At 40.0% G+C, this 72089-nt stretch overlaps 2 protein-coding genes and 2 pseudogenes across 10 annotated transcripts; 3 read left to right on the top strand and 1 right to left on the bottom strand.

The window, feature by feature from the left end:
• Positions 1 to 28062: 28062 nt before the first annotated feature.
• LOC121997649 lies at positions 28063 to 42041 on the top strand. 9 transcript variants are annotated; one of them, XM_042552174.1, is made up of 11 exons: positions 28063 to 28535; positions 28621 to 28684; positions 31650 to 31823; positions 33176 to 33334; positions 34412 to 34495; positions 35924 to 35998; positions 37517 to 37609; positions 37698 to 37841; positions 40104 to 40211; positions 41679 to 41730; positions 41821 to 42041. In XM_042552174.1, the coding sequence occupies exons 3-11, from the start codon at positions 31725 to 31727 to the stop codon at positions 41847 to 41849; spliced, it is 843 nt and encodes a 280-aa protein (XP_042408108.1). In that variant the 5' UTR covers positions 28063 to 28535; positions 28621 to 28684; positions 31650 to 31724; the 3' UTR covers positions 41850 to 42041. The 9 variants fall into 9 exon arrangements, 8 of the variants coding, with proteins under 8 accessions (XP_042408108.1, XP_042408106.1, XP_042408109.1 ...); XM_042552172.1 differs by having other exon boundaries at positions 31538 to 31823; XM_042552175.1 differs by having other exon boundaries at positions 28618 to 28684.
• Positions 42042 to 42245: 204 nt separating this feature from the next.
• LOC121995205 lies at positions 42246 to 46928 on the top strand (annotated as a pseudogene).
• A 5237-nt stretch (positions 46929 to 52165) lies between these two features.
• On the bottom strand, positions 52166 to 66780 carry LOC121997648. The gene is made up of 18 exons (XM_042552168.1): positions 66486 to 66780; positions 65528 to 65645; positions 61220 to 61407; positions 60979 to 61086; positions 60830 to 60894; positions 60110 to 60215; positions 57105 to 57188; positions 56108 to 56254; positions 55364 to 55492; positions 54805 to 54872; positions 53963 to 53996; positions 53796 to 53880; positions 53453 to 53520; positions 53271 to 53384; positions 53147 to 53182; positions 52938 to 53024; positions 52454 to 52545; positions 52166 to 52369 (listed from the first exon to the last, which is right to left on the bottom strand). The coding sequence occupies exons 1-18, from the start codon at positions 66603 to 66605 to the stop codon at positions 52267 to 52269; spliced, it is 1752 nt and encodes a 583-aa protein (XP_042408102.1). The 5' UTR covers positions 66606 to 66780; the 3' UTR covers positions 52166 to 52266.
• A 4597-nt stretch (positions 66781 to 71377) lies between these two features.
• On the top strand, positions 71378 to 71521 carry LOC121998991 (annotated as a pseudogene).
• Positions 71522 to 72089: the final 568 nt, after the last annotated feature.

The following is a 72089-nucleotide window of genomic DNA, read 5'->3' as shown; positions in this document are numbered from 1 at the left end:
TTTTGCAGCTCAAATCATGTTGAGGGCACGTCTGAGCGACAAGAGCAAGCTCACAGACACAGAGATTAACGCCATTGGCATTGCTGAGCTGTAGAGTTGTGGCCTACAGCCTGTCGACCAATCCGAAGACTCGACCGACCAATTGGGAGGAAGCCATGCGGCAGCCAGCAAGGTCGGGGGCAAGTCAGACAGTGGCTAGCGATGTCGTGGCTGCCATGGCTGAACTCCCTCCTGATCGGCCTTCAATATTGCGGATCTCGATTCTTTCGGAATCGGTCACAGGCAGCCTCTAATACAACGACGCAAGAGACACCGAGGGGAAGCCTTGTCCCATTCTGGCGACCTCGGTCTTGCAGACCTCTGCTCGCATCGGCTTTACATCCTCCCTTCGAGTGGGGTGAGACTTCATCACCTGCCCTTCCTGAGCAGGTGACCGTCGTATTCCCACTTCTGTGTCATCCGACCGGACACCTTCGCTGTCCGGGTTACCGTCAAGGACCATATGCGCACAACCTATCGTGTATATGCCTCCACACTCCTTCTTGCCAGCCGCCCAGGTATCCATAATATGGTCTTCTCCCATGCCCAAGTCCACCGCCCAAGCGACCTCCGAGCCTTCTTGTCGGAGGGGCCAGAGACATAATGGCCATCATCCATTTGCCAACTGATGAGTGGCACCACCCAGACGACGCCGAGCTCTGCTCCCTTGAACATCAAATCAGGATTCAAGGACCGCTAGCACAAGTTTGGGCCTATGCTCAGGCCCATGCGACGACCATCTCACTGGGGGAGCTCACGGACAGTCATACTCAGAAGGTCACTGGGTACGTACATCACCCTCATGTTAATTTTCTTTTTCCCTATCAGCACTTACTAACTTATTTTTTCTGCAGTTCTAGGTCGAGAACCTTAGAGTCGTCAATTTGGGTTAGGTCCGTCGGGTTGGCCCGCCCCGCCAAACAATTTAAGCGGGTTGAGTTGGAATTTTATCAACCCAAGTCCGTCGTGGGCCGACCCGCCTAGGCCTGCGACCCGCGCGGGTCGGCCCGCTCTGGCTTGGGTTGACCCACGGGTTGAAAAACACATGTAAGCTAAGTTTTAGACCAATTTATTATTTTTTTTTGTTATAATTTTGAAATAAAAATAGTACTTTTCATCCAACATAAGTGCTCGTTTGTGTTCATTTATATTTAAAATACATGTTTATGTATACATTTAATTGTAGAAAACTTTTTCGAAGTAAAATGTTGAAGATATGAAATATTTTTTAATTTTTAAAAAAAAATTTGATGGGCCCACGGGTTGGCCCGCTAAACCCGCAACCCGCCTTAGAATGGGTTGGGTTGGAAATTTCCCAACCCGCCAAGTTAGCGGGTTGGCCCGCCCCGCCCCGCCAAATGGTTAGCCCGCCACGGGCCGACCCGCCCAGCCACTGGTTGGCCCGTCTGACAGCTCTACAGAACCTAGCTATGTGCCAAAGGCTAACATTTTTGGAGCATGAAGTCCAACAATTGCATACCCAGAATGGCCCCTCCGAGGCCTTCCGGGCCTATTTTAAACAGTTGACTGCCGAGGTGGCTCAACTGAAGACTAATATGGAAAAGAGCTCCGGGCAGCTCAATGAGGAGAGAAGCAAGAATGCTGAGTAGGCCTCGCAACTCGAGCGACTCGCCAAGCAGGTCAATTCCTTCGAGGCAAAAGATCAACTCCGCTAACGCTAGAAAGCTCTGAGCCATCGAAGACTTGGATATCAAGAACAAGGAGACTCGGGTCTTGGCCCAAAACCTTAAGGAGGTGGAGTCCATTCTGGCAACCAAACGAGAGAGCCAATCGGAGGAGCAAGTGGCTAATAAACTTCAGCTCAACGCCAAGGATGCCGAGCTGACTTTGCTGAAAGCCGAGTTGGAAGCATCCCGAGCAGCCTTTAAAGCTTACCAAGAGGAAGAGCTCGACCAATTTGAAGTTTTCAAACGCGATTATCTTCAGTCAGACCCCTTCAACGATCGACTCAAGGATCGAGCGCTTCGCCTCTTCCTTTTGGCCATCGATGGGACCCTCCAACAGCTGAAGGATGGTGGCTATCTCCCTCTCACCATGACCAACAAGATTATAAACTAGGAGAAGCTCACTGAGTCCTTGTCAGATGATGTACTTGATTATCTTGAGTAACCCTCCTTTCTGTTTTGCAAGCTGCTTTTTGTACTCTCTCCATATGTCCTGTAAAAATTTTCTAAGTGTCAAAGGATGCACGTCCGTTCGATGCTTTTTCCTTTTTTTTAAATTTTGCAAGTATCCTTCCATGCTTTGACGTTCAACTCCCGTGAGGTTATCCGACGTTTTAACCATCAGATTACGATATGTGAAAATTTTCTAAGTATGAATCCTTGTGCTTCCGCTTGTCTATGTAATTAGTCGATGAGACGTCCGACCACCTGTTTCATCATAAACCGAATGACCTTTTAGCCTTTGTAAATGAAAATATTATCTGCCGAACGTCTATTGAACTGGTGTTTATAGTCGTTGCTCAACTCTTCACTAACTTTATTCTCAAGTTTATAGCAGCCGCTCGGCGGTGGTCATCGACTCCTAAGTTTATAGCTACCGCTCAGCTGTTGATTCGTAAACTAGGGTTTATAATCACCACTCGACTGTTGAATTCGTCGGCAAGGGTTTATAGTCGTCGCTCGACTATTGAATTCATCGACAAGGATTTATAGTCGCCGCTCAACTATTATATTCGTAGACAAGGGTTTATAATCGTCGCTCGACTGTTGAATTCGTCGGCAAGAGTTTATAGTCGCCGCTCGACTGTTGTATTCGTAGACAAGGGTTTATAGTCACCGCTCGACTGTTGAATTTGTCGACAAGGGTTTATAGTCGCCGCTCAACTGTTGAATTTGTCGACAAGCGTTTATAGTCGTCGCTCGACTATTGTATTCGTAGACAAGAGTTTATAGTCACCGCTTAACTGTTGAATTCGTCGATAAGGTTTATAGTCGCCGCTTGACTATTGTATTCGTAGACAAAAATTTATAGTCACCGCTCAATTGTTGAATTAGTTAACAAGGGTTTATAGTCACCGTTCGACTGTTATATTTGTAGACAAAGGTTTATAGTCGTCACTCAACTTTTGATTGCGTAAACAAGGATTTATAGTTGTCGCTCGACATTTAACTTGGCCAATCGACGCAAGAGTCTAGGACACTTGTGATTTTTATTTATCGTTCCCCTGCAATTATAAAATATATGTTTATACAAGTGTATCTAAATTTAACCACACACCTCTCATCCGTCCCTATAGGGTCGGAGGTGGTTTACACTCTAGGGTCGCTCGAGCTTTCTTCCGTCTTCATCTTGCAGATAGTAAGCTCCCGAGCGGAGCTTCTGAATAACTTTGTAGGGTCCTCCTCACGGGGCTTCTAATATGGTGACATCACCGATCGATTTTACTCTTTTTCATACCAAGTCATCGACCTAGAATGACCTCGTGATTACCCTCCAGTTATAGCTCTACTTTATGTGTTGCTTGTACGCCATAAGTCGGTCGGCGGCCTTATTTCGTACTTCATCTACCAAGTCAAGCTCCATGAGTCTCTGGTTGGCGTTTCCATTGTTGTAGAGCTGCATAGGGTCGGAATCCATTCCGACTTCTACTGGAACCACTACTTTATCCTCGTACACTAGATGGAACAAGGTATACCAATCGCCTCTCTTGGTGTGGTATGATGGGCCCACAATACACTGGAAGTTTATCGACTCAGCTGCCTCCAACGTTATCAAGCTGAGCCCATAACCCTCTAAGGATTTCCTTGTTGGTGACTTCCGCCTGACCATTGCTTTAGGGGTAGGCCACTAAGGTGAAAGCCTGTACAATGTCATAGCCTTTGCACCACTCCTTGAGCCTCCATCCTGCGAACTGTCTTCCGTTGTCCGAGACGAACCGACAAGGGATGTTGAACTGATACAAGATATTTTGTTATATAAATTTGATAACCATATGCTTGGTTATATTGGCTAGTGGCTCGGCCTCCACCCACTTTAAAAAATAATCTACTACGACGAGTAGAAATCTTCGTTGACTGGTCGCCATGGGAAATGGTCCAACGATGTCCATGTCCAATTGGTCAAACAGACACGACACCGTAAATGGTTTCATCTCCTCAGTGGATTGGTGCGGGATGTTATGATACTTTTGACATGATAAGTAAGTGGCCACCGTCCGAGCAGCGTCATCTTGCAATGTGCGCCAAAAGTACCCCAGTAATAAGATCTTTCGAGCTGTGATCTGCCGCCCGAATGACTACCGTAGGAGCCTTGATGAACCTCTTGCAAGATGTATTCAATGTCCTCTGATCTAACGCACTTGAGTAGAAGCCTTGAGAAAACTCTTTTATATAACTGGTTGTCGATCAGAGTGAACCGCCTAGCCCTCTTTTTCAACAAACGAGCTTCCTCCTAATCGACTGGTGTGATGCCCGGTAGAAGGAACTCTGTCAGGGGCATCCTCTAGTTGCGGGAAGTCTATTCCGTCCGTCCTGTCGATGTGTGTTACCAGTGAGATTTGTTCGATCAATTTATTAATGATGATCGGCGATAGCGAACTAGCTAACTTAGCTAGCTCGTCAGCGGCCTAGTTGTCTGATCGAGGGATCTTCTGTTAGGGTCGATTTGTAGCTAGAGGGGGGTGAATAGCTCGTCGCGCTCCGTTTGCTTACTTCGGTGTTGTTGATATGCATTGGAAAGACTTGAAACAAGAATCACAATGCTAATACAAAGGATTTACTTGGTATCTATCTCAAGAAGAGATGACTAATCCAAAGATTTTCTCAATAACTACCAAAGATAGAGAAACCTTTTACAAACTCACACAACAATATACAACTCTAGGTAAGAAGTAAATACAAAAGTGTACAAAACAAAAATATCTTCTTTCTTGATCTCTTGTTGATGAAGATATCTCTAGACTGGCTGGAAAGTGCAATAGCACTTATCTTCCACCCTCGAAGTCCGATGAACAGTAGCAATGAAGGATCGTGTGAGTTGGAGGAAAAAAATGTTGTTGCGTTTGAACGCTTCGTCGCCTTTATATCTGTGCTTATAGGGCTTCCAATCGATTGTGGCTCCTCCCAATCTATTTTCAAGTAAGATCCTAGCGATCTCGTCATCCAAAACATGCATCCTGTGCAACGGTCGTATCCCAATCGATTGACCAATCGATTGGGGAGGCTTGAATCGATCGGCTGATTGATTCAAAGCGACTATGTGCTCTCGTTGGAAAAACCTGAATCGATCAACTGATCGATCCAGCCTTTATTACAACGCGCACGATTACTAGCCACCAATTGATCGATTAATCGATTGGGGACTGTTCTGTTTGCATGATAAACACCCCCAATCGATCGATTGGGTTGCTGTTTATCACAGCATTCTCCCAATCGATTGGGCTTCAGTTCAATTGATCAACTGATGATTGACCACCCTTGACTTGCTTAACTTAAGCTCAAGGGTCCCCAAATCCAACATTTGGTCAATCATGACATGTTGGAACTCCTCATACCCAACACCCTGTCAACCTTGACCTGCTGGGACTTCTTCACCAAGTATCCGGTCAATCCTTTGACCCACTTGGACTTTTCTCCTCGTGCCAAGTGTCCGATCAACCTTGACTCACTTGGACTTACCGTCTCGTGCCAAGTGTCCAGTCCTCCATAATCTACTTGGACTTCCCAACACCAGGTGTCCGTTCAACCTTGACCCACCTGAATCCCACGTGTCTGGCTTCACTCACCAGGTCTTTCCATCTGCCTAGCTTCACTCACTAGAGCTTTCCTCTGCTTGGCTTCACTCACCAGGATTTTCACCTAGCTTCACTTATTAGGATTTTCACCCGGCTTCACTCACTAGGATTTTCCATTGTCCGGTTTCACTCACCGGGACTTTCATCTACCTGGCTCGTACACGCTTCCCCAAACATACCTTAACGAGCCTGTGTCAGAAAACTACCTCTGGCGTCATTCCGCAATCGTCCAAGCATATCCCGGATGTGACGGTGGAAGCTTCCACCGTATGATCCTGTGTACGGCTTGGCCGCCAACTCTGCTGCTTGTCGGCGACAAGTGTCTCAAGGATGATGTTATCCCCTGTCTCCTTTGTCCTTTTGCGTTCCCTGTCTGTTCCAGGGCCGAGCGGGTCGGCCGCTCGGCAGACATATCACTCCTGCATCGGTCATATGCTCGGATGAGACTGCTCCTGCCTGTGTTGCCTTGTGCACCGGCCGAACGGACAACCCGCTCGGCCCTTGAAACCTTTTTACCTTGAGCATCGGAAACCCGACCCCTAGTCGGGTTGTCTTTTATTCGGCTCGTGGGGATTCATAGCCGGTCGGCTCGATTCATCCGGTCGGTCGTCACCTCCACGTGTCGTTGACCTTTTGCCAACGAGGGTCCTCCGCCCTTACCACCGGATCACATGCCTCCCCCTCAAGTCTAGTCGAAGGAGGCGCTAAGTCCGACTGACTGGATAGCCGATCGGCCTGAGTGATACCGCCCTGCCACTCGGGAATGTTCCTCCAAACGGCCGCTCGGCCTCTTACTGCTGCTGGCTTTGTAACTGTGTCGATGGTCAATGCTGACGCCCTTCGGATCTCGTCGGAATTCGTGCAAATCCTCTCCATTAAGACCAAGCACGTGCGCTGTGCGCCATAATGACGCTTATTAAATGCGCCTCTGTGGCATAGTGCCACGTGGTGCCTCTGCTGGCATCATCGTACGGCGCGACGACGTGTCCGAGGGGACATCAGCGGTTTGAAATGGACGGCCCGATGTGGGCCTCAGTCCCTGTGACCTGCATCCGACGGTCGAGGCTGATCGGGCCCGACCTTATAAAGCCTTCCTCCGCCGCATCCTTGCTTTCGCGTGTCCCGTATCCTTCCTCGGTGCTCCAGCGTTCCGGCGACTTCGATTTTCCCTTCTCCGACGACCCTCCGCCTTCTTCTTCGATCCTCAACTCCTTTATAAGGTTCTTTCTCCTTTCTCCCTTTCATTCATGCGTTTTCTTCGCGCTCTCGGCTGCGTTTCGCCCTTTGGTTACTGTCTTGCTCTTTTTCTCGCTTGCGCATTTGCTTTCCCTTTCGATCTCTGCTTCTTCCATTGCTTTGGCGATGGCAAGCTCCTCTCAACCTGCGGACCCGGCTCTCGGCCCATGGTATACCACCATGGAGTCACGGTTCGATCGGCGCGATGTCGAGAGCCTGTTCAATGCTTTTGATATCCTATCCGACTTTGAGCTAATTTTACCTTCACCTTCCACTCGGCCTCACAAACCGTCGAAAGGCGCCTTTTGTCTTTTCCGCGATCAATTCATAGCCAATCTGCGGTTTCCCCTTCACCCTTTCATTGTTGAAGTTTGTAAATTTTTTGGCATCCCGCTCGCCCAACTAGTTCCCAACGCCTTTCACCTCCTGTGCGGGGTTGTGGTCTTATTTAAGATACACAATATTTCCCTCCGCCCGGAGATCTTCTATTATTTTTATTACCCCAAACAGTCCGAGCCGGGCACTTATCTGTTTCAAGCCCGGCCCGACTTAGTCTTTTTTGATAAGTTGCCTTCTTCCAACAAACACTGGAAGGAGAATTTCTTCTACCTTCGGGTTCCCGGGCGGCTCCCCTTTCGTACGAAATGGCAGGTCGGACTGCCCATCTCTCCCGAGCTGAAAAAATATAAGACCCGACCGGACTATCTTCAAGCAGTGAATCTGCTAGCCGGTCTGAAGCTCGACATCAACAAGCTCCTACCTGAAGGAGTGATGTACATATTTGGTTTGAGTCCGAGCCGGACCCCCCTCCCGAGCAGCTTCAGTAAGAATTTCACTTGTACATTTGCCTTGAGTTTTAACTGATTTCCTTCTCTTTTCTTTGCAGCGAATATTGTAATGGAGTCGGTGCTGTTCGGAATTTTGAAGAAGAAAGCGGTCGCGCTCGAAGCGGCAACGGCCAAGGAAATGGAGCAACTGGGCATCGCTCCGGTCGGCTCTCATGAGGATGAGAGTGAGGCGCAGGCAGGCGAGTCGGCCGCTCAGGCTTCGCTATGGGTGTTGCCGGTGGTGCAACTTCTAGCAAAGAACCGACTGTTCGGGAGGAAAACTCCGATCCGGAGGATGAGCTCCCGCTCAACAGAAAAAGACGGAGAGTCGAGAAGCCCCTCCGTTCGGCAACCTCTGTAGTGCAAGCGTCCGAGCGGACGGGTACCGCCTCTCCACGCGGCCAAGCACCATAGGTCGAGGCGCTATCCTCCGACCGGACTCCTTCTCAACTGGAGGCGCCTGCGGCTCTCATCGAAGCGGTTCCGATTGCTTCCCTTCCTCCTGCACCACGCCGAGTCCTCCACTCGGGCATTTTGTCCACCCTGTCGAGCCCAGCCTCTGATCCTCTGGCGTCTGCTCAGACGACTCCGGGCCGACGCCGCACTGTTAGGGCCACTCTGCACCTCCCCACCGAAGTGTTCATGGCCGAGTCCGATCGGCCGACGGCCCCTGAGCATATGATCACTATCAAGGGGCCTTTAGCTGAGATGTGGGCGGACGCTCGGGCTCGGGTAGCCATGATACCGCTCGACAAGCTGGCTGATAGCCACATGCAGCAATCCACCGGGGTAAGGTTTACTTCTTCTTTATGTAGTTTTCCCAATCGGCCTCCTTAAAGTTTTATTGTACATCAGTGATGGGTGGAAGAGATTGCTGTCTCCAACCGCTTGGCGATGGTGGAGGACGAGCTGAAGAGACTGAAGAGTCAGGGCGGCCCGTCATCCTCCCGAGGCCCTTCTTATGCCGAACTGCAGAAGAAGCTCGACAAAACCAAGGCTCTGTTGGAGGTCGAGAGGAAGAAGACGATCGATCAGGCCTACATGTTGGACCAGCTAGACAAGAAGGTCAAATCCTATGACCGCAAGATTGAGCTGGCCACCACTCGGAAGAACACCGCCATCGTCGATCTAGACAAGAAGAACGTGGAAACCCGCGCTCTGGAGCAGCGCGTGAATGAGCTAGCCGAGCTGCTAGAAGGCGAGCAGAAAGGCCGCTCGGAGGAGGTGACTAAGCTCAAGGGCGATTTGAAGGACTTGCAGGAACCTCTTGACGCTTCCCGTGCTGCCTTCAAAGAGTACCAAGAGGCGGAGCCGGGCCGCGTCGCCGCCTTGAGGCAAAACTACATCCGCTCGGCGGAGTTTGTAGAGAAGGTGTGCGACCGGCTGGTCATCGCCTTCGAGTTGGCCATCACAGCCACGGCGGATTATCTGAAGACCAAGGGTCAGCTCCCCGAGTCAGTGGTCATCCCTACGACGGAGCATGCTGCGCTTCTCACTACCATCCCAAAGCATATCTTTGACTTCCTTGAATGATGTATTTTCAGTAATGCTTCCGATCGGCGAGTCTTTAATTTTCATGTGGCGTCTGTAACCTTTAAATGCTAATTTTAAATGAATGCCCACTCTTGTTGCATTAGCCTTTACTTTCGAGTGTTCCTTTTGACTATGCCGACCGGTCGCTAGACCTTTTTTTTCGCAGAGGCTTTCTTAATTTCGCCGACCGGTTAAACGACCTCCCACTATGCCTGGGACTTCTATGAGTTTGTCGCTGGGGTGTTTGCATATACCGCGCCGATCGGTCAGAAGACTTTCCAGTAGGGATTTCTATGAGCTTTTCGCTTAGTGTTTCCCTTTACTTCGCCGATCAGTCAAACGACTCTCCACTCTTTCATGGCTTCTTTGCCAATGCCTCGACGAGGTGCTTCGACGCGACGCTGCCTCATCTGGGGGGTTTATAGTCGCCAGCCCGACTCTAGGGTTTAACGTTGGAGCTCGACGGTCTTCCGACCGGGGGGTTTATAGTCACCGGTTAGACTCTAGAGTTTAACATCGCCGCTCGACGGTCTTCAAGCCGGGGGGGCTTTATAGTCGACGGTCCGACTCTAGAGTTTAACGTCACCGCTCGACGGTCTTCAAGTCGGGGGGTTTATAGTCATCGGTCCGACTCTAGAGTTTAACGTCGCCGCTCGACGGTCTTCAAGCCGGGGGGTTTATAGTCGCCGGTCCGACTCTAGAGTTTAACGTCGCCGCTCGACGATCTTCAAGCCGGGGGGTTTATAGTCGCCGCTCGACGGTCTTCAAGCCAGGGGGTCTATAGTCGTCGGTCCGACTCTAGAGTTTAACGTCTCCACTCGACGGTCTTCAAGCCGGGGGGTTTATAGTCGTCGGTCCGACTCTAGAGTTTAACATCGCCGCTCGACGGTCTTCAATAATGAGCTTCTAGCTCGGATAATATACGCCCGGCCGAACGGTACGGGGTCTTCACCATCGAGCCTATGGCTCAGATAACATACTCCCGGTCGAACGGCATGGGGCTTCGCCATCGAGCATTTGGCTCGGATAATATACGCTCGGCCGAACGGCACGGGGTCTTCACCTTCGAGCATTTGGCTCGAATAATATACGTCGGCTGAACGGCACAGGGTCTTCACCTTCGAGCATTTGACTCGGATAATATACGCCCGGTCGAACGACACGGGGTCTTTATCATGCCTTTATATAGCTATCCAATGGGCGCACAATGCTCATGCCTTTGCTTTGTTCTTATAACTTTCATTCCTGCAGCCAAAAGATACATCCGAACGGAATATTCATGAAAATATGTTACACCGGCGCACCTTTCATCCGGCCCGATAGGCCTGGAGGTGGTTTGCGCTCCATGGCCTATCCAGCCGCCGTCCATCCTCATCCTCCAAGTAGTAGGCTCCAGATCGGAGCTTCTCGACGACCTTGAACTATCCTGCCTAGGGAGCCTCCAGCTTGCCTATGTCCCCGACCGACTTCACTTTCTTCCAAACCAAGTCGCCCAACTGGAATGCTCGAGGAATCACGCGGCGGTTGTAATTCTGCTTCATTCTTTGCCTGTAGGCCATCAGCCGAACGGACGCTTTGACTCGCTCCTCGTCGATCAAGTCCAATTCTAGCTGCCTCCGCTCGGAATTATCTTCATCGTAGTTCTTGATCCGGACGGACTACACGCCGACTTCGACTGGGACGACCGCCTCGCCTCCATACACTAGGTGGAACGGTGTTACTCCCGTTCCCTCCTTAGGGGTCGTGCGGATTGCCCATAGAACTCCGGTAGCTCGTCCACCTAGCTTCCTCCCATGTGGTCGAGCCGAGCCCGAAGAATTCGGAGTATCTCCTGATTGGCTACTTCGGCTTGACCATTGCTTTGGGGATACGCTACAGACGTGAAGTGCTGCTCAATGTCATATCCCTTGCACCATTTCTCGAGCTGATTTCCGACGAACTGTCGATCGTTGTCCGACACGAGCCGACGCGGAATGCCGAACCGACAGATGATGTTTTGCCAGATGAATTTCTTGACTATGTGCTCGGTTATCTTGGCCAATGGCTCAGTCTCCACCCACTTGGAGAAGTAATCTACTGCCACCAATAGAAACTTCCGTTGTCCGGTCGCCATAGAGAAGGGTCCTACGATGTCCATGCCCCACTGGTCGAACGGGCAAGACACTGTGGACGCTTTCATTTCTTCTGCTGGCTTATGTGAGAAACTATGGTACTTCTGACAGGAAAGACACGTTGCGACTGTCCGAGCGACGTCCTCGTGTAGCGTTGGCCAGAAGTATCCGGCCAGCAGGATCTTCCTAGCCAAAGACCAACCGCCCGGATGACCTCCACAAGATCCTTGGTGCACTTCCTGGAGAATGTACTCGGCGTCTTCCGAACTGACGCACTTCAGCAGAGGTCGGGAGAACGCCTTTTTGTAAAGTTGATCTCCGATGAGCGTGAACCGGCCAGCTCTCCTCCTCAGTAGCTGGGCTTCCTCCCGATCGGACGGCGTGGCGCCCAAGCGCAGAAACTCCGTGATGGTTGTTCTCCAATCACTCGAGAATGTGAGGCCATCCATCCGATCCACGTGCGCTACCAAAGATACTTGCTCGATTGGTTGCTGGATGACGACCGACGATATTGAGCTTGCAAGTTTGGCTAACTCATCTGCCGCCTGGTTCTCCGCTCGGGATATCTTTAGGACCACTACCCCGGTGAAGCCGGTCTTGAGTTTTTCAAATGCCTCCGCGTACAATCTGAGCCTTGCGTTGTTTATCTCAAAAGCGCCCATGAGTTGTTTGAGCGGCAAGCTGGGAATCCGAGTGAATTACCACCCGACTGGCTCCCACATGTCGTGCGGCCTGCAATCCGGCTATGAGGGCTTCGTACTCTGCCTCATTATTTGTTGTCCGATAGTCTAGCAGGACGGATAAATGCATCCGCTCTCCCTGAGGCGAAAGTAGCATGATCCCAATTCCGCTTCCGAGCCGAGTGGACGATCCGTCCACATATATTTTCCATGTAGCTTCGGGCTCGGGCTTTTGTACCTCGGTCACAAAATCTGCCAAGGACTGTGCTTTGATCGCCGAGCGGGGTTGGTATTGGATGTCAAATTCGCTTAGCTCCATCGTCCACTTGATGAGTTGTCTGGATGCTTCAGGGTTCAGGAGTACCCTTGCCAGCGGGCTATTCATTATCACAATAATGGTGTACGCCAAAAAGTAAGGGCGCAACCTCCGAGCGACAAGGACTAAGGCGAAAGCCAATTTCTCGAGACCGGTGTAGCGAGACTCAGCATCCTTTAAGATATGGCTTAAAAAGTGCACTGGTTGTTCCTCACCGCTCGGCCTTACTAATGCTGAGGCCACAGCATGCTCAGTTGAAGATAAATAAATGCGGAGTGGCTCACCTATAGCTGGTTTCGCTAACACGGGTAAGGAATTCAGGTAAGTCTTCAATTCCTCGAATGCCCGATCACACTCCTCGTCCCATTGAAACTTGGTGGCTTTACGGAGAATCTTAAAAAATGGCAAGCTCCGGTCGGCGGTCTTAGAGATAAACCTTGACAACACCATTATCCGACCGGTGAGACGCTGTACCTCTCGGAGATTTCTGGGGGGCGGCATGTCCTGCAATGCTTTTATCTTGCTGGGGTTCACCTCCATGCCCCGCTCGGTCACAATGTAACCCAGGAAGCGCCCGCCTTTTGCTCCGAACAGGCACTTCTGAGGGTTAAGTTTGACGCCATATCTTCTCAATGTTTGGAAGGTCTCCTCCATGTCTGCGTAGAGATCAGCCGCCCGGAAAGACTTGATAAGTATGTCATCCACGTACACTTTCAAGTTGCGTCCGATCTGCTCCCTGAAGACCTTGTTCATCAGACACTGGTAGGTGGCTCCTGCGTTCTTCAGCCCGAACGACATTACATTGTAGCAGTAGGTGTCATCCGCCGTGACGAAGCTGACCTTCTCCTGGTCTTCTCGGGCGAGCAGCACTTGATGGTAGCCTTGGTATGCATCCAGCATGCATATCAACTCACACCCGGCCGTGGAGTCCACCAGTTGATCGATCCGAGGCAGGGAGTAGAAGTCCTTCGGGCATGCCTTGTTAAAGTCTTGGAAGTCGATGCAGACTCTCCACTTGTTGCTCGGCTTGGAGACCAGAACCAAATTTGCGAGCCAACTTGGGAATTGCACTTCCCTTATGTGGCCGACCTCTAGAAGCTTCTCTATCTCCGCTCGGATTATTACATTCTGCTTCACGCTGAAGTCCCTCTTTCTTTGCTTCACCGGCCGAGCGTCCGGCCGGACGTGAAGTTCATGTTGCGCCACGCTTGGCGAGACCCCTGGCAGCTCATGGGTCGACCAAGCGAAGACGTCGCAGTTTTGCTGTAGGCATTTGATCAGCTTCTCCTTCTACCTCTCCTCCAGATCGGATGCTATGAAGGTGGTGGCTTCCGGTCGGGAGGAGTCAATCTGCACCTCCTCTTTCTCTTCATAAACCAAAGAAGGAGATTTCTCGGTTATAGTATTTACCTAGACTCGCGGCATTTTCCGAGCGGACTTGGATTCGGCTCGGACCATCTCCATATAGCATCTCCGAGCCGCCAGTTGGTCTCCCCGCACCTCCCCTACTTGATCTTCCACCGGGAACTTGATATTCTGGCAGAAGGTAGAGACGATCGCCCGAAACTCGTTGAGCGCCAGTCGCCCCAAGATAACGTTGTATGTAGAAGGAGCATCAACCACGATGAAGGTGGTGGTCCTTGTCCTTCTAAGCGGCTCCTCGCCCAATGAGATAGCTAGCCGGACTTGGCCAACCGGTAAGACATCGTTCCCAGTGAACCCGTAGAGGGGGGTCGTCATTGGTAGTAGTTCAGCTTGGTCGATTTGCAGTTGGTCGAAGGCTTTCCTGAATATTATGTTGACCGAGCTGCCTGTGTCAATGAAAATGCGGTGAATAGTATAGTTGACTATTACCGCTCGAATGATCAGGGCGTCATCGTGAGGGACTTCAACTCCTTCGAGGTCCCTGGGCCCGAAGCTGATCTCGGGTCCACTCGCCCTTTCCTGGCTGCAGCCTACCGCGTGGATCCTCAGCTGCCTTGCGTGTACCTTTCTGGCTCTATTGGAATCTCCGCCGGTCGGGCCTCCGACGATGATGTTGATCTCTTCCCGAGATGCGTTGCCCCTATTTTCCTCCTCTCGAGCGGAAGGTCGAGGTCGTTCGTGTGATGCCCGATGGTGAACTCCGGGCTGTTAGCGATGATGTCGCTCGGGGGATCTCCTTTCTATCCTTTGAACAGGGCTCCGTTGTCGATGTTGCCGATCTGGTGAAGGCGATCGGCGGCGCTAACTTCTCGGTGCGGGATGAGCGATGGGGGGAGGCTCCGACAGTCGCGGGTGTTGTGAGTGGCTGACTGATGGAGTGAACAAAACATCGGGGTCCATACCTTCCCCTGGGCTTGGTCCGATCAGCTGCGACTTGCTGGACGGCGTGTGGCCGAGCGTGCTGATGAGGACGGGCGGCTTCCGCTCGCGGTCCTTTGGGTGGCTGGTGACTGATGAGCTGCTTCCACTCGACGGAAACTGGTTGGTCACTCAGGGCTTCTTTTCTTCTTGCCGCTTGGGCTTCCTCCACATTGATGTATTCGTTGGCCTTGTGCAGCATGTGGTCGTAGTCCCAGGGCGACTTTCGGATGAGCGAGTGGAAGAAGTCACCGTCCACGAGCCCTTGCGTGAACGCGTTCATCATTGTTTCCGAGGTAACCGTTGGAAAGTCTATGGCCACCTGGTTGAAGCGCTGAATGTACGCTCGAAGCGGCTCCCTCACGCCTTGCTTGATGGCAAACAGGTTGACGCTTGTCTTCTGGTGGCGCCTGCTGCTTGCAAATGATGGAGAAACACCGTTCGGAATTCCTTGAAACTTGTGATGGATCCGTCCGACAGTCTCCGAAACCACCGATGCGCCGATCCAGAAAGCATGGTGAGGAACACTCGGCACTTCACACCATCTGTGTATTGATGCAGAGTGGCGGTGCTGTCGAACTTACCCAGGTGGTCGTCTGGGTCGGTTGTCCCGTTGTACTCCCCGATCGCGGGGGGCACATAATGCTTTGGCAGCGAATCGCGAAGAATGGCGTCTGAAAACTACCGATTGATCCGCTCGGGTGAAGAGTCTGTTCGAGGCGCCTTTCCTTTTCTGACGTCCCGGACGGGTGCTTCGTCTGATGAAGATCCCTTGTCTTGATTGGCTTGCGCTACCTCCGAGGGCGTCTGGAACAGAGCCCGATGAAAAGGTATCGGGGCGGGCGGCGCCCCCATCTGAGTGTCGGTCGACCCCTTATTTTGCCCCCATATTGAGAGCTGCTCCTGCCTGTCTTTAAGCGGCGCTCGGCCCCCCGAGGCTGATATTGCCTGCTGCGCTGCCCGCTCGGCCTGAGCTTTCTGCTGCTGCTCCACAATTTTTGCTGCTCGCGCTTGAACGAGTACTTCGAGCTCTTCGGGAGAGAGCGTTACCAGAAGTTGACGTCCAACTTCTTCCATCTTCTCGACTCAGATTCAGGTGTGTTCCCACAGACGCCCCAATTTGATCCTGTCCGAGCACTGAGTCGACGGACGCTGGGGACGTGGCACGCTCCGCTGTCTCCGACTGATGGCGTAGCTCTCCAGCGAACCTGCAAAGAAGCCGAGCCGGGAGGGGTTTCCCGGCGACGGCCCTCTGACGCTCAAGTCAGGCAAATAGAGAGGCAGCGTAATGTGGCTACAGTAAAGAGTTGCGCATACCTTCGTCGATGTCTGGGGGTCCTTATATAGGACCCCGGGGAAACGCGGGCACGCTTCCCGATACGTGCACGCTTCCCCAACACATACCTTAACGAGCCTGTGTCAAAAAAGTACCTCTGCCGCCATTCCGCAATCGTCCGAGTATATCCCGGATGTGACGGTGGAAGCTTCCACCGTATGATCCTGTGTACGGCTCGGCCGCCAACTCTGCTACTTTTCGGCAGCAGGTGTCTCGAGGATGATGTTATCCCCTGTCTCCTTTGTCCTTTTGCATTCCCTGTTTGTTCCAGGGCCGAGCGGGTCGACCGCTCGGCAGGCATATCACTCCTGCATCGGTCATATGCTCGGATGAGACTGCTCCTGCCTGTGTTGCCTTGTGCACCGGCCGAACGGACAGCACGCTCGACCCTTGAAACCTTTTTACCTTGAGCATTGGAAACCCGACCCCTAGTCGGGTTGTCTTTTATTCGGCTCGGGGGGATTCATAGCCGGTCGGCTCGATTCATCCGGTCGGTCGTCCTGCTTCGCCCGGTCGGCCGGGTCTCAGGGTTGAATCTCTTGACCTTTGACCTCCACGTGTCGTTGACCTTCCGCCAACGAGGGTCCTCCGCCCTTACCACCGGATCATCCACTCTCCATTGTTTTTCAATGCTCAACCTTGAGCATTTCGCTAAGGAAGGCTAACCACCTTCTAAGGTGTTTGAAATATTAATTTTCATATCTTTAAAGAGTAACTCCCCCTAAAGACATGCTTCATACTTCTGTCATTGCACCAACAATGACTTGGAGTCCCTAAACCTTTAGAAAACTCAAAAACTGAAGTTTTGAAATTTAAGTGTCAATAGTTTAATGCAAACCTCAACCTAACTTCAATCTAGTGGTCCTTAACCATTTCTCCTTGTTTTCATCATGAAAACTACCCTTAAGTGTATATAAATATATTCTAAGGGGTTAGGAGTGGTTAAAGGGACTAAAAGTGGCTTAAAGTGCTGCAAATAGGTTTTTCCAGCCAAAATCAGCCTTTTCAATCGATTAGGTTAGGATTCAATCGATTGCCACTTGCTTCAATCGATCCACTGATCGATTCCGCAAGCTTCTGTTCATAGAAAACTACTTGAATTAATCGACCGATTGATCCAGTAGAGTTGAATCGATCGGTTGATTGATTCAACGAGCTTCTGCTCACGACACTAACTTTTCTCAATCGATAGGTTGATCGATTGAGGCCGCCCAATCAATCGCCTGATCAATTGGGTTTCTGAATTTTTGAAATCAAATTTCAGCCGAAATTCAGAAATGCCCTAAAAATTATACAAAATTCTAAAAATCATGAAACTTCTTGTATATATTTTTAGGGTATATACTATCATGGAAAATAGTTTTATAAGAAAATACATCTTATTTTCAAATATTAACATAAACTTAGAAATTTAAAAAAACTTCAATGTTTCTTCCAACTTTGTGCTTAACTTTTCAATAATGATCACTATCAAAAGGTAGTCTTCATCAAGGTTTTCCAAAGTATATTTAAAATTATTTTCAAAACCAATTTCCAACCATGTTCTTTGGGCTCAATGCACATAACTTGTACATTAGCTTTCCCAATGATTGGAGTATATATAAATATGTGTTTTGATGAAATCAAAACTTAAATAGATGCACTAAATCAACATCTTTAGTCCCGTTCACCATCCTGACATCTCACTTATATCTAATGTGCACTAAAACACATACAAGTCACCTTATAGTCTTTGTAATAAATATATTTTGGTTTTGTCCTAAACTAGGGATCATGCATATCTATCAAGGTACTTTAGAAATTTTGAACATCCACCTAAGATGTCACTTGTTTTTAAATGTCATTGTCCTTTTTTATAAGGAAACTAAAATGATGCATGATGAGTTATTACATACATTAAAAAGAATAATTTTCAAAAGAAAATATACTATTGCTACATGATGTATGTATAATATAACATGGTATTTTTGTTTGTTTTTCATAATAAGCATGAATGTTAAACATGATGTCATGACATATGATGAGCAAACAAAGCATGACAATTTAGCATAAATAAAATGTACTTAGATATTCTATATAAGTATCCTTAATACTTAGCTAAACCTAAAATTGATCCTAGATTTGTCCTCATTTTTTCAAGAAAATGTCAAAATCCAACTTGACATTTCTTTAACTCTTGATTAATTGTGCCAATTAAAATGAAGTCCAATTCCTCAAATTTTGGCACATTTTACTCTTCCAAAGAGTAATCAAATAATCCTTTACATTTTCAACGGTTAACAAAAATCTTGAAAATGTCTTCAAGTGCCAATTTTATCAAGGTTGGGTTAACCACCCTACTTATTTAGAGTTGACACTCTCTAACACATCCAGGGCGTAGAGAATATGCTCCTAGGAACCCAAAACCTATTGGTACTCCTTGGATGCTCTAGGTACTCACTAGGAATAACCTCCCTAATTACCTTCATAATGATCTTCCTAGGCTTCTTAGAAGCCTTGGTCACCTCCTTTAGGTCAACTCTAGGGATTACTTCCCTTGTGACCTTCTTGGTGACTTTCTTTGATTTCATAGAAGTCTTATATTGGATCGTAGAGTTCGCTAGACGGGGGGTTAATAGCGATTTTTAAGAATTCGAAAATCAATTCGAGTATGCAGCGGAAATAAGGAAAGTAAGGGCAACGCTAACACAACCAATTTTACTTAATTTGAAGCCTTTGTCGACTTCTACTCCAAGACCCGTACTCGTTGAGTATTTTCGTTGGGCAATCACTAATAATTCACAAAAATCATTACAAAATAAGTATATGAATTATTAAACTAATACCGACAGCAAGAAAAAGGAAATGAGTCGCAAGTTGTCGGAGAAGCCTCGCAGCGCCACAGGAGCAGAGCGCAATAGAGCAGTCATATAAGAAGTTGTTATTTTGAAGCTCTGGTGGAGGCCTTCTTTTATAGGAGTGCTCCGGGTGCTCGGATCCCTTCTGAGCACCTAGGCCATGTCGTCGTCAGACCAATCAGCGCGATCCTAGCTGTCAGGATAGAATTTGCCTTCGGGGCTCCCGTACCACCATTTTCTATAAACTTGTTTTCCCGCAAGAAAATGTTAGTCCGAGGCAAAATAAAAGTTATACTACCGTGCAAAATAAAGTGTTAGCACAATTATATTCAAACAGAGTAGTAATTAGATTTTGTCTCCCCGAGACCAGAATCTAGTCACGATCTCAACTTAGATTTCCGAAATGGTTCTAAGTTGGATCGACGCCTAAGTTCCCTGACTAGGAATGCATCCTCACTAAGTCACTCCCCTCCAGTGACTTACATTAACTTACCTGTCAGACATCCGATCAGCCCGTCGACATGTCTAGATTTTGTGACAGCTATCCGGTCGTCCCGTTGACCTAGCTGGACTTCGTACCAACTATCCGTCAGCCGTCGACCTGGCTGGGCTTCGTGCCAGCTATCCGGTCAGCCCATCGATCTAGCTGGGCTTCATGCCAGCTATCCGGTAGGCCCGTTGACCTAGCTGGGCTTCGTGTCAGATATCTGGTCAGCTCGTCGACCTATCTAGACTTCTCCTACACACTCAGTCAAAGTGTTAGATTATAACAAACCTAACTTAACCTACTTTGTCATTTATCAAAAGCTGAGTTAGACCGTTAGTGATAACCGCACCAACATCTTAGTTATGTTGGTCTTAGCAAAAATACTTCTAGGGATAGCTTCCCTTGTATCTTTGACTTGACCCTTAGACCTAAGGTTGATTCCATAACTATATGGAACTCTATGGTGTGAAGCCACATTTTTCTTGGCATTAGGTCTGTATCTCAAACCTCTATGGTCATTTAATGGCTTTTGTGTATCTAACCTTAGGTTTTGCTCATTTTGACCCTTAAAAATATTTTTCATTTTCTTTAGGGTCTTTTCTAATTTTTCAAACCTTGACCTCAAGGCTTGGTTTTCCAACCATAAATCCTTAGATTTTGGTTATTCTTGATTCCTATGAGCATTTCTAATTTTAGGTCTATAACTAAAATTCTTAGAGTTATTGTCTAAGTTTTTATTTATCTTCTTAACCCTAGGTGTGTTAGTCTTAGCATGATAGGTCACATGATTTTCCTTAATTCTATCATACTTACTATTTTCATGATAAATAACATTAAAATGATATAAATTATTTCTAGCATACTTTTTATCAAGAGTCAAAGGAATAGGTTCAATAAATGATACCATGAATTTTACCTTGGAAGCTCCCCCTTGACTTGTGTTTCCTCCTTTGACTTTGATCGATTTCTTCCCCTTAGAACATTGACTCCGGTAATGTCCTCTTTGATTGCACAAGAGACACACTATGTGCTCTTTGCTCTTCTTTGTCACAGGGATGGTCTCCTTAGACTTCCCTTTCCCTTAGTTGTCACTTAGCCCTTCTTCTTGACCGATTTATGATACTTACTTTTGTAGTTCTCATTTCCCTACACTCAAAGCATATAATATGACTTTTATTATTAACAATTGAAATTGTTATACCTTCTTTGCTTGTACGGATGACACATGATCCTCCATTTGACTCAGAGGTAGAAGCTTCTTCTTGCTCCGATGTCAAGGAATGATGCTCCCCCCTCAATCCTAGAGGTAGATGCTTGTTCGGATGGGGCTCGTAGCTATTGGTTCTTATGCTCCAAAAATACCAGCCGCTCGCACATAGTCAGACTCTCCACCAAGAACTGCAAGAAGGAAAGGCCAATCAGTGTAGATCAGGAAAAGCAAAGAAAATACTTCATTAAAATGTACCCCAGTAGATTTCTGAGTGAAGTCGTTAGCCAGCTCCTCGGGCGGGATAGTCACCGCTCTGGCCCTAGCGTCTGCCCAGGTCTGCGCTAAAGGACCTTGGATGGTTATTTGATGCTATGGGGAGCGCGACTCAGCATCATTCAGATGATGCCACTCGTTGACAGGCAGACGAATGATGGTATTAATGCTTCGTCGGACGCTTGGATCGGAAGGCTCCGAGGCGGCCGGACCCTTAGACTTGGACAATGGGGAGGAACGAACTATGGATATCTGGTCAACCAGATTGATCAGTGGAGGCGGTAGGTAAGCAACTGGTGGCACACATATAGTCCCGACCGGTAGTGCAAACAAAGAGGATGTCCGATCAGAGAAAGGAGGAGTGGGCAAGGCAACATCTCTCTCAGGGATTGTTGAAGATGAATTTTTTGCTTTGCTTAGATGGAAGGTGGGAAGTAGAAGGAGCATAGGGTTGTAGAGTTGAAGTTGCCGAGCAGGAAGAAGCCTCCGCCCGGAGCCTTTTGCAGCACTAGATTAGAGGCTCACCAGAAGTGGCCAACTCCGATGGCACTGCATCGACACCATGGATTGCCGCTCAGGGGGAAACTCGCCAGTTGTGTCGCTAGCCACCACACGGCTTCCCCCTGCTTTACCGGTCGACTCTTCCGAATGCTCGGTCGGTAACAGGCCGCGACTCTCCAGCTTAACGATGCCTTTGACGTTGATCTCCACGTAAGAAAGTTTGCTTTTACCGCTCAGCAGTGCCCTCATCATGATTTGAGCTGCAAAAAAGAAAAAGAAATCAGTTAGATTCAAAGATGAACGGAAGAAAAATAACATACCTAGGCTAGGGGATGAACAACCGCGTTCGGATAGTGCTTAGCTTAAACACATATAAGACTCCCTCTAACAGCAGCCAGTGTATGTGATACTTCTGACCGGCCAGACTCGTGGCTACTTGAATGTAGTTTGATTTGCCTCAGTATCTGTCGAGCGGAGAATGCTTTGCTAATTTTATCTATCAGTCAGTCGGAAAGTTGGGTCGATCGGTGCGATGGATGAAGTAATTCTCCCTCTAATGTTTATTTAAGGTGGCCATTTTATCAAAATAGACTGCGCCCACTCGGGCTTGAAAAAAAAGGTGTTCGGCTCGGACAGCTTGGGATAGTAAAAGTAATGAAACATGCAGGGTACTAAGGGAATTCTGTACAGACGAAATAGTATGACCACCCCGCATGTCAGTCTAAAAGAATTGGGTACTAATTGATGTAGAGAAATATGAAAATATCTACAAATTTCTGAAAAAGGGGTGGATAGGAAAATATAGGCCTAAAGAAGGGCAGAAAACCCTCTGGAGGCATATGAGAGCGGTCATAGGCGGATGGAATGATGATTTTATACTCATCGGGGAAATGATAGGTTAATTTCATTTGGTCAACATCATCGCCGTTAAATTTAGACTCAGTGGAGGTGTACCAGAGCCCAAGGATGACCGAGGGAGGATGAGGAGATTCAGCCATAAAGTAGAGAAAAGGAGGAAGATCAAGGATTCAAAGAAAGAAAGAAGAAAAGGCTTACTATAGGAAGAATCATTGGCGAAGACTGTAGATGAAGAAACAGGGAAGATGAGGGTGAATGCGAGGAAGATGATAGGGTAAAAAAAAAAAGTGGGGTTTAAATACCTAGAGGGTGGCTGCCCTAAGCTGTCCGATTGAGGGATTTGGAAAATAGGGCTTCATTATAACCGTTGATTTTGAAAAGTAGCTGTGCGTCAAATCCAAACAGTTGTCTATCACATCACACATGTGGCAGCGAGGAGAGAGCAACACATGACATTCAGTTACAGGTGACATTAATGAGGAGGCAGAAAACATAATTACAAGGCATTGCCAAGCGTGCTTTGCATTAATGGATGAACAGTTTAACAATTTTCAAGAAATTGTGGTGACATCAATGTAATTAAAAGGCACTACAGTCAGAGCAGAGATCAACAAGGAGTCAAAAAATTGGCTTAAGTGTTGCCCGTGATAGAGCCGAATGACGGCTATAAACCTATGGGTTGCAAACATCAGTCGAACGATGACTATAAATTCGTATGTGATAAACAATAGAGTTGAACAACGATGAGGAATCCTAGTATGTCCGAGCGGGAAGAAGAGCTCTAGAACATACTAATAATCCAGTCAGTTGGACTTGTAATCTCCTTCGACTAGACTTTAGGTAAATGCTTGTGATGCAGTGATAAAGAGAGGCCCCACCATTAGGTCAAAGTAGGAGAGAGTTGTAGGACCCTTGGCGGTCGGCTAGAGGGGGTGAATATCCCTACAAAGAAAAACGAACATTCCTCGCGCTTTATAGCTTAATAATAATCTACACTTGCATAAAATAAATAAGAGACTTAAATAAAGAAAGGAAGAGACAAACAATTTACTTGGTTACAACCGGGGAGCTTATTAATTCAAGGAAGTTGAACGCTCAATAAACTCTTCTTCATGCAGAGAAGTTTCTTTACAACAATTAAAGCACTAGATTACAGAACAGAACCGAATAGGAATCAATCATAAGTGTTGTTCTAGCCTTCCAGGACTAGAGTTGTATTTATAGCCCTGGTCAAGGCGCTTGGAAGAGTTCTAGACGCCTCTAAGGGGATACAACTTTATCCCTGTTGTAACACAATGCATCACATCGCGTTTGGCTAATTTTTTTGGTATGGGAGCTTGGAGTCTGGGCACCTAGACCAAGTCCGGGTGCTCTGGATAGGTCCAAGCGACCCGAACTTCGTCAGGGCATCCCGGATTGAAAAATCAACTTTTTGTTGATTTTCGATCCCGGTCTTCTGCTCCGCTTCCACTTGCATTAGTCCAGGTCTTCCACTTTGGCTCCACTCGTTTGGGTATTCTAAGCCATATGAAATAAGGCTCACCTGAATCCAACTTTTGGCCTTCTCGAGCAATCTTCCACTCCGACTTCTCATCTCTCGAAAATGTCACGTGCCTCCTTCTTGTCCACTCACATACTCTTCCGCAGCACATCATCCCTCAGATGCACCGAGTCCGTCGGCTCTCTCTTGTGTCATCCTTCTCGCTAGCTGCGTCTTTTGCTCGACTTCTTGTGCTCCTAAGTTCCTGCACACTTAGACACATAGGTAAATACCAACAGGACATAACCTGACTTAGTTGATCACATCAAAACTACCTTAGGGAACTTACAAGAGTGGCTGATGTGGAGGTCAAAGTCAGAAAAGTCAAATGAGGCTTGTGCCTATGAAGAAGACCAATTGAGCTGGGCGGCAATATCGTCTGGCAGACCGGGTATAATCGTCCAGGCGGTCCAACCGAGTCCGAACGGGCGATTGTTGAAAGCTTGTCAACAATAGACAAGCGACAACTCTGCTACACCACTATCCTCATCAAGCAGGGCGCATGTCTGGTTGGACAAAAGGTCGCCCTCTGACAATTGTACAACCGAGCGGAAAGCAAGATGACAACTCTGTGTATAGCAGTTGGATTGGGACAACTCAGCCGAGTCGAGGTTGGTTGATCGCGTATGGGCCCACTAATTGTCCTATTGTATCCTTTTAAGAGTTTATACCACTGACAGCAAAACATGTCCAGTAGACAAATCATACTTTAGAAGCTTCCAGACTATCACATCATAGAGTTATATGACTGCTTAATGAACAGTCTCAAAGATACTTTTTGGCTTATCTTTTCTTATGATTCCTAGGAAAATATGCCTATATTTTGAGATGTGTGCATAAATACTACATTTACACTATAAAAGGGAGTTCTCATCTATAGACAGAGGTGCGCGAAACTTCATTTTCTACACTCTTTAGCTATAGTTCTCTATTTTTATACTTGTCGGAAACTGACTTGAGTATCGGAGGGACAATGCCAGAAACTTCTTCCCGGCCAGGCACTGACACCTCTTATGTTGCAGGCCTACGTGGAGTCTTCACCCCGTCAACTCTGTGGCCATATCCCCAGCTGACCACCATTTTCATTTTCAAACAAGATCACTAAGGATAAGTTAAAAGATAGGAAACTCTATAATGTCGAATGGGAGCACGTGGATTTATACTTAGAAATTTTTTTACAAAGTGTTTGTGGCGAGTACAAGATACTGATGAGAAAGAGAAAACTACATGAGGTAGTTCAACACATCATCCAGGAGCGACTCAGAGATTTTCTCCCTTTTTATAATATTGCTTGGCAGCTCAAGGGAGAGGTAGCCGTCGTCCTTTAATTGTTGAAGGGTCTCGCCAATACAGTAGTCAATGAATCAAAGAGTCTGATTGGCAAACATTTCTTTGAATTCGGAGGAGCGTATGTCGAAGCGTGAAACGAAGGACGTCGTAATTGACTCCCGCTTCACCTATATATTCTCGGACAAGAAATTTGAGGCTTCTGATGCTCCCGTCGACAAGAGAGGGAGGCGTAAGAAGAAATCCGTGAATTTTTTTTTTCCATTACTATCTCAGAAAGGAGGAAGATGGGGAGTAGCAGAAGCAACGGGAACCTGTGTAGCAAGGTAGTGACGATGTTGATTTCGAGACAGATGTTTCAGCAGAGTAGATAGTTAAGAGTAGTGATGATGATGATGATGATGACGAAGAAGAAGAAGAAGAAGAAGAGGAATTGAATCGTTCGGATTTTAGTAGCCATGAGTATAGTTCGTCCGAAGATGAAGACATCGAAGACGATGATGTTAGTATTATTTTAATATTTTTCCTTTTTTTATTTCAATTTATTTAGTATAATTAATTAATATGTTATGCCTTTCTTTATTAGAGTTTCTAAATATGTGATTTTAGATGGTTATTCTAAATTCACATTCTAACGATTGCTGCAGTAGTAATTTTCTGTTAGTGTTTCATTGTGATTTCCCTTGTTTTATTTGGAAGGCTTACTTGTATCACCACTTCGATATTGTTAGGAAACACGGTGAGATGTATTATTTTAGCAGTAGTTTAACTATGATTTATCTTTTCTTTTTTCACAGTGCTCAGTGAATACTGACATTTGGAAGTATATGTTGGCTAGTCATGAGGATACACCTATAATCGACAATGAAAGTATGAAATTAATAGACTCGCTGTTGTAAATATGGATTGGGATCATATTAAGGTATGTTATGGAACTTCAATTGATATATATCTTGTTGTTTTTTAGTTTGCATTTGTTTTTCTACATCATGGTAGTCTGTTAGTTGTATGAAGGGCTTATTTTGTGGCTTAAGATAATATCATATGAAATATAGTACTTATTTTGCTTAATAATTTTGCTCGTATATTTGTAGTTATCGCTAAATTTTTCCTATAGTTTGTTTCATTATTTAGTTAGTTTTAAAATTATAGTTGAAAGGATTTGACATTGCATACTGATTTCCCATTAATAAATAAGATATGCATTTTAACGTGTTCGGTGGAACTTGAACAACTTTTGATGCATTATAAATCAAATTCAAATCCATATGGACAATTAGAGAGTTTTTTTTTCAACACTCTAGTCCGCTTTTTCATCCTCTTATATTTAGCCTTTCCATTGATTTTTCAATTACAGTTTGTTTATCTCCTAGTTAGTACGTAACTCTTGTACTTAAAAAAAATCATGTTTACTTTTGTTTGATAGTCATCTTTAACCTAGCTAGCAGTGATTGCCTTAAAATTTTCTTGTTAATCTTGATGTATGTTTGCTTAAGTATTTTATATTTATTGTAAAACCTAACTGAATTTTTCTCCGTTAACACATAGGTTGTTGATCTATATGTCGTCATGAGTTCTTGTCTCCCAAAGGGTGGACAAGTTTTGTCAGTGTCTATCTATCCATCTGAATTTGGGTTGAAATGTATGGAAATTGAAGCCGTTAGTGGACCTTTTGTTGTAATTGACAATGGTAATTATGATGAGGATGATTGTATTAGTACATGTAATCTGATTTTGATATATAATAAATAGATTAAAGTTAGATGTGATGTTTATTTGATTTTTTTTATTAAGTGTAAGAGTTGACTGGCTTGAAGGACCTGACAGTAGGGTGAAATCCAGTTAGGTCCGCAAGACCTGATAGTTGGTGAGAAGTTCAAATAGGTCCACAGGGTTCAATATCTGAAGGAAAGTTCAGTTGGGTTCGTAGGACCTGACAACCGGTCGAAGTTCAGTTAGGTCTACGGATTCTGGCAGGAAGATCTGGTGGGTCAAAGGCAAGCCAAACGACTATAAGTGGTAAGTGAAGGTAAGTAATTGAAGGAGAGATCCAGTAAGGCCGCGTTCCCTATTGAGGGAATTATAGGCATCGATCCAGCTTAGATTCATTTGGAAAATCTAAGCTAAGACCTTGACTAGATCCTGGTCTCGAGAAAATAGAATTTAATTACTACTCATATTTTATTATGTTGGGCTAACTCTATTTTACAGGGTAAAAATATATTCTATCGCTTAGACTAAGCCGGGGCACCCTAGTGGTCCGGGCGCCTAGACTCGGTCTAAACGACCGAACCCTAAAAATCATCCATAAGCTGATATAGAGTACGTTGATTGGTTGAGCCATGTAGTCCAGGCTCCCCAAGGGGTTCCAAGTGTTGAAAGAAATATTCGATAACAGAACAGAGTGAATCACTTTCCTTAAGAAAATTTTGCCCCCACTATGTTACTATTGGGGTTTATGATAAATTTCCTCCAGGATACTCAAAACAAAATAAAATTTATAAACAACAAACCTATAAATTCCCCCAAGATAATGTAGAGACTGGAAAAATAATTGTCGGAGAAGATGTTAAAATGATGTATATATAATGAATGATACAACCTTCGGGAAAGGTTGGGGACACAATAAATAATAATAAAAAAAAATTTTAATAGGTAAATATCCTTAATGGAATTTTTAAAAATTTATAGAAATTTTTTGAAATTTAATTGAAGTTCATATGATGTATTATGAGGAAATACGTTTATAAATTTGGGAAAAGTCAATTTAGAATACCCAATTAACATAGAAATTGATTAAGAAAGTAAGCTAAACTTTAATAAAAGAAAACCTAATTTTATTTTAATTTATTTCCTTTTCTTCCCTCCCCTTTTTCCTATTTCTACCCGTGCCCTAATTTCTTCCTAGCCGTTTCCTTCCCCGTGTCTTCTCTCGTAACGCCGAACCTCTCCTCTTCCGTCTCTGCCCAAGCGCCGCCGACCTCGAAGCCGAGGTCCACGATCGGCCAGCCTCTTCTCTTCACCTTCTCCATCTCGCGCCGAAAACCCTCCTCCCGATCCCTTCCCTCTGCCCTAGCGCCGACCTAGTTCCGCGGCTACCACTCGATCGCCGGCGAGGGTGGGCATTGAAGGCTCCGGGGGTAAGCTAGCTTCGACCGAACCTCCTTCTCTTGACCCTCTCCGACTTGTGCCTAGCGCTGTCGCTGGTTCTTCCTTTTTCTCTCTGGTTGACGGCGATAGCAGCAATCTTGGAGAGGGGTTGCTTGATTTCAACCACCACAACACTGTGGGCTGGTCGTCTGCATCGCCAGATCCGTGATCAGCACCGGCAATTGAAGAGGAAGAGTGTGGTGTTTCCGGCAGGTGAGGTTGTGCCCTGTGGATTTGGATTAGTGGAGTATCCGGTTGTTTGATCTCAAGCTGTGGTGTTTTTCTTGGTTTCCAGCAGCAGCTTCTCTATCCGGCAGCACCCTCCCTGGTCGTGGATCAGCAGGAGAAGTTGTGAGTTTGAGGTGAGGTGTAGAGAATTTGATCTTACTGTAGATCATGAAATTATTTGTATATTGTAGATGATAGGTTCATATTTAGGAGAGTTTAAGTTGATTTAGGTTTAGATTTAGATCTAATTGAATAGCGGTATGATTAGGGTTAGTGAAGCTAACCCTAGTTGACCTATGGATTATAATTTGTGGGTTAATCAATAGTTCGTGTTAGTAATTATATTGATTAGGATTTTCCTTAATCCGGTTAGGGGATTTTATTTAGCTATTTAACTCATATGATTTTAGCTATTTAACTTGGGTCGGCTGGCTGGCCGTCTTGATCCAAACTACAACCTGAGGGAGACGGTGAATCCAAGAAGGTATCGCAATCAATTGTAGCCTGATCGTGGTCATGATTCAGCCACAATTGCGAGTGGTCCATTTTTTGTCCACTTTTTGGTGGACCACGAGGGGGTTCCCATCAATAAGAAGAGATGTGCGCAACTTCGTTTTCTACACATTCCATCTACAGTCATCTCTTATCTTTACTCATCGGAAGTTGACTTGAACGTCGGAGGGCCAATGCCGGGAGCCCCTTCTCGGTCTAACACTAATTCTTCTTGTGTTGTAGGACCGTAGTCTTCATCCCGTCAACTTTCCTGCCACATCCCCAGCTTGCTATTGTCTCCGTTTTTGGACAGGATCAATGAGAATTTGTTGATTTAGAGATTGAGGGGATCTTGATTTAAAAATTCGTTCTTTCGACTTGGATCTGTTGTGTCGGTGTGCTTTCGTTATTTGAGATTTTGATGATTTGAGAGGAGAAGAAAGTTTGTTCTTTGCGGTCTTGAAGATCACGGGCTTTGATAGCTCTGTGATGGTGAACGACCGCTTGTGAGATGCCAGTCGCTCGCAAGCAACCCTGTACGAATGCCCACCGCTCGCGTTGAGCGTGAGAGGCCGTATAGGGCTGATTGGGCAGAGCCATCAGAGGTTCATGTGGTTGAGGATAAGGACACACGCAACAGTAAAAAAAGGCGTTCCACGGATAAAAAATCAAGAATAAATGAATCCTCGTGAATCCATCCATCTATTAATAATCCATGCGTTCTTATGAAGTAAACAATGAAAAGTTTTCCGTTCCTTAGTTTTTAATCTATCCTTCCAACTAAACTGAGTAAACTGAGCATAAGGGTTTTAGACCCCGATTCGTGTTTGCGCTCGCCCCACTCTCTACCTCTTGCGACCTCGCCGCCCCAACTGCGGCCGCCACACTCCCCTACTCTCTCTGTCGACGTGCCTCGGCTTCCCCCACCCCCACCTTCCTCGTAGTTGCGGCCAGTGAATCCTGCAGCTTCGTCCCTTCTTCCTCGCGGCGAAATCCTTTCCCCTACTGATCTCCTGTCGATCAGACGCATTCCTCATCAAACCCCGTCAGCTCCTCTTCTAATCAGTAATATCAGCCCTTGGCCATCTTCTTCTTTCGATCAGCAGCGCCTTATCTTCCTTTCATGAGCACCAACCCCTGGTCTTGCATTTCCTCAGTGGCAATGTGTGTTTCAATACCCTATTGTGGTTTTGTGTTTCCCTGTGATTTTTCGTAGTAAATTAATGTTTGCCTGCCGTTATTTTCCAGAAGCCCCCAATTGTGTAGTGCAACAACGAAGGAGCCTTTTCTTCCTCCTGCAGCGCATATTGTTTCATCAGATGGAACTAGTTGGGCAGTTGATCACCAGTCATTGGTAGGCCATTGATAAAGTCATGGCTGTTGAATTGATTCATCAGCAGGTGTACCAAGATAGAAAATTGAACCAACACCCATCTCAGTCTCTATGTCAGGGTAAGGGTCTGCAGACATACTACTCAGGTATATGTCTGGACCGGAGGTGAATACCCTAGGGGACATATTCTCAATTATTAGGAGTCGGATTGGAAAACCTCAGTGGTCACATATGGCATCTGCGTCCTGCATATGCATTTAAAGAGGAAACGTATCTTGTTTGCTAGACCCAGTCAAATGGACAAACCTCAAGTGGTCCTATTTAGTATATTGTTTGTAAATGTCAAGGATAATTTTTTCAGATATTAGTTATATGCACGATATATATATATATATATTCTGCATTGGTGGTTATTATTAATTGTTATATTATGTGTCTTTTATTGTATTTTTGTCTTTATTTTTTTATATGCAGAAATATGATGTGGATATGTTGATTAATATATTGTTTAAAAGGGCGGCCCGGTTTACGAAGTTCACGTCAATGCGGGGTCCGGATTAATCTACCATATGATATATCTTAATCTTTTTTTTTTGATATACTACTTTTGTTACCCACCACATTTCTCCTGGCATATTATGAATGAGTTAAACAGTGGGTAAACCATCTACCTTTTGCATATACTTTTTGAAACCTTGCTTAGAGCATCCATTTTGTTAAGAAGTAATGAATTACGGTTCTCCCATGCTCAGTCGTTTGTTCACTTGGTAACATGCGCATTCTGTGTTGACAAACAGTTACAATTTCTATGTTCCTCGTCAATATGTTATAATCATATTCTTTAGGTGAACTTTAGAAACTGATATTGATTTCATATTATTGTATCATCTTAAGCTATAACTGCCATAATGCAATAAAATTTATAAGAATATGAGAAATGCTTTCAGGAAAAAAAAACTAGTTAATCTTTTTAAATTGTCTCAGGTGTAGCAATTAATTCCAATGACATACACAAGACTCAAGTGAAGCAATTGAAATATTGCATCTTCATTTAGTTTCATAAGCTATGTTGGCCACTGAGTCACAAATGTCTATATGTGAATTTTATTGTTAGGAGTAATAAAAGACCTTGTGATTTTCTGCAATTATATATGGATTGCAGTTTTTCTTCACCAAATAATTGTGGTGTCATGAGGAGCACTTTATGTGGATTTATTGGTACATCATGGCGGGGTATTTTGTGTAACACTAAATCCCTGGGCTTTGTCTTCAAGGGCAATCGTGTCCAGTGCTTTTCCACACGACGGTCGCGAACTCGTCAGCTTCCCAAAGAAGGTCCACCAACAATAATGGAGGAAGAGAGCAATGCATTTTATGTTGTTCGTAAAGGGGACATCATTGGTATCTACAACAATTTAAGGGATTGCCAAGCTCAAGTTAGCTCTTCGGTAATCTTTGTTTTTTTCTTTTGTTGCTTGTTCAATTTATTTATTATCCCAACTTCATATCTAAACTGAAATTGCAGAGTATATATTTTAATATTTAAGAATTCTCATGCTTATCTTGTCCAATATATATTAACTTGGCCTAAATGATTTATTTCCAAAATATAATTTGAATTGGGCTGAGGTCTCACGGATCTTCAATTTGATTGTGTGCTTCTTTGATGTACCCAAGTAGCTTCTTAGTGCTGATAGCCATGACTCGGTTGAATGATTCACTTACACATTTTAAAACTTGCTTTAACAATCAACTTTCTTTATTCTGTTTGATAAAACTTCCAACTAATTGAGGTTCTTTTTGGATGATTATGTTGTAGAATCCTTTCTAATTTTTGTCATCTTCATCCTTACAAAATTTGTCTCTTTCTATATAAAAATACAACACTTTAACAATAATAATGATCCATTTATTGAAACTTTGAATAACTTGTATTATGTTTCATGATATTCGAATGATGGAAATATGAATATATACATACGATCAATCATAAATACTGATTGTTGGTATTAAAAAAAAATATTGTTGAATTGTAGAACCTTATGTTCCTATTCTTTGCACCTATGTATCTCCCTATGGTTGATAGGTAAGATATTGATTCTGACAACCTTTATTAATTGCATTTGTCATGATTTTGGCATAAGAGGCAAATATGGCAGGTACATAGAACTATATTTATTATATATACAATACAATACGAATCAAAATTCAAAGAAATCATGTCAATCAGATTGGATGCATGTCCAAGGAAACTGTATGATTCAAACTAGTTTGAGTCGATCTTGGAATGCTTTAAAGCGTGCCGAAGCATGGTGGGTATTAACACAGCATGTTAATAAGTCAAATAGCTCAAGTTATTTTTTCTTGCCTTTGTTTAGTGGTTTCATTACTCATTATGATCATTATGTAGAATGGCACTAAAGCATTTAAAAATAAAACACTGACTTTTCATATTTGAGATCTGCACCTTCTGTGGGAGCTAAGAGCATGATACAAACATCAGGAAACATTTTATTCAAGTGGATGGATCTTATCTGTTTGTCAAATTAGTAGGTTTTGGTTATGGTTCTTACACATAAACAGTTGATTCACATAGTACCTGATGGCTTATGGAATAGATGTCCTGCACTCTATAAATTGTTGCATGATATGATGTTTGCATTACTAAGGTGGGATATTGTGAGTTCTTTATATGTTTGTCATGATAAGCACACTTCTAGAATTTGTTTATTTATTCATGTTGCTTGTGGCGAATCCTTATGCTAATAATTATCTATGTTACATGACCTTGATCATGTAGGTGTGTGATCCATCTGTCAGTGTGTACAAAGGTTACAATTTGCGCAAAGAAACAGAAGAATATCTCACTTCTCAAGGACTTAAAAATCCTTTATACTCTCTCAAGGCAGCGGATTTGAAAGAAGATCTATTTGGTGAAATCTTGCCTTGTCCTTTTCAGGTATGATAAATAACTTCGTGATCGTTACGTTAGAGTATCTCTACCTGTATGGAAGGTCTGTTAGTTACAGTCTGCAGTAAATTTTACCTTATTTTTCGTTTTTCAAATTTTTTCTGGGCTAAAATATGTTCGCATATTTATAATGGTAGTATATGATATTTCCAATATTATTCTGTTGATTTTTTTATCAAGGTAATTGCACACAATACTCATTGGTGAGAAAAGATCCATGCAAAAATTTAATTGCTTGGAACTTGCACAACTTATTGTCTTAAGAAAGATTTTTTTTTTATTTACCAAAATCAACTCTCACTTACAAAATTTGTGTATTCTATGTAGTAAATTTTCCCTAATATATGGATGAACATATATCCCATTGTTTTGCATGTAGAGGTATCAATGGATCATATTCGAGTTATGCATGACTAAAGGCCAAGACCAGCCACTTCCATTCGGGCCTTGTAGTGCCTGACATGGCTGCAGATGGTCATACCCAATATTGCTCTATGTATATCATTGGTCGTTCTTAGGTTGGGAAACTAGACCCAGAATTTAATTATTAAAAAAAATAGGTTGGGAAACTAGACCCAGAATTTAATTATTAAAAAAAATCAATAATAAAAAAATATGGTATATAAAAAATATCTAAACAATATTCTTCAAATGTCCTAAGAGTAATTTAATACTTTTTTTAAAAAAATTTTCTTTAGCTTATCTTAGAGGTAGAAGTGGTAATATATAAAATTTTATCTGGAAAATATATTAAATAAAATAGTTTATATGCCCTGCTAGCCCCACAGTCCAACTCATGACTTGTGCTGGAGCAAGTGTGTTGTGCTGGATGACCCACCTGTTTGACACCTCTATCTGCATGTAAGATTCCTATCTATAAGTTCTGCACCGTGAAATCATAAACAGCAGATAGATAATTGTTATTTTCTTTGTGATGGTACATTATTGGTTTGTAGCTAAGGATGAACCTCTACGATTCATGTTACCTTTGCACTTCATTAAAGGTTGGCATTTGTTTTCAATTGTTTGAGATTCACAATTTTTTCATGTATTCCTTGTTTCCAGCAACCAGATGGTCTTGCTTTTCCACCTGATAAATCACAGAGCCCATCACCTCCAAAAAGATCAAACGATGTGATGGATAATTTGGTAATTTAATACTGCAAACATTCCATCAGTTCTTTTATGTTTATTGTAGAATACAATTGCATTATTTGTAGATTTGGAGTTTGATTCTAAATTGCTGATTCTATCTTAGCACCTTTGTGAACAAGATTCTTTCTTTTCTTTTCTTTCAAATGCTAGAAGCCATGGTTTTCCTTTCACCCTTTGCCCATATTTATATGATCAATCAAATCTTTAACTGACTGTCGGCCAGGGGCATTTGATTTGATTCAGTCTCATATTCATGATGATAAGAAATTCAAAATAATGATTGTATTCAGACGTTGAATTGTTGACAATGTCCTCAACTCTCCAGCTTCTCAGTGTTAACATCTTTGTCTGTTTTTCTATCGCTAATCACTCTAATACTTGACTGATTGTTGGCAAGGGGTGTTTGATTTGATTCACTTGTATATTCATGATTGTAAGAAATCAAAACAGTTGCATTGTAACACAATGTCCTCGATGCTCCAGATTAGTAATTAGATGATGGTCAAGCAGATCATTGTGAAATTATTTTCAATAAAGTAGTTTGTACTTGAAAAGAAAGTTTTAAGTGAATAATTACATGGTATATGAGATAATATCCTGTGATGATCAGACACACACAAAACCTCAATATTGTTCTTGTTGGATTGGTCTTAATGCAATAAACTAGTCTTGTGTATCCTGAATTTGTTTACTTTATTTACCACCATAAACTATCACCTAAAAGTATGATTGCTGATACCATGTCTTGTAAAATTTACCTTTTTGCTTAAGCTGCACAGGATCACTGAACATGATTCTGGAAGTTACTCTCCCTTACCACCCAAAATATTTTTCCTTTGTTCAATTGTAGTTTCAATTTTTTACAAGACTTAGTGAAATTTCATACCTTTCCAATTTAACATTTTATCGTGATTTCTTTTCTTACGTTCTTGTATATAATCTTAGTTCTTGAATTAAAATCTTTAGTTCCTAAATCTCATTCCACAATTCAAGTTTCAATTTTACCCTAACCAAAGACTTATGAATTATCACAGTATGATATCCACATAATATGCACTAAGGAGATCTATCTTACAATTTTAAGTTTAACTTGTAGTATTATAAAGAAAGAACTTACATCTGGTGTTTGCAATAGTAGTTAGATTAATATATATTCATCTTGTTTCATTAATACAATTACCAGTTATTTTTTTTTGTTTTCTTAAATCTATCCCTAAAATTGGAAAGAGATTATATTATAAATTTTATCAATTCTATAGAATTCATATGCAAATTTCTCCGATAGTTGTCGCCTATTAAATTAATTACACATTATTTTTTTTTTCAATACATTGCTTGTTCATGACAACTCTGACATTTTAAGAGTGGTATTTCATTTACAGTAATTCTTCTTTGTTTTCTCTTTTTCCATGTATTAACCAGGAAGCGGTTGGGTCAAGTTCCATTCCAACTGCTGAACAGTCAAAGAAACAAGTGAAACTAAAACATTCTTTTGAGGTACAATCAACATCTTATAATAACATAGTAGATGCCAATGCTAATGCTTGATGTATTATCTACTGCTATGATGCTTGTTTGAACTATCTATATCTAACTGACAAGGAATTACAAGCATACAAAACAAGATGCCAACACCATTATTCTGTCTAATATAGATATTCTGCTCGTCTGGTGAAAAAACTTATTGTATTCAGCTAATTTGCTGTGAAGGAATGACAGTTGTCAGATAGTTGGATAGGCAAAGGTGGCAAAGTTTAAGGCATTAGTAGAGAGTTCACTGTCATCACTGTTGCCTTCTATCACTTCAGTTCTGCATGCCTTCACCTCCTTTTCTTTTGTGTATTCTTGCCAATGTTTCTGCATTTATTTCTGAGGCATATAATTTTTTTTTGATGAAATTTCTGAGGCATATAATGAATGCATTGATGATGATACCAAGTCTAATATACAGTGTCATTCATCTTTATTGAAGATTAGATTTCCTTTCATCTCATTGTGGCTGTTGTCATCCTTTGGGTTGAGAGAATTTTCCTGAGTTGGAACTGCTTGTTGGCAAAGAGTTCTTTTCAATGGTTTTTGGCATTGTGCTTCAGCTTTTTATCTGTACCATAAGAAAACTGCAGACATGCAGGTAGAAATAAACATTAGCAGTGAGCATGCAACACCAGTAAGTTGCTGTCCATAGTTTTTCTCATCTTGCGTTCCACACAATTCTTAGTAGGACAAATTAAAGTTATGTGAAGTCCATGAGCTGTGAAAATGTCAAACCATCTCACTTCCTTGGAGTCACTTGCTTAGCACAATTGGTGCCAATCATCCTAGTATCATCCGGGATACCTGTTTTATTGTTAATGCCCTTTATGTGCTTGGCCTTTTGTATTTGTTCATGCGATGGGAATGATGTTGAAGCATACACCTTCAAAAGCAATCATTGTTATTGTATGACTCAGAAATTCATTGATTTTCGTTTCTGTTCCACTTGCATTCTGATTAAAAATTGTAATCACTCAAGCAACATTTTTCTTCCCATTACTATGAAGTTTCTTTCATATAGAAAAATATAGCTCTACAGAATATGGAATACAGCTGTGATAAGCAAGTTCAAAGGTGAGATTTTGACTTTTCAATGGCCCATAAGGGTGTTACACGTGTCTGTAGGAAATATGATATCCCCGTAATAGGAGGTATGATAATAAGACGTTGTTTCCTTGTCATGGGCAAACAACAATCATAATGCGGAGTCAACCAGAATGTTGTATCAAGCATGATGGTGATGGTTTGAAGCAACATATCTCTGATTTCATATTGTGAAATGATCTAGTCCTTAGGAGATTAGTATAAACTCAAAGGAAAATTTTTGACCTTAGAATTTAAGTCAATATCATGGTTGACAATGATTTTTTGCCAGTTATTGGCTCCCTCCATTATCGGCTGCAATTTTTTTTTCTATTTATTATACACTAGTTTTTAATATTTCTCCATCATCAAGGAATTTGATGAAACTAGTATTTGCAGAGGTCCTGCATTCTAGAATTTGATGGTGCATCGAAAGGAAATCCTGGAAAAGCTGGTGCTGGAGTAATTCTTCGTAACCCTGATGGAAGCCTGGTAAATATCCACTGACCTTTTTTCTATGGCTTTGCAGTTCAATATTTTTAAACTTAACAATGTAAGATTCTTCTTTCATGTGAGGAAGATCTGTCGACTCCGACAAGGCTTGGGTGTTGTCACCAATAATGTTGCTGAGTATCGGGCACTGATTTTGGGAATGAAGTATGCTCTTAAGAAAGGTTTTAAGCAAATTCATGCCCAAGGTGACTCGAAACTTGTCTGCCTGCAGGTTTGCTATTCTTTGTTTTGTTGGTTGATTTGTTTCCTTGCTTGTTTGCATAATGCAAGATGCTCAATAACATTGAGATAATCCTGGAATTTTAATGTTCTTTCTTGAACTTAGCTTTCACAGGATATGATTGTGGATGTTTGAGCAATTTGTTAGACTATGAATTTGAGACTTTGATGTGACTAGCCACGGTCTTTGAAATTGGCTAGTTCTCATCTGGATTGGTGGAGTTTGTTTTGATCTGATTTTTCTGATAAACCAGACAATGTGTATCATCCAAAACCATCACAAAATACAGCAATGAGAGCTAGACTTAAACTAGACTAAAATAGTCAACTAGGTTCGTCTCCAGTTGTATTATACTTTGAACGATTCCTAGCATCTTGAAAATATAATGTCAACTGTAGGGGAAAAAATTGCATGTGGGGAGCGTGGGAGTATCCTATTTTGTACTAACTCCTGAATGTTTCTTAACAATCTATTCAACTTGCAGCTTGTTTGTGGTCATGTTAATATACGTACATTGTTAATTAGTATCCGAAGTCTGCTTAAATTTTCCTTTTCAAAAAATATGGATGTCTCAGTTGGGGGTACTTGTCTTTGATATTCTCTCTACCTTTGTAGATAGTACCCTCCCCTTCCTATGTTTCTTGTAATGATCTCTCAAAGCTGCCTCTATCATTGAGTGATTCTTGGAGGTTTTTTTCTCATGCATTATAGATGTTATTGTCATCATCAACTTTGTCTGCCTTCAATTATTTAGGGCCGATTAAATCAATCTTTATCCTCTATTCAGCTCAATTATTTTCATCACTCTAGAGGTCCCTGCATAATTTCTTTCCACAAGTTTAAACACGAATGAAATGATGCCTCATTAACTTGTAAGTTGATAACCTCCATGGCTTATTCCTTTGCTACCTCAACCATTCACAACCTCCAACAACATCTTTTGAACTAGGTTTGCTCAGTAAACTCTCCTACATTAACATGGTGCATTACCCTGTGTATGCGTCCTTACATTCATATCCCATCAATTGGGGGTACTTGGATATCTAACCTTGGCAATGTGATGACACCCATCCTTTTCACTGATGTATAGTGTAGCTCTTCAGAAGGCAGTGATTATTAACTTGTCTTTTCCAATAAAGGTAGATAATTCTTGAGAGATTATAATCAAAATCAAATCCTAATGTTTATTAGTAAGATTTGGAAAGAATAATGTTGTTTTGTTATTTGATACTTGTAATCAATATTAGAGATCTTTCATGTTTCTTAGCCCATGTTAGGCTAAGGAGTCTCAATAGATGGTTTTACAAGTTGTAACTAAGTAAAAGTTCTTCAAGTTTCAGTTGTTGGAACCATCTTCCGTTGAATTACAGTATGGCTGTGATTACATCAGATGAGAAGAGAGAGGGAGAAGGAGGGAAGGAAAGGAGAGGAAGCCATAAGGTAGATTACTTGGCGATGAGACAGTTAAGAGGGAAAGGAGTTGAGAAGGAAAGGACCAAATTGCTCTAAATATCAATCTATTGCCTTTTCTGAAAATCAATTTTCTTTTGTCACTGCTTGAAAACTGCCTGATGGTTGTTTTAACCTTTGGTATGAATAATGCTCGACAGTATGGCCCATATCTCCTTCTTGCCTTCCAGCTCTAGCCATATCTCCTTCTTGCCTTCCAGCTCTAGAATTCCCTGTCGCCCTTTTGCCCCCCTTTCCTTGACCTCTGTAGCTTGTTGATCTCCAATTGTAGCCTTCTCTTCTCCAATATGAGGTATGTTGCCTTGGTCTGTAGCTTGTTGATATAGATGATGGTATGGGTGAGGAGGGAGCCCTTGTCCATTTTGGATACAATGGGGATGCATGTGCGTAAGCCATAGTGGTGTTGATTTAGCTTCTTTTGCCACTGCCACTCCACCTCTTCCATGTGGTTGAGTGGCTCCTCACGGCCATTGGCCGGCATCTGATGCTGCTTCGGCGCAACTTCTTCGGAGTATCCTGGCAACACTCTTCATTTTTTAGTCCGACAACTTGAGGTTCATATCCAATATAGTGGTTCTTCATGGCTATTGGTCAACTTCAGACCCTATTTCTTTGACTGCCTCTGAAATTTTTATTCTTTCACGAGTTGTATAGTCTGGAATATCATTGTATATTTTATGACATGGCTTTGATTTTGTAAACTCATTATGATATTATGGTGCTTGATTACAGTTGGTATATCATGCTTGTTGTGCCTAATGCTGTATTTCTTTCAACATACAGTTAGAAGACCGCTGGCGAACAAAGAATGAAAATATGGCCCTCTTATGTAAAGAGGCTAAGGAACTAAAGGGGTCCTTTGAGTCATTCAATATAAAGCATGTGTTAAGGGTATCACTCTTGCCAAACTTGCCTATTTTGTACTCTATTATGTTCTTATTGGTATCCAGCAACATATCTGGATAATTAAGGGGAGACTTTTAACCTCAGTTGCTTCTTAAGATTTTACTGATATGTCCTTGAGTATTGCTATTCTATTCCCTATGCATTCTCATGAAATTAGTATTCCTATCTTTGATTACAAAAATGAACTCGGTAATTGTGATTCTTTATTCATAAGGAATGTTATTTCTTTCAATTCCCATTCTTCAAAGAATGCATATTCTTGTTCTATACAACCGTTGAAAAGGAATATATACTATGCATGAGCAAAGCAGCTTTGAATGTTTTGATCTTGCTAATGGGCAAAGTTGATCTGGTTGGATGGTGTAACTAGGTAGGCTAGTCATGCTAGGTGGCCTACTAAGTCCTGGTGGGTTGCTGAGGTTGTGTAAGCACTATTGGCCTATTGGACTGATCGGGCTATATGAGTTGGGCAAACCTGGTGGGAGATTGGCAAATAAGGGCAGGCTTAGCAAGTCAAACAAATCAATTGAGCCGGAGGGCGGATAGATGGGCTAGATGAGTTGATTGAATAGGATAGATTGTTCAGACCTGATTGATTGGAATTTGTGAGTTAGATGAGTCAGACAAACTATTTTGCGGAGGGATATTTTTGTAAAAATTATTCTTTCTAATTCCTATGTCTCTATGAATCAAACATAAGATTAGTTTTTAATGTTCATATCATTTTCTATCATTCATCTATTCCAAAGCTCATGACAAATTCACAAATATAATATTAATAAATTAGACTAAAGTTATATTATTTAATGAGATGCACGGTTAGTTTTAGAAATGTTGTTGTAATTGCATGAATTGAACTCATCAAAACTCCTCACGGTTGACTTATAATGCAGTTGCATTAGTAGTTTAGTTTGAGTTTGATGCTTACCTAAAATCTATGAATTGTTTCCTGGTTGGCAGAGAATATCTGTTAATTGATTCAGTAATATACAACCTAAACTCAAGCTCAGGGTTGGAAAACTGTGAGCCTACTTTGCTGTGTTCATGATTGCTAATTTTTCTTATCAAGCTTTTTTTTGTTAGAAATTTTATTGAGTTTCATCTAAACTCAAGTTTTTACTAAGATTTATATTTTTATATCTTTGTATATTAAACTAAACAAAAGAGACTACAATCAAGCTATAGTTAGTTGATTAACAAGCTTGTTCATTTGTAAGTTCTTTTCAGGAACTTTAACGAACCAAGCTCATTTCTTTTCAAGCTTATTTATTTTTAAATATAGAACAGATATAAATGATTTGTCATCGACCTGCCTATCAACATTATTCACTAATATTGTCTCCATTTACAGCCCGGCCATTCTCCTAGTTAATATTTTGATGCTTTTCCTTTGATTTGCTAATGTCTTGTCCTAGTTGAAAAATATTTTGTGTTTTTTCTTTACTGTTGAAGGAGTTCAATTCTGATGCTGATGCTCAAGCAAACCTAGGCGTTGAACTCGCACGTAAGAAACCTGAACTTGCTTCCCTTTTGCATTGCAATTGTACATCATTTTCCACTAAGAGAACACTTGGGCTACTCTATCTTCTTGCAGTGGGAGAAATTCAAGAGGAGATTCACTAAATTTTTAATTCCAGCTGGAGAACTCCATTTTTTGTATTTATCCCAACACGTTTGACGTGGATGACTCAATGCCATTCTTTTAGCTGGCAGTTAATTTTTGATACCTGATTATTTTTTTCACCGATGTAGTTTTGATGGTGGAAGTTTCCTGCTTTTTAGCACTGGTTGCACTATTATTATTATTATTTCATTTATTTGGTAGCATTTTTCCAGAATACAAATCATTGTTGGAAATGATTAAATCACGCCTTATGTGTTTTTTTTAACGTTCTTGGATTTGTTTTGTTTTTTTTCCCATGACTGAAGCTGTTCTTTGAATTAGCTTGTGATCGGGTTCACGTTTTTTGTCCCTTGAGAAATCAAGTCCTAGGTGTAAAAAAAACAGATATGTCCTAGATGTGCCACAAAGTTCAGAATTGTGTAAGTTTATGGAAATCAATTGCAAATTAGCTTTTGATAATATCGAAGTACTAGATACTTGAATGAAGCAGGATACTTTGAGTCCTGTTGTTTTGTTTCTACCGGACTGAGAGATTATGATAACGGTTTTTGCAAAACCAAAATCGATCTCTTGCTGATCGCTTGGCTTCAACTTCTTCAGTGCTCTCTCTGCTGCCGCTGCTCGAATAAGCAGAGAAGATTGCTTGTGTTTGGAGGAAGCCATTGAACTAGTAGCAGAGAAGTTATTATACATTGTCTTCTAAGAGGCAAGAAGTTGTTTTCGCTACTCGAATTCTTGATCAAGTCATATGATAATCATTTTATCGTGCTAAAGCTTCCCTTATGATTAATTAGTTGAATAAATTGAACTGAGTTTAGGTTTTTTTTTTTTGGAAAACCATATGTTAATATGAACAGATTGTACAATATTCAACGTTCTTTTTAGCATGAAGTATAATGAACAAAGTGAGTTTTTGAATTGGTGCTCAAGTAGTTTGTCAAGTATTCATGGTTTGAATCCTAAATATAACACGTGATGGGGCATTTTCATCCCGTCGGTTAGGTTGTCCACTCTGCGATCAAGATTATAAGGAAAAATTTTGAAAGATACATTTAAAATTATACATACATATACTAAAGGGTTGCTTCTATTGAGAAAAGTTCTTGAAAAAAATAAATATAAATAATGATGTAAGAAAGAACAACATCCATTTATTATTGGTATTTGTTTTGAGCTGGAAAAAAGTCCTTCGCATTGGTAATTTATCTTTTTATAGAGGCTCGTAAGACTGATGCTATTAAACCGCTTGAATGATAAATTTCATCTTTGTTTTGGGCTGAAAAAAGCCAAATTATCCTCATACTCAACTTTATATAATTTTTATTTGTTTTGTCAACAAAGAAGTCATACCAACTGCTCCTATAAATTCTCCAATAGAAATAGCCAAAAAAACAAAAAACAAACCTGCTGTGCTTTTTAGCCCTGCTTCGGGCGTTGTCTTCTTTGAAGCGTGAAACGAAGGTCGTAATTGACTCCCGCTTCACCCATATATTCTCGGACAAGAAATTCGAGGCTTCTGATGCTCCCGTCGACAAGAGAGGGAAGCGTAAGAAGAAATCCGTGAATCCTTTTTTCCATTACTATCTCAATAAGCAGGAAGACGGGGAGCAGCAGAAGTAACGGGAACCTGTGAAGGAAGGTAGTGACGATATCGATTCCGAGATAGATGTTTCAGCGGAGCAGGCAGTTAAGAGTAGTGGTGATGATGATGAAGAGGAATTGAATCGTTCGAATTTTAGCAGGCATGAGTATAGTTCGTCCGAAGATGAAGACACCGAAGACGATGATGTTAGTATTATGTTAATATTTGTTTCCTTTTTTATTTCAATTTACTTAGTATAATTGATTAATATTTGATGCCTTTCTTTATTTGAGTTTCTAAATATGTGATTTAGATGGTCATTCTAAATTCACATTCTATCGATTGCTGCAGTAGTAATTTTCATTGTGATTTCCCTTGTTTTATTTGGAAGGCGATATTGTTAGGAAACACAGTGAGATATTATTTAGCAGTAGTCTAACTATGATTTATCTTTCTTTTTTTTTTTTTTACAACGCTCAGTGAATAGTGACATTTGGAAGTATCTATTGGCTAGTCATGAGGATACACATATAATCGACAATGAAACTAATAGAGTCGCTGTTGTAAATATGGATTGGGATCATATTAAGGTACGTTATGGAACTTCAATTGATATATCTTGTTGATTTTTAGTTTGCATTTGTTTTTCTACATCATGGTAGTCTGTTAGTTGTATGAGGGCTTATTTTGTGGCTTAAGATAATATCATATGAAATATAGTACTTATTTTGCTCATATATTTGTAGTTATCACTAAATTTTTCCTATAGTTTGTACTCATTATTTAGTTAGTTTTAGAAATTATAGTTGAAAGGATTTGACATTGTATACTGTTTTCCCATTAATAAATAAGATATGCATTTTAGCGTGTTCGGTGGAACTTGAATAACTTTTGATGCATTATAAATCAAATTCAAATCCATATGGACAATTAGAGAGTCTTTTTTCAACACTCTAGTCCGCTTTTTCATCCTCTTATATTTAGCCTTTCCATTGATTTTTCAATTACAGTTCGTTTATTTTCCAGTTAGTATGTAACTCTTGTACTTAAAAAAAATCATGTTTACTTTTGTTTTGATAGTCATCTTTAACCTAGCTAGCAATGATTGTCTTAAAATTTTCTTGTTAATCTTGATGTATGTTTGCTTAAGTATTTTAAATTTATTGTAAAACCTAACTGAAATTTTCTCCATTAACATATAGGTTGTTGATCTATATGTCGTCATGAGTTCTTGTCTCCCAAAGGGTGGACAAGTTTTGTCAGTGCCCATCTATCTATCCATCTGAATTTGGGTTGAAATGTATGGAAATTGAAGCAGTTAGTGGACCTTTTGCTCTAATTGACAATGGTAATTCAGATGAGGATGATTCTAATATCGACAATGAAAAATTACGTACCTATGAGTTAAACAAGCTAAGGTGAATTTAGTGAAGTGTGTCTTATTTTATGCTTTTCTGTTCTATAGTACCGTTTGAACTTTCATGATTTCTTTGTTTTTTTCTTAAATGTCATATAGCCGACTTCATCTTCTGGGATAAGGCTAGATTGTTGTTGTTGTTTTCCTAAATGCAATACAATCTCTTATTGTCATGAATACATATCATTCTTTTTAATTATTGGCACAGTATTAGCAGTCAGAAGTGGATTATCAAAATATCTGTTTGTTTGTTTTTTTTTTCATTTTGGTTGCACTTGGATTAGGCAGAATATTTATTTAAACTCATCATGATCAAGCCATCTTTATCCCAATCATTTGAGGTTGGGTACGTGAATCTTATCTTTATTTTTCCATGTCGTGGTATGCATGGTAAGCAATATTTAAATTTATTAAATAATTTTTTATTTTATTGACTTGTGTTTTCCGTGGCCACTTTCTACCCCTTATAATTTCCTGTCCAATAGCCTCAACTCTTTTAATTTATGATGTTTTTTACAAATCCATACCATCTCAACTTAATTTCTGATTTATTTATTTATTGAAGTTACACCTAATTGCTCTTGAATATTAGTTTTTTAAAAAATTATCCTTTCTAGTAACTCCACATATCAATCTTAGCATTCTCATCGTGCTACATAGTTTTTTTACGTGATGATCATAACAATGTGACTCTCATCCAAAACCATAGAATATATTATTATACTGTTATATGATTTTTGCAATTTTGTATCGTTGATAGTGAAGCCATGGGGCTTCTGATGTTTCTCTACTGAGGTTGCTATTTTTATTGTAATTATATTGCAGCTATACTTTATTATATGATTTTGATTTTTTTTTTTTATTGTTTTAGTCCATTTCATGTGGATAATATATCATCCGAAGTTTTTGTATTGCTTTGCTTTTTTTCCTTTCAATGGCATTGCAGGTACTATTATGCAGTGGTGATTCTCGATTCTGTTGCCATCACTAGTCGTATTATTGCTAATACTCTGGATGGTACTGAGTTTCTAGAAAGTTGTAATGTGTTTGATCTGCACTTCGTTCCTGATTCGATGGATTTTAAGCATCCTCCTCAAGATGTAGCCAAAGAGGTACTTGTTTTTCTTGTGATGGATTTTAAGTTTTCCACTCTCATGACTAGCATTAACTGAACAAAATCAGTCAGTGAATTTATAGGCTAAACATACTTCTCAAGCTCTTTCTTTGTTTTCTCCAAGCAACAACAAAAACAAAATAAAGAAGGAAAAAAACTTACACCATCATAATAGAAGTGCTTTTACTATTGTGGCTGATGAAAATTTCATGTTGCTTGATAACTAATTAACAGTAGTCAGATATCGTGCACTTTATTCAACATGGTATGTGCTTCTCTGTCACATCAGTTGTCAATGAGGACTTACTGAGACACCAAAACAACTAACACATTCAAGTCAGTATTAATTATATTTTGAATTTTATTTGATGAATTCATCATGTCCCATTTGTAATTACTTTCTATATGTAGTCAGTCTACCATGTAAAAAAGTACTTGAACAATTTTCTTTTCTACGTAGCAGTTACAGGAAGAGAGACTATTGTTCCTTGTAAACTTATCATGATAAAATTAAGGTAATTACAAGATTACTAAGGCACTGATAATCCTAATAAACTTGTCACGATAACTAAGGCTAATGATAATGCTAGTAAACTTCTCACCATAAAATTTTACTTTAGTTTGAATACTTTTTACTATGTTTAGGTTATTTATTTCAGATTAACTTGGTTAACATTCTTGCTATATTGTTCAGGCATCGACAGGCTACAACAGGCCAGATTTCCAAACTCGTGCTTTGCAACACAGTCAAGTCAAACTAACCTGGGAAGAGGACAAACCAGAGCGTAAAAAACTATTAAGAGGAAAGTTCAATCCAGATCAGGTTGGTCATCTTGGCTAAAGATCAATTCAGCTGCATTTCCATACTGTTAAATATTCTCTTAAACAGAATTCATGTAGAAAACTTGTAGCTGGGAATTGATTTCTTTCAAATTATGCCACTATCATGATAATAACTTCATCAGTTTATGCCAATGTTTTTACATTTGGTTATGTTTTGATTTTATTTTTAAATTTATTTTTTGATGTTCAACTTTGACAATTCGTTCCCCTGAGCAGTTACATATCCATTATTCTTGGTGATTTTCCTTCCTTTGTCAATGCATCTCGCTTGGTGACTTTGGTGAGGACCACTTTATCTGTGTAGGGAGTGAATACGTAACAATGTTCATTAATCCCCTCATTATCACATTTAGGCCTTGGGGCTTGTTTCATTTAAAGGGAGAAGTCAATCTCTCATTCAGAACGAGAATTTAGTGGTTACCTCTTTATTCCTTTGGCAAATATAAAAGATATTTAAACCCATCTTTTGACTCATCTATCCAAAATCAGAGTGAAAGCTAACTAATATTGTCCTTGATGAAGTAATAATTGAAGGTTCAATTTGACTTTGAGAATGTTCAATTCAGTGTTTGAATAAGCTGCATTACTTAACATAAGCATTGTTTGATTGACGAGTCTGTGAGGAGTTTTTGTTGATCATGATTGACATTGCGGATTGTTGTCATAAATCTTTTCCATCGTCAAAATATTTGGTGAAATAGCTGAATCTATTATTGTAGTGGATAAGCTTGTGGAATTGATGCACGTGGATGATAGCTTTAAAGATTCAAAGTTGACCTCAATTCTTGTCATCCTGAGACTTACTCGCTTGGGAACAAGAATAAAGAAAGGAATTCTTCTTGAGCCTTGATCTTTTGCATTGCCTATTTGGGTCGTGTTGTTATCTTAGCATGTACAAACACCCTGCTTCATAGTTAGTGAAGTAAATTATAAAATCAGTTTATAAACAACCGTTAAATAATAAAAGTTGGAAGGAATTTTTTTTCTTTTTCTTTTTTGTGAACTCAGAAATTATAGATATAGGTTTTAATAGAATGACCACTGAAGTTAAAATCCTTCATTTGTTTGTAATCTAAATTGCTTTTTTTGAACTGATTACCAACTTGTTCGTGATTTTTTTTATCTCTTTATGAGTATCCACAAGTTATTTATCCCCAACAATTCATTATCATGAGACTCACAATAAAATAAGACAAATAAATCAAGCACATATGTGACAAAAGATGATTTATTCATCCCTACCAATCTGTCCCTAAACCCATACGGAGGACAAATAAATCAAGCACATGGCAAGCCCAGGAGGGAGAGTATCCACCAAGACCTGCTTTGAAGGTGATATCCATATCCTCGTGATTACTCTTCTTTCCTTTGTAAACATCCCATGAAAATAGAGGAGCTCTCAATTCATGAACTTTCTAGGTTTTTAATTTACCAGTCCACAAAAAGCTGCTAAACCGTTGTCACCATCACTTGACATTGATAATAATCATATATAATATGCATGAACAAAGTGACATTGACAACAATTCAAATGCGACAATTTATCAAAAGGCGCATTTGAAAATCTGAATTTACCAAAAAGCATACACTACTTTGGTATTTATCAAAGAGCACACTTTTTTAAAAGCATTTCCTATTTTACCCTCATGATAATTTGACTTTTTCTATTGTTTTTCTTTTCTTCATTATATTTCTCTCACTTCTCTCTCTCCTCTGTCGGCAGAATATAGAATAACATTAGTCAATCTTTAATCACATTTTAATACATTTGAAGAAGCCAAAATAAATAATGGACACCAGATTTGGACTCCTTGCAATTTTAAAAATCCACAGGAACTTAAATGGGTGCAATCGGAGCTTTCTAGGTCGATCAGTGGGTTTCGGTCAAAACCCACTGATGGACCTCGAGAGTTCCGATTGCACTCATTTCAGTTTCTAAAATTACAAGGAGTTCAAATATGGTGCCATTATTTATTTTCTATAGATGTTAACAAGCAAAATCAAAGAATCGGCATAAAAGCTCACGTTGGGCCTGATATGATTCCATATCAGGCCCACGTTGGGCCTGATTTGAGTCCATATCAGGCCCAATGTGGTTTTTGCGATTCTTTGATTTTACTTGTTAACATCTATAAAAAACCAAAATAAATAATGGACACCATATTTGAACTCCTTGATATCAGGCCTAGTCCAACATAAAATCAAAGATTAAAACAGTATGTGAATCAGATTAACACACATTTCTATGAATTTCTAAAATTACAAGGAGTGAAAATATGATGTCCATTATTATTTTGGCACTCCTAGTCTAGAGGTTTTGAAAACCCTAAATCTCTTTCTTTTTTTTCCTTTTTTGTTTGGGCGTGATACGAAGAGATATCATGCCCGTCAACCTGATATCTCTTCATATCAGGCCCAATGTGGGCCTGATATCTCCATATCAGGCCCACATTGGGCCTGATATGGGAGATATCGGGCAAGATACAACAAAATAAAAAAAAAAAAAGAAATAAAGAGATTTTGGGTTTTCAAAATCTCTGGTCCACCACTGTCAAAATAATAATGGACATCATATTTTCACTTCTTGTAATTTTAAAATGAAATGGGTGCAATCGGAGCTTTTAGGTCGATCGGTGGGTTTCGGTCAAAACCCATGATTGAATTCATTTCGATTTCTATGGATTTCTAAAATGGCAAGGAGTTCAAATATGTGTCCATTATTTTTTTATAGATGTTAACAAGTAAAATCAAAGAATCGACATAAAAGCCCACGTTGGGCTGATATCATTCCATATCGGGCCCAACGTGAACCTCAATGTGGGCTTTTAGCCGATTCTTTGATTTTACTGTTAACATATATAAAGTCAAAATAAATAATGAACACCATATTTGAACTCCTTGCGATTTTGAAATCCATAAGCGAAATGGGTGCAATCGGGCTCTCAGGCCGTCGGTGGGTTTGGCCAAACTCGATCGATCAAAGCTCGGTGCACCATTTCTATAATTCTAAAATTACAAGGAGTAAAAATATGATGTCCATTATTAGGCACTCTTAGTGGTGGACCAGAGGTTTTGAAACCCTAAATCTCTCTTTATTTCTTTTTATTTTTTATTTTTGTTGTTACTAGGTGATATCTCTCATATCAGGCCCATTCGGGCTGATATGGGGAGATATCAAGCCCAACGTGGGCATGATCCATTTAGCAAACAAAAAAAAAAGAAAGAAAGAGATTTAGGGTTTTCAAACCCTCACTAGGAGTGCTAAAAATAATAATGGACACCATATTCACTCCTTGTAATTTTAGAAATTCATAGAATGAAATGGGTGCGATCGGGCTTTACAGATCGATCGATGGGTTTGGCCAAACCCACCGATGGATCTGATGCACCCATTTCTATGGATTTCTAAAATTGTAAGGAGTTCAAATATGGTGTTCATTATTTATTTTGACTTTTTATATATGTTAACAAGCAAAAATCAAAGAATCGGTAAAAAAGCCCACATTGGGCCTGATATAGACTCAAATCAGGCCCAACGTGGGCCTGATATGGAATGATATCAGGCCCACGTTGGGCCTGATATGTAATGATATCAGGCCCACGTTGGGCCTGATATGATTCCATATCAGGCCCAACGTGGGCTTTTATGTCGATTCTTTGATTTTGCTTGTTAACATCTATAAAATGCCAAAATAAATAATGGACACCATATTTGAACTCCTTGCAATTTTAGAAATCCATAGAAACTGAAATGGGTCCAATCGGAGCTCTCTAGGTCCATCAGTGGGTTTTGACCGAAACCCACTGATCGACCTAGAAAGCTCCGATTGTACCCATTTCAGTTTCTATGAATTTCTAAAATTACAAGAAGTGAAAATATGGTGTCCATTATTATTTTTGGCACTCCTAGTGGTGGACCAGAGGTTTTGAAAACCCTAAATCTCTCTTTATTTTATTTTTTTATTTTTTGTTGTTACTAGGCCTGATATCTTCCATATCAGGCCCACATTGGGCCTGATATGGGGAGATATCAGGCCCACGTTGGGCCTGATATGAAGAGATATCGGGCATGATATCTCTTCATATCAGGCCTAAAAAAAAAGGGAAAAAAAAAGGAGAGATTCAGGGTTTTTCAAAACCTCTGGTCCACCACTAGGAGTGCCAAAAATAATAATGGACATCATATTTTCACTCCTTGTAATTTTAGAAATTCATAGAAACTGAAATGGGTACAATCGGAGCTTTCTAGATCGATCTGTGAGTTTCGGTCAAAACCCACTGATGGACCTAGAGAGCTCCGATTGCACCCATTTCAATTTCTATGGATTTCTAAAATTGCAAGGAGTTCAAATATGGTGTCCATTATTTATTTTGACTTTTTATAGATGTTAACAAGCAAAATCAAAGAATCGGCAAAAAAACTCACATTGGGCCTGATATGGACTCAAATCAGGCCCACGTTGGGCCTGATATGGAATGATATTAGGCCCACGTTGGGCCTGATATGGAATGATATCAGACCCACATTGGGCCTGATATGATTCCATATCAGGCCCAACGTGGGCTTTTATGTCGATTCTTTGATTTTGCTTGTTAACATCTATAAAAAGCCAAAATAAATAATGTACACCATATTTGAACTCATTGTAATTTTAGAAATCCATAGAAACTGAAATGAGTGCAATCGGAGCTCTCTAGGTCCATCAGTGGATTTTGACCGAAACCCACTGATCGACCTAGAAAGCTCCGATTGCACCCATTTAAGTTCCTGTGGATTTCTAAAATTACAAGGAGTCCAAATCTGGTGTCCATTATTTATTTTGGCTTCTTCAAATGTATTAAAATGTGATTAAAGATTGACTAATGTTATTCCTATATTCTGCCGACAGAGGAGAGAGAGAAGTGAGAGAAATATAATGAAGAAAAGAAAAACAATAGAAAAAGTCAAATTATCATGAGGGTAAAATAGAAAATATTTTTAAAAAAATACGCTCTTTGGTAAATAACAAAGTAGTGTACGCCTTTTGGTAAATTCAGATTTTCAAGTGCGCCCTTTGATAAATTGCCCATTCAAATGAGGTGTCCGATATTAAAATCCATATAATTAAAATAAAATTAAAACAAAAAAGATTTAAAAAATAAAAAATAAAATTAAACAATTATGAAATTTTAATAAGATATTTTGATAAATACTTCTAATTTGCATCATTAATCTGACAATTTTAACTAGTGGTATTCATGAGAAAAAGCTAGGTTTAAAATGATATATATACCATATCAAATTACATACTTTAGAACAATAAAAATGATATTTCGTAATTTAAAATCATAGATACAAATTTACGAATGAAAATCTGTATGCTATAAACATAGGTTTTACTATAATGACAACTTAAGCTAAAATATTCTTTTGGAAGTTAACTTACCATACAAACAAAATTTGTCTTTCATGAATTTTAATTAATTAATTTGTTTGTAATCTAAACCGGACCCATATTTCCATGCTTCTAAACGCCGATTCCATGTGTATTTGCCCCTCTTTGGGAGATACTTTATCCATGGCCTTGTAAGAAAGAAAAGGCATGCGGTGAGTGATTGAGTTTACAAAGAAATAAGAAGAGCAGATAGTTGTATCTAGGTTACATACCTAACAACAGGATCAATGTAGCTTGCGAGAAACGTGTACAAGCCGAGCATAAAAAAATGAAGAGACCAGTCGAGTATCACCTCCAGTCCAACCTGAAATAAAAGCATTGATATTTCTGAATCCTGTTGAGTTAGATAGATTTTATTAAAAGTCAAAAAGCACATACATTTAGCAATTTAATCCAATCAAGTATTACAGTGAAATTGTAGGTATTGTGATTGAAGCTTATTTTGCAATGTCTCTGTCGATTGGATTGGACAGTTAACAAGTGATCGCATGAGAGAACCGAAATTGACATCCTGGTTTAATCCCATATAATGAATTGCGGGCTAATACAAAGAAGTTTTATAAGGTTAGCTGAGTTGTAAGTTTATATGTGTTCTTTCATATTAAGAAATACACGCACCACCCGGGAATAATCCAACTTCACAGTAAGAATACAAGCTAAGGAAAAAAGCAATATGAACAAAAACAAGGATATCACCTGCTTGAATATGGAAGGCAATATTTGGGGTTGGGTTAGCATCACAGAACCTAAGGTCTTCACAAGAGGTTCAAATTGTATCACATCCTACATAATTAAATAAATAAATCGGTTATCTGCTGACCATTTTGAATTTTTCCAGGCAGCAAAACAAACACTTTTTGCAAACGAGATGAAAAGCAAGTGAAACTAAAACAAAGTTTAGTCACCTGTAGAAAGGGTCTAATCACTGCGTCCCCAAGTTTCTAAGGAAAAAATGATTGATCAGAAATATTGAAATTGAAACTTGAGCGGAAATTCTTTTTGATAGATGCTTAAGAAATATTCCTCTACCTGCATAGTTTGGAAATTGAGATATAAAAGTTCATTGATAAAAGTTGGTGAGACCTCAGTATGATCTTTTGCTGACATTGCTCTTTGGAACAGCCATGATGCACTTAAGTTCGGCTGCAATGCTTGTTAGTCCTAACTCAGATAAAAGACATCCATATAGGAAAAGAAGAAAAACTACTAACCATGTAAGGGTTTAGCATACTCAAATTATATGCATCGAGGAAATTTCCCGTCACTGCATCACATATACCTTATTCTCCAATACACGGAAATGATAGTTAGATTTTACAGATCTGGTTGACCTTACTACAGTAGACAAAGAACAAGCAGAGTTAAATACCATATAATCTGATGAAGTTGAAAGATAACTAATTAAGATAGTCTCTTTTTGTTAATAGTCTTATAGCAACAAACACAATCACCCATAATCTCATGCTGTTCTCTCAATAACTATGACCCAGATGAAAGTTAATTTATAACAAAAACTTCTGAATGACAATCTTCCAGAATAACAATGTATCTTACCATTTGACAACCGGTTAAGGTGCCTGCTCATACTTCCAAAACCACCAAAAGACACCGGTGATTGAATACCACTGGCATCACCAACCTGAAAAGAAAATGATTGATGAGCATGACGTAGGTAATTATAGAATTTACTCATCAAAATAACCATTAACAACAAGAAAAACCTGTAATATGCGATCAAAAGCTGCAGGCAAGGGGCTGTGTAGCGGAAGAGATAAGAACCCAGCATCAGAGGAAAGATAAAGTTATCAATGTTCAATAGAATGGAATATATGATGAAATAGCATTGGCTTTCCAACAGGAAAGAGAAAGTAGATTTACTTTTATATTGATACTGATTTAGAAATTTTACATACATTGAATGAAAGAACTTAATGAAAGCACAGGAGTTGATTGACTTAATAAAGGGCACATAATGATGACCAATATTTTAGATAGTTAGAAACTACAGACTGATACAGTATCATTAACAGAATAGTTATTGATATCTAAAATCGTTGGTAAACTGTCATTGAAAAATATACTTCAAAACCTGAAGTTGTCTTTGAACCAAGTTTGAATATTGCCATAAATAATAATAGTGTGCACTAAAATAAACAGTTTAATGTTGTGCATCATATCTTGAACAATAAATGCAGGCACAGCTATATGTCCTAACAAATGCCTCGGAATTTCAACTGACTTCAATACAGAACCATAGCTTTTAATAACTGTAGTGGCCATTGTATTTCTTCCCTATTGACAGAGCCACTCAATCTCCATACATTTCAAGGCAGATGAGTTCTAGAGGATATGAGTATCCATCAACATAATTAATAACACACTCATAGCAAACTACTTATTGTCCTACTTATTTAAGCATTCTTCAGTTTGGACCTGATAAATTTACCTCCGACAGTTGCTAGAATACAGATAGCCATGAGTTCAAAGAGAAACTTCAGTAGTAATAAAGTGAAAATAAACAAGTTATAAAGATTAAAAAAAAAAAGCCATTATCACAATCTACCTGTCACGATATGTAGGAAAGATCCCGTATATAACCCTTAGTATCTCCAATCTCTCTATAGGTACACCCTTCAGCAGAAACATGATTACATGTCATTTTTTTAATCTCTGTTATAGTATATGCAAAATTTGTTACTACAGGGATTTGTTTGAATGCTCATAAACAAGCAATAATTTTGTCCAACCTATCAGAGTCCAGGAAAAAATTATGGGGCCTAAAATTTATACGCATTAATCATGGAAACCCATTAATATAAAAAGCCAAAAGTTGAGCAATTTCTCACGATCTCAAAATTCATCCTTCTTATGTAAGCGCAAAATCCAATTCCTTTATCTTGATATAAAGAAGTATCAGATGTTTCACCGATTTTAAGTTGACCATATATTAATTATCACGCTTTTTCTAGGATGAGCTCTCTTTACACATAAGTGACATCACTAGTCATCGATACATCCATCATTCAATAACACAAACTTATAGCCACATGATTTAAAGGGCATTGACTCCACTATTGGTGAGTTTGATGTGTAGTAATACTTTTGTACTCAATTACACACACCTGATAAGATGGCAAAAGATCCCAATAATCTTCAAAAAGGTCTTCTAACTTTGGGGATCCAGGTTTTGCTTGAACATAAGTGAACAAATAAGTAGTTCGATCCGTGGGACCAGAACCAGCAGGAAATGCCTACATAATCATTCAGGTTAGAGACATAGATGATCAAATAAAGCATACAACAATCAAATCTACAGAGACCTGAAGTATGTTACTCATAAAGTCATAATAACCATAAAAAATGCATGGCCAAAAGGATTAGCATGTCATACACCTCTTTTTAAGAGCAACAATCGGTTGTTTGTATTTTACCAAGTCACTTAGTGTGACTCTTTTGTGTGTGTGCATGTGTGTGTGTGTGTGTGTGTGTGTGATAACATGTGCTATTATAGATATTTATTCTTCAACTTAAGGGAAAGTGTTGGTGTAAATTAGTCATTATTCACCTACACATGGCTAATTAGCATATGCAATATTTGTTTTGGATCTTATATATACATTGAATGGTGAAATTACATGATTCTGAGTTCTGACTCAAGAAACATATTACATCTTTCTACCTATGTCCAATTTTAATGTAACATTACTATGTTGGTTGATCTGCAACTGATGCAGGAACCTAAAGTTGACTCTGTCATAGTGTATTTGCTAAAAGATCAAACTAAGTTGAATTTATTGTGAAAATATTGGATTAACAACTACTATCTTCTTTCTAATTAAGATATCATAGTGAACTAGCTGACTTACCTCCCAAAAGTACTGCAGTTGAGTATCTTCAATTTTCTTTGAAGATGAACAAGAGAAAATAATATCACTTGAAGTGTTCTCATCAAAACCACGTGAGCAAGAACCAACAACAAGACATACACCATCTGGTTTTCTGCAAGACCTGATCTGCAAAGGCGACAAATTTCAGCCTAACAAACCAACATTTGATACAAGACTAAGATGATAAACCATACTTCATTTATTAAGAAAAACTAGGTAAGAACTAAAAATATTGGTAAATTGAGGTTTTATTTAGCTTGGTCTTGGAAAATTGCTTTTGTGAGCATAGGCATCTTGTTTTGAATTGGGTTTGAATGAAATTTCAGCTCGATTTATTGAACAAGAATCAACTGGTGGAAATAATGTGAACCAATGGTTCAGTCAAATTGAACCAGACTCCTAGTGTAAATAAAACACGTCTCATTCCTCTCCTATGCCCCTCTCTCATCTGTTGCATCACCAATAGGATCCCATCAATATGAAATCCTTCGACTCAATTTTCCTTCCTTACCCTTATGTGTCCTATTGAAGCCACCTCACTAGATCACGAGAGATTGCAAAGAAATTGAGCAAGCCTTTCAGAGCCCTAGACTTTGGACTTCTTCCTCGTGGCCACGAGATCTATGATACTACTATAATTAACCACTGCCAAAAACACATGTTCATAATTATCTTAATTAGGTTATTCTTACTAATTGAAACTCTTAATCTTGGATACTGCTATTCATATCATGATAAGTAATTTTTTGTCGAGCGCAAATGTCAACTTATGCTTCAATTTCCATTGTACTACAAGATTTAAACTATGAAAAGAATTGAATATTAATAAAGCTAACCAAAGATATTTATTGAAGCAATCATCATGAATGCAAACTTCACCGGTGGAAAATCATTAAATCTATGATTCTGGCAACAGGCAAATGGTAATTTACAATGTGAATATGATAAAGTTCAAATGCATAAAAAGGAGACTTACTTGTTTTACTATTGGGGAAAAGTTGCCCATTGAATCAATAATAAGACGAGAATATAAGCTATCACCATTTGTTAGGTGGACAATCTGAATGTATAAGCATCATCTTAGCATTTATTACCATATAATATTTTCCCAAAAAACAATTACAAATGACAATATATTGGTAGAGGGACAAGTAACTAGACCAGGCAGCAAGCAATAACATCAGGAAGTATGTAGTTCCACAAATTCACATGGGGAAACTAATTCTGTCCCTAACTTGATTCCACAATGCCTGAGGAATGCCCTGTTCTCTTCCAATACTCACCAAATCAATGCCCCAAAACATCCAAAAAGATCTATGAAAGACATGACTTGGACGGTTTAGACACTCCGGTTAGAAAGGAATTGAAAATGTTAAGGCAGATAAGACATGTTAAACAACCCCCTGAAATCATAAATTGGTTGATCAACCAGGCATCCTCGTGGCAAAAATAATGTTTTTAACAAAGTAGATGACGATGCATACATGTGTATATATACAAACATATAGACATACTCTTCCAGTATTTAGCTTTCCTTTCCTTTCAAAAATATGTACAACCTTGGCATTAAAGAGAAGAAAGTCTGAATCAAATTTGAGCTTTCTAAAAACATGATAAATATTAGATTTTGCCTTCCTTTTTTCTTACCAATAAGAGAAACACATTTGGCAAACCTTGTTTCAATGGTTCACATAAAGAGATGAACAATTATCAAACTGACAAGGATAACTCTGAAGGAGTAAAACAGTTTGCAGTGATGCAGTCATCTAATCCTGAAATGATAGTTGTTTCTCTTCTTTGAAATTTAAATTGATATTTTTTAAACCTTTCACTTGGAGCTTCATACACAAGGTCTAACTTTGCAAATACATAATGATCCTTTCTAAAAGCGGTGGAGATGGGGCGCTGGACAAATGGCTCTATCGTTGACGGGGAGAAAACTCTGAGATGGAGAAAAGATGACACCTGACACTCCTTCCTATGCACATCACAAAGAGAGCAAAGGGAAATGTTAGAGCGAGAACCAAGGAGGGAGTCCTAACGCAGGCACTCCGACGCTCAAGTCAGTACGGTACCGGAGCGAAAAGTGAAGAAGAAGATGAATAGACGCGTGCATGTAAGAACATGTAGTAAAACGCTATCAAGTGTGTATCCAAACATACTTGGTTAACGGAGAGAACCCCTTTTTATATTGACCCTTAGAACCTCCGTAATAATGAGGCATCAGAGAATGTCTGGTGTCAGAAAATGTCGAGTAACAGAATATGTACAGCGACCCTTGGAGGAAGGTTTCATTTCATGCATATGAACCGTCCTTGTAGCCCCCGTATAATGGGAGGCTAAGAATGTTTGATGTCAGAATATGTCAAGTAACATCGGGCAATGGAAGTTGTATGGCCATCCTCGAAGGAAGGTTCCGTTTCATGTATATGTCCTAGTGGCGGAATATTCCCTGACGAGTAGCTGTTATTCTCTGACAGGTTGTTATGATTTCCAGGTAATGTTATCTCCTGGAGGCAATCCGACCGGCCTAGTAACCGACCGGCTGTAAGATTGTTATGAGAAGTGGGAACTGAATCCCTTAAGTCCAACCGGCTCTTGGGCCGACTGACTATATGCTAAGAGTTATACTGTAGGAGCGAGGAGCTGGCCCCATATGTCCGATCGTTGCTGGAGCCGACCGAGTATACTTTGTGTATCTTGGCACTAAGGAGTGGAGCGCTAAGTCCCTTAAGTCTGGCCGGCTCGGACCAACTAATCATATGCTGAGAGACTTATGCTGAAGCCCGTAAATCCGACCGGGGCTGGAGCAGACCGAGTATACTCTGTGTGTCTTGGCACTGAGAAGTGAAGTGTTAAGTCCCTTAAGTCCGACCGGCTCTAGGGCCGATCGGTCATATGCTGAGAGACTTATGCTTGGAGAATTAGGGGCTGGACCTTGTAAATCCGACCGGCGCTGGAGCCGGCAAAATATACTCTGTGTATCTTGGCACTAAGGAGTAGAGCGTTAAGTCCCTTAAGCCCGACCGGCTTCATACTAAATGCCTTAGCGCTGAGGAGCGAGGAGCTGAGCGTCGGTGAGAGTGGCTCGTTCAGTTGCATATGCTGACTCCGACTGCCACCTCACCATGACTTTGACTGCCACCTCACCTTGACTTTGACTGCCACATCATTTTAACCATCAATCCCACATACCTCTAGGTCTACTCACAACATACCGTATCACATAACATTAAGGGTTGGTAGTTATCCTTCTTTTTGATGCAAATACCTAACATAAGGTCTAACAAAGGAGAAAAAAAATTGCTCTGATAACTGATGATCATTATTTATCACAGTGTCTCTTACTCCTAGCAATATGCTAGTTTGGTAGGTATCGAGTAGAAATAATTTTCTATTTTTTAATTCCACATCATTCATACTTAAAACTACTTATTGTCATTGATATGTCTATAACTTTTGTGCATATTCACCTAATTTCTAACAATAGTTTGAGTATATTCTTTATTTTTCATCATGATTTTGATAATTAATTGGCTTTTTTTTGGTCCATATGCACTTATTAACAATAGTAGGAAGTTAATAAACCTTCAAATCTTATATCCTTCTTTTTAAAATCATATTTCCTGTTCAAGAAATAGAAAGATTGTAAAATCTTTGGTTACCTATTTATTTTCCTAATTTGAGTTTTAATCATTTAACTTAACAAAGAGGTCATAAAGATAACGTTTTTCTGAGATTTGTTAGTTTTTTTACTCCAAACATATCCAAATTTCCCATATGATCTCAGCTACACTTTTGTCCAGAATTATCACAAAGGTTAGGGTAAACTTGAACACTCTCCAGAACCTTTTAGGATGCCATAAAAAATTAACAGTTCCACACGTTGAAATGGACATGTTCTGCCAAATCAAGAAGTAATTGTAAATTTATAATTTAATCTTGAATGTGCAATACCAGAAAATGGGAGGGTTAACTTACGGCGGCATCATCATAGATGTGTATTCCGCATATAGCTTTTCCTTCAAAAACTACACCACCTAAGGATATAAAGCGCCTTTTCACAGTCTCGATAAGTTTAGCTGGCCTACAACCAATTGGGAATAGTTATGTAGCATAAGCAAATTTTTCTAGATATGCTGCACTTCATACTTCTAACATTTCAGTTTAGAATAGTTATGTAGCATAAACTTTGCAAAATTTTCTACATATTTGGCAATTAATACTTCTAACATTTCAGTTTAAGTAGAAGATTAAGGTTAAGGTTAAAATTTATTGGCTAAACACTTGCACCAAAGTTCCAAGTTTATAGGAAAGGGACCAATATATATGTGCGTGCACAGTTCACTTGATTATCCACCATATGAGTTGATGAGATAATATTGTTTTTTTCTTTTTTGACACTGGTGGGATTTTGGGAATTCAAAAATGTGTCACCTTAGCCATTTTATTTGCAATTCTATATAATTTTGTTATGCTTGCAACCTAGGCGTGATATTATGATTATATTATTTGTTCTCCAAGTGAATTGTACTGAGCTTCATGTTGCCCCTGTAAAGCTACCGATCAAATAGCATAGTCGAAATGTCATGATACTTCTGATGTAACAATCAAAAAGAAAAATAGTCATCCTTAAAGAGTACAACAAGCATACAAATCTTTTTAGTGAGATCAAAGCAATATTCAGGTATGTAAACTCACGAAACTCCAAGATTAAGAATATCCTCAGTCCAAATATCACCTTTCTTCTCAAAACCGCATCTATTCTGCAAGAAAAATAGTAAGGAATAAAAATTCTGTGTATAAATTAAAGAGTCCTTTCATGTAGAAAGAGAATCTCAAAGGCTCACAGGGTTAAACTCAACAGCAACAATATTCTCAATTTCTTCTTTTGAGAGAATGCCAACATCTACAAGTTCAAGGAGCTCTTTTCTTGAAATATTCCACTCTTGTTCTCTCTGAAAAAAAAAAATACTCTTGTACACTACATGAACACGGGAGAGAGAGAGAGAGAGAGAGAGAGAGAGTTAACATATGAAGTGTCTGTTGCTATCACAAATGTGACAGATCAAGTATATGCTATAATTGTACCCCTTTAATCAGATTTCTTTCAACTATCGCTACACTAACACCTCTGGAAATGAGTGCAGTAGCAACAAATATTCCGAGTGTACCACCACAGACTAAAACATCAAAAGCACGTCCAGCATGTTCCTCCATATCTAAAATCATAGATGAACCAGGAACACGTGAAACAACTTCAGGAACCTTTTCTTCTTCTGAAAAAGAAGTGGAAATGATTAAGATAGAAAAACAGTAATCCAATTAATCTCTATAACTCTAATACTCTTCGTCCTTACAAGAATTAGACATTGACAATTATGCGTAAACAATCCAGATGATCATATCAATGGATCAGATAAGTGTTTTATTTAGTTGTGGCAATGAAAATAGATGATGACTAATGAAGGTATTGTAAAATATTCACTATAAATATATAATACCATGGTTAGAGTTCCTACCCAAAACTTTAATAAAAATTCAACCTTTTTGCTCTGAACATGGAAGGAAGTGGAGAAGATAATGATTCTTTTGTGTTCTCTTTTAATAGTGATATGAATTGAGAAGAGAGACCATAATTGATCTTTCTTTCTTTCTATACTGTATAGTATGATTATTTGTGTTGTCTTTTTTTGTAAATAATTTACTCATTAAGCATGGTGTTGGGCAATTCTACAGGACCAAAAGAAAGTTATCCAATAATGTACCCTATAATCGAGGTTGAGGGATGACAAATGATGGGCCTTGGACACCATACAAGACCAACCCTGATAATAGCAGGCTCTTTCTTTCCTTTGACTTGTCGAACAAACATCTCTAGAAGAGAACAAAACAAAGCAGATCTATCTACCATCTCAAAAACCAGAAAATTGTCTATAATGCAACTAGGTAGCAGAGATAGGGACACAATCCCCATGGTAAAAGTTATTGAGTTGCAGTTTAAGAAACTTTTTACAGTGCTATCAATCAAATACCTTCGCTAAGATGAGCTTCAAAGGTAGCATGTCTACAATGTGCATCATCTTTGGCAAATGACGCAAAACAGAGCTCAATCGGGTCGAGAAGAGGAAAGCACTCCACCTCTTCTTCCTTGTCCTATTCAACATTAATCAGCCCCATAGTATGCTGACCCAAGATAAAACAATCGGTACCAAAACAATCTAGTTCTTAGCAACAACTGAACCCAGTATTAAAGTGATACTTCAACTCTCGCCTTTTATATCTCCATACTTTTGTTCCTTGCATTTGCTCAATAAAATATAGTATCTCTAGATATAATCATGATAGACCTCAATTAATGAATAAATATTCATATGCATATCAGCAACGCCTTACACCGACATGTGGTATAATAATTGCTACCAAAAATAGTTTGGTTCTTACCAACCATTGACCTAGTATCGAATAAGACTTTAAACCTTGGTTATCATATCTCCTCTTTTTCATTAATTATATTTGCTCAGTAAAGCATAGCATATCTGGATTTAATTTGATCGAACTAAGTCAATGAATAAACTGTTGGAGTGTATACTAAAAGCCTAGCTTTTGTATATACATTTATAAGAATCACATTGGTCAAGTGTCTACATTTATATATACCAAATGTAGATGTTCAATTAATTTATATTGTAGATAACATGGTGTGTGGTGTCACACACAGAGGATCATGTTATCAGTACCTTATAAATTATAAACAGTAGCTCACGACCAAGATGGAAAGGAACAAACCATTGGAAGGTCGTAGTGTAATTAGGTATTAGTTTATCTTAACTATATAATTACACTAGTACACTTAGAGTGTATTGAGTAGGACCATTAGAGGTCGTTTCTTTTTATACTGACTTTATAAAGGAACAAAGACCTCAGTTATTATGGAAGTGTGTGCTCTTAATCTTAATAATAATAACAAGCACATATATTTGATATTCATTTCTTTAATTTATCAATGGGTGAAATTTAGTTCGATAAATCAATAAGCCCGATAAGTTGGGAAGTGATATCACTTATAGTGTGTGTTGTTGATTATAGAAGGAAACTGTGTCCTAGTGATCTAGGTTGATAATGTCCCCAAGAGGAGCTCATAAGAATTGTCATGTTAAACCCTGCAGGTGGACTTAGTCCGACATGACGATAAGGTTGAGTGGTACTACTCTTGGACTAAGATATTAATTAAATGAGTTGTCAGTAACTCACTTAATTAGTGGACATTCGACATCTTAAACACAGGGAGACTAACGCACTCATAATAAGAAGGAGCCCAAAATGTAATTTGGGATTGGTGCGGTAGTTCAATAATAGTTCTTTAGTGGAATGAATTATTATTGATGAAATTAAGTTATGTGTTCGGGGCGAACACGGGATGCTTAATTTCATCGGGAGACCAAAACCAATTCCTCCTCTCGGTCCCTATCGTAGCCTCTTGTATATAGAGATTTATACCCACCACATACCCACCTTCTTACCCAACCAATAGGGGTCGGCCAAGCCAAGCTTGAAGCTCAAGCTTAGGGCCGGCCACATTATATTAAAAAGGATTTTATTTATAAATTTTTCTTATGTGGATTCCATGGTTTTAAAAGAGAGTTTAAAATTTAAATCTTTCCTTTTATAGCTTTCTACAAAAGATTAAGAAAGGATTTGAAATCTTTCCTTATTTGTAGATTGAAAGCTAGATTTTAATTTTGAGAAAAACTTTCCTTTTAACCATGTTCATGATTTAAAAGAGAGTTTAAAAATTAAATATTCTTTTTTATAAGTTTCTACAAAAGATTAAGAAAAGATTTAATATCTTTCCTTATTTGTAAATTGAAAGGAGATTTTAATTTTTAGAGATAATTTTCTTTTTGAAAATTATCCACATGTTTAAAAGAAAGATTTTAATTTATAAAATTTCCTTTTTACTAACCAATCATGAAGAGATAAAATTATTGGAGAAATTTTTATAAATTTCTGGAAATAAATTAGGAAGTTTTAATTCTTGTTTAATTAAAACTCTCCTTGTTTTGGGGAAATAAGTGGCCGACCAATATTATTGAAATAAGAAAATTGATTTTTAATAAATTAATTTTTCTTTTTCATGGCAAAAGAATTAAGGAAGTTTTTAATTAAATTTCCTTATTTGTCAAGACCGAGGAATATAAAAGAGGAGGTAGAGGTGCCTTCATTGGAACGACTCTATTCTTTTTCTCTCCCTCTCTTCCTTGGTGTGGTGGTCGGCCTCTTCCTCTTCCTCTTCTCTCTTCTCCTTCTTGTGGCCAACTATCTTGTTCTCTTGGAGTCCTTGTGGTGGTCGGATCTAGCTTGGAGAAAAGGAGAGAAAGGAGGTTTCGTTCTTGCATCCCTTGGAGCTTGGTGGTGGTGGCCGAACCTCATCCTCTCTTGGAGTCTTGTGGTGGCCGAACCTTGCAAAGAAGAAGAAGGTGCTTGGTGGTTCTCGTCTCGGAAGATCGTTGACCACACAACGTCCGAGGTTAGAAGAGGAATACGGTAGAAGATCAAGAGGTTATTTTTGCATACAAAGAAAGGTATAACTAGTAATTGTTTTCCGCATCATACTAGTTTTCTTTGTATTGTTATTTTTGGAAATACCAAACACAAGAGGCATATGATTCTAGAGTTTTCGAAATAGTTTTTTTTGAGTTTGTGTTTTCTTCTTTTTCGAATTTGTGATTCAATTGTTCTTTTTGGTTAACCTAGAGTTATTTAAGGAAATAAATATTAGCTTTCCTTAAAAGGCTTTGCCTAGGCGGTGGTGGTTGCTCCCATATTCAAGAAGGTCATGTGCCTCGCCATGCAGTCCTGGAAGCCAATTTTGGAAATTAATATTTATGGAATTAATAACTTAGGTGGATTTGAATCAATAGTGTTAAGTTCCGCTTGCGATTCAAATCTAAACCATTAAGAACAGATAAGTTAAATTTGGAATCAATGATGTTAAGTTCCGTCTGCGATTCCTAATTTAAATTCTAAAGAACACAATAGGTTATTTAAGGAAAGGTTCGACACTTGTACAAAATTTTTGTACAGTGGAGCCGGTACGATTTTCCTAGGACTAACCAACATAAACTTCCATAATTTTCTTGTGCTTAGCAAGGTGATAGATATTTTGGGCATAAAACTATAATTTTAATATACCAAAATGCTCTCTGCAAGTGTTTCCTAGCATTGAGACTTGTTTTCCAATAGATGAAGTAGAACAAAATAATATAGACATTATTTTTATTATTAAAAGAAGAAAACTAATGTGCCAAATATCAAAAGGATTTGACCTTCACTAACAATGTAGAGTTTTTTCAGCAAACAAAATGAAAAAGAAAAAAATGCAGTGTGTAGACTAACCTAGTGATGTTGAAAAGAGACTTGTCCATGCTTGGTCTAGTCTCTTCAAAGCATCATACGAGTAAGCTCCTCCAGCACCACCAACTTCATTACTTGATGAAATCTTTTCCATGATTTTCTAATATGTTTTAAATTTTGTCAAAAACATTGATACTGTCAAGAAGAAACTATAGAAATGTCATACAAAAGAAGAAGAATTTCAGGCAATGGAACAGAACAATACACTAAAACAACACAACCAAGAATACCTAGCTACAGGCCTAAATCTATTTAGAAGGGAAGAAGCAAATAGAAAACGAGAAAAAAATATAACAAAAGACAAAGTCACAAGTATGAATCATTACTACCATAAATTATGCAAACAACTAGGTCTTGTATACTAGAATAAATATATGAACACGGAATGGTTCAATTAGAACAGAGGCACATAATAATTACCCTATCCTATATTGAAGAAAGGTTGCAGCAACTTGGCACCACAGAAGCAGTATATATTCATCCAATGAGAGCTTACACCTAGAAAGTTGAGTTACACTTGTTCAAACATGCAAGTCCACGCTTCCGTTCCCAACCTTTTGCAGCTTCAATAAGTCAAATGAAAATATTTCCATCGCAGTGCTTTATATATACATATATCATCACTGTGGATGCAGTTCTAAGAATTTATTAATAATTAACCCAAAAAAATATCTATGAATTAGAAAGGTAGATAGATGCGCTCGAATAAGTTTAAAATATTGTAGCCCTAGCCACTGCATCATCCATTCGTCTTCCTCGTACCCTCATAACCAACCACCTTTTTCTCTTCTACAAGTAAATTCCTAGGCCGTTAAGGATATAACCGGAATATTTCTTCGACTCAGGTCAATTACCAAAGCTGAGTTGCGATGGACTTAAATTAAAATCATCAACGGTGATTCCAAGGATTTGTGTAAACGAGGAACAGGGAGAAACTTACCTTGGTCCTCGAAGGAAGCGCCGCGCGCGGCGGAGACGACTTCCGAGTGTTTGAATCATCTATCCTCCGAGTCCGGTGCGAAGCGGGGAAAGGATGGATGTGCTGGATTTGAAGCAACATTTGCTACCGGAGCTGCGATAGGATTCCTGCTACGATCCTTGAAGCAATGTGTTGTTGACGGCCTATAAACGGAAGCTGATCGGCGGCGACGTGGCCCGAAGCGAACCAGTGAGGGTCGCGGCCAGCTGGTCCATATCCTTCGCAGGTCGAGATGCATCTTACTATCGGCAATTTCCAAAACGGGTATCTAACGAGAGTTTGTTTTTTTAAAAGTAATGTTTAGTTATTTGAATATTTTTTATCGGAATAAATTAAAAAAAATTATTTTTAATAGATAATAAGAGAAAAAAAATTAGATGTTAAAGAAAGTTAAATGTGAGTTAAAAATATTATGAAAAAGAATGATAGAGAGAAAGTATGATGAAAAAATAAGTGTGATGAAAAAGAATAAAGAGAGAGAAAATATGATGACAAAAAATGAGAAAAGAGAGAACATGATGATAGAAGATGAGAGAAAAAATATGATGAGAGAAAAAATATAATGAAAGAAGATGAACAGAGAAAAAGTGTAATAAAAAAATGAGAAAAGAGTATGTGATGGGAGAGATTGAGGAAAGAGGAAGTAAATGAGAGAGAAAGTGTGATGAAAAAAATAGGAAAGCGAATGTGATGGGAGGGATTGAGGAGAGAGAAAGAATGATGAGTGAGAACGCATGATGAGAGAGAAAGTGTGTTAAGAAAAAAGGGAGAGTGTGATGGGAGAGATTGAGAAGAGAGCAAATGTGATGAGATAAAAAGCATGATGAGAAGAAAGAGAAAAGAGAGTGTGATGTGAGAGATTGAGGAGAGAGAAAGTATGATGAGAAAAAAAAAGAAGGAAAAGAGTGTGATAGAAGATATTAAGGAGAGAGAAAATGTGATGAGAAAAAAAGAGGAAAGAAAGTGTGATGAAAGAGATTAAGGAGAGAGATCGTGGTTGATAAAATGAGGAGAGAGAAAATATGCTGAAAGAGAGAGAAAGTGATATGAAAGAAAAAAATTAAATAAATATATTTTGATATTAAGGGGAAAATTTTAATTTTGGGTCAAGGGTATTTCTGGAATAAGAGAATATTTTTGTAATGCCCCAGCCCGGGCGGACCCCACCCGGACCGAACCAGGAACGGCACCAGAATTGCCTATCGGTTTGATGACTAGTTCCACAGACCACCGGAGGTCCTTTCAGCGTGTTTTGTCCTCACTCGCACGCACCCTGGGAAGTTTCTCCAAGCCAAGCACGCTTAACTTTAGAGTTCTTAAGTTTGGGCTTCCGAAAAGGAAGGTGCACCTTGGTGATATGGATAGTAGCATTTAACCTTTTAAGTCATATTTAACCAGAATCTCAGAACCGGGGTATTACAATCACCCCCACTTAAAGACACAACGTCCTCGTTGTGTAACCACAAATCACACCACAAACAAATCCCAGAATCTCCCTCGCTAGGTGGTGCCCTGGTGCTCCTACCACAGGCGCACTCACGGTCGCAAGGTGGCTCTGATACCATCTGTAACGCCCCAGCCCGGGCGGGCCCCACCCGGACCGAACCAGGAACGGCACCAGAATTGCCTATCGGTTTGATGACTAGTTCCACAGACCACCGGAGGTCCTTTCAGCGTGTTTTGTCCTCACTCGCACGCACCCTGGAAAACTTCCCAAGAGGTCACCCATCCTCAGATTTCTCCAAGCCAAGCACGCTTAACTTTGGAGTTCTTAAGTTTGGGCTTCCAGAAAGGAAGGTGCACCTTGGTGATATGGATAGTAGCATTTAACCTTTTAAGTCATATTTAACCAGAATCTCAGAACCGGGGTATTACAATTTTGATTGTTGAAAATAAAGTAATGACTCATTGAAGGGGGGAGACATGAGAATGAGTCATTACCCAATTATAAGGATTCATTACCTTATTTGTATTTCCATTCCTATAATCCAAACATCAACAATAGCAATCAATGATTGTTATTCCCCTAAACCAAACGTCCCTTAAATTTTCGAATTTACCAAAGGAGCTTTCCCATTTTATCCTCCTAAAAATTTGATTATTTTTCTTTTTATTTTCTATCATTTCTCTCTCTTCTCTTTCCTCCTATGCTGCAAAATTTCTTCTCTTTCCTTTCCTCTCTTTTGCACTTCGATTCTTCTAAAAATATTTTAACACCCCTGAGAAGACAAAATAAACAATAGATAGCACCATTTAACTCCTTACAATTCTAGAAATCCACGGGAACTGAAATGAGTGCAATCGGAGCTCTCAAGGTCCATCAGTAGGTTTCGACCAAAATCCACTGATGGACCTAGAGAGCTTCGATTGCACTCATTTCAGTTCCTGTAGATTCCTAGGGTTGCAAGGAGTTAAACGGTATTATCCATTGCTTATTTTAGCTTCACAGGGTGTTAAAATGTAATAAGAAAGAATCGTTAAAATTCTCCACGTTGGGCCTGATATGGAATGATATCAGGCTCAAGTTGGGTCTAATATGATTTCATATCAAGCCCAACATAAAGAATTTTGGTGATTATTTCTTATTGCATTTTAACACCCCTGAGAAGCCGAAATAAATATGGATAGCATATTTGAACTCCTTGCAACTCCAGAAATTCACAGGAACTAAAATAGGTACAATCGGAGCTCTCTAGGTACTCATTTCAGTTCCTATGGATTTCTAGGGTTGCAAGAAGTTAAGTGGTGTTATCCATTGCTTATTTTGGCTTCTCAAGAGTGTTAAAATGTAATAAGAAAACATCATCAAAATTTTCCACGTTAGGCCTGTTGGTGCGGTTTGCACTAACGATTTAACCCAGGTTTTGATGAATGACAAATCAGGTTAAGTTAGTCTGTTGGTGTCTAACACTCTGATCGAGTGTGCAGGAGAAGTCCAGACAGGTCGACGGGCTGACCGGATGTCTGGCACGAAGCCCAGCTAGGTCGACGGGCTAACCGGATAGCTGACAAGAAGTCCAAGTGGGTCGACGGGCTGACCGGACGCTTGGCGAGAAGTCCAGCTAGGTCGACGGGCTGACCGGATAGCTGGCGAGAAGTCCAGACGGGTCGAAGGGTTGACCGGACGTCTGGCAGGTAAGTGAGGTAAGTCACTGGAGGGGAGTGACTGCGAGGACGCGTTCCCGTGAAGGGAACATTAGCGCGAAGATCCGGCTTAGATCCATTTCGGATATCTAAGTCGAGATCGTGACTAGATTCCGGTCTCGAAAAGACGGAATATAAGTCATACTCTTTGCTATTACTTTGTTGAACTTTAATTATGCTAACACTTTGTTTTGCAGGATCTATTTTATCTCGTACTAACCTTGTTTTGCAGGAAAGTTGTTTGCTGGAAAAAGGTGGTCCGGGTGCCCGGAGGTCCGGGCGCCCGGGAGGCACCCGGGCGCCCTGGAGGCAAAAATTATCCTGATCGCGCATCGCCACTTGGAGCTCGCTGGTTGGACTTGCCACGTCTCACCAGGGCGCTTGGAAGGAATCCAGGGCGCCCCGAGCTTCATATAAAAGATGGGGCGGAGGCAGAGATCAGAATCAACTCATATTTCTTAGACTGCTTGCTCTGCTGGTCTACGCTCCAACGACGCCAACGAAGCTCCGACAATGTTCTCTTGTCCTTGTGGTTTTCTTTCTATCGGTATAGCTTTGTTTTAATTTTCATTAGCATTCCTTGTACTGTCTTTTGTAATCATTATTTCGAATTGCTAGTGAATTGCCCAACGAAAGTGCTCACGGAGTACGGGCCTTCGAGTAGGAGTCGTCACAGGCTCCGAACGAAGTAAAAAACATTGTGTTCATCTGTCTAAGCTGTTTTATTTCCGTTGTGCTTAACTCTCTTATTAACGCTGTTTTTCGAATCTATATTCACCCCCCCTCTATCGACGTTTCACGATCCAACAAGGCCTAATATGGAATCATATCAGACCCAACTTGGGTCTGATATCATTCCATATCATACTCACGTTGGGGCTTGATATGATTCCATATCAAGCCTAATGTGAAGAATTTTGGCAATTCTTTCTTAATACATTTTAACATATATGAGAAGTCGAAATAAATAATGGATAGTATATTTGAACTCCTTGCAATCCTAGAAATTCACAGGAACTAGAATGGGTGTAATCGAAGCTTTCTAGATCCATTAGTGAGTTTCAAGTAAAATCTACTGATGGACCAATAGAGCTCCGATTGCACTCATTTCAATTCATATGAATTTCTATGGTTGCAAGAAATTCAAATATGTTATTCATTGTTTGTTTTGGCTTTTCAAATGTGTTAAAATATTTTTATAAGAATCAACATATAATAGAGAGGAACAAAAAAAGAAGAGAGGAAAAAAAAAAGAAACGTTGCATGCATAGGAGGAAAGAGAAGAGATAGATAAATGACATAGAAAATAAAAATAAAAGTAATCAAATTTGTTAGGAGGGTAAAATAGGATACCCACTGTAAAAAGGTGTATCATTTGGTAAATAACAAAGTAGCATACACCTTTTGATATATTCGAAAACTTGGATACACCTTTTGGTGCTTTACTACTAATTTTGGTGTAGCCTAAAACAAAAGTACGTTAATATCCTTTTGTTATTCACACCAAAAATAATTCTAAGGTTTATTAGTAATTTCCATAAATGCATCAATGATCTAGAGTTCGAGACTCAACTGTGGCGTATTATTAAGAATTTTTCTCATTAATCAATTAGAAATCTAGAGTTATCTTTAATCACACATCTTAGAATTGGCAACACTACGAGCAGAGAAGTTTCTATAAATACCTTAGATCGATGATATTAAAAATCATACTTTTCTCAGTTTTTTAGCTAAGATCAAGTATAATATTAAATTAATTTTTTATAAGGGGGAGTTCGTTACAGTAGCTTGCTTATGGGATTCTCGAGCGTTGTCCTAGCATTGCACTATTGCATGGGTCTGATGCACCCTTACCTAATTTAATCTTTTAGCAAAGATTAAGTATAATATTTATTTTTATCAGTTTAGCATCTGATATAAAGAATTAAATTAATTTTTTATAAAAAAGAGTGTTACCTGCACGTGTTCATGTATTATATTACACATGTAAGTAGGGGTGGAACCAATTCTTCTTCCCTCAAATCTCTCCCTGTATTGGCTCACCTGATATAAGGAGCCTAACTCACGCAACATGTATGCACAGTCGCTAATATAATCAGGGGCAGAGACAGGGGGTGATGGTGCGGCCACCCCCCTCAAATTTTAAATATAGGAAGTGTATGAGGTATAGGAATAAGGGGTGAAAGAGAAGTGAATGGGAGGTAATGACATGGTTGCCTCCCCTTAACATAAACACATATATTTCTCCCCCTCGATATTAAATTCTTGGCTCCGTCCTTGAGTATAATATTATTTATGTGTCTTCTAAAGTTGTTGCATAGAATAAATTTGACCTCCCTTTTAGAAGGTGATAAATTTATCATAAAATAAGATAAAAAATCAATTCTCCTACCTCGTGATTTATTTTTTTTTCATAGGATA

The sequence above is a fragment of the Zingiber officinale genome, chromosome 6A (genome assembly GCF_018446385.1).
Source record: "Zingiber officinale cultivar Zhangliang chromosome 6A, Zo_v1.1, whole genome shotgun sequence".
NCBI lineage: Eukaryota > Viridiplantae > Streptophyta > Magnoliopsida > Zingiberales > Zingiberaceae > Zingiber > Zingiber officinale.
The sequence above is the reverse complement of the archived record's forward strand: the minus strand, read 5'-3'. Positions and strand labels throughout refer to the sequence as shown.

Excerpts from the sequence above, each read along its gene's own strand:
- LOC121997649 (XM_042552172.1), top strand. The coding sequence starts at position 31,566 with ATGAGGAGCACTTTATGTGGATTTATTGGTACATCATGGCGGGGTATT. Across the intron at positions 34,496-35,923 it reads ACGATGTGATGGATAATTTG|GAAGCGGTTGGGTCAAGTTC; the intron begins GTAATTTAATAC and ends TGTATTAACCAG. Across the intron at positions 35,999-37,516 it reads AACTAAAACATTCTTTTGAG|AGGTCCTGCATTCTAGAATT; the intron begins GTACAATCAACA and ends TAGTATTTGCAG.
- LOC121997648 (XM_042552168.1), bottom strand. The coding sequence starts at position 66,605 with ATGTTGCTTCAAATCCAGCACATCCATCCTTTCCCCGCTTCGCACCGG. Across the intron at positions 65,646-66,485 it reads CGCTTCCTTCGAGGACCAAG|AAAATCATGGAAAAGATTTC; the intron begins GTAAGTTTCTCC and ends AAAACATATTAG. Across the intron at positions 60,895-60,978 it reads TTGCTGTTGAGTTTAACCCT|AATAGATGCGGTTTTGAGAA; the intron begins GTGAGCCTTTGA and ends TTTTTCTTGCAG.